Source organism: Triticum urartu, chromosome 6A (assembly GCF_056163025.1).
Source record: "Triticum urartu cultivar PI428250 chromosome 6A, HENAU_Tu73, whole genome shotgun sequence".
Taxonomy (NCBI): Eukaryota; Viridiplantae; Streptophyta; class Magnoliopsida; order Poales; family Poaceae; genus Triticum; species Triticum urartu.
In genome coordinates this window covers 203,999,287-204,071,375 of record NC_141878.1, presented here as the reverse complement: position 1 = coordinate 204,071,375, position 72,089 = coordinate 203,999,287, and the positions used below count along the sequence as shown (strand labels likewise).

Sequence of the window (72,089 nt, the reverse complement as noted above, 5' to 3'; positions counted from 1 at the left end):
TAGGGCTGCGACGTGTTGATCTTCCAAGGCCGGGCATAACCCAGAAAAGTGTGTCCGAACAAAGGGGATTGAGCGTGTTGGGGAATGTGGTGCACCCCTGCAGGGAAGTTAATCTATTCGAATAGCCGTGATCTTCGGTAACAGGACGACTTGGAGTTGTACCTTGACCTTATGACAACTAGAACCGGTTACTTAATAAAACACACCCTTTCAAGTGCCAGATACAACCCGGTGATCGCTCTCTAACAGGGCAACGAGGACAGGATCGCCGGGTAGAATTATGCTACACGATGATACTTGGTGAACTTACCTTCTACTCTCTTCTACGTGCTGCAAGATGGAGGTGGCCAGAAGCGTGGTCTTCGATAGGACTAGCTATCCCCCTCTTATTCCGGCATTCTGCAGTTCAGTCCACATATGATACCCCTTTTCCATTTGATACCAATGCATACATATGTAGTGTAGCTCCTTGCTTGCGAGTACTTTGGATGAGTACTCGCGGTTGCTTTGCTCCCTCTTTCCCCCCTTTCTATACCCGATTGTTGCGACCAGACGATGGAGTCCAGGAGCCAGACGCCACCATCGACGACGACTCCTACTACACTGGAGGTGCCTACTACTATGTGCAGGCCGCCGACAACGACCAGGAGTAGTTTAGGAGGATCTCAGGCAGGAGGCCTGCGCCTCTTTCGATCTGTATCCCAGTTTGTGCTAGCCTTCTTAAGGCAAACTTCTTTAACTTATGTATGTACTCAGATATTGTTGCTTCCGCTGACTCGTCTATTATCGAGCTCTTGTATTCGAGCCCTCGAGGCCCCTGGCTTGTAATATGACGCTTGTATAACTTATTTTATTTGTAGAGTTGTGTTGTGATATCTTCCCGTGAGTCCCTGATCTTGATCATACACGTTTGCGTGTATGATTAGTGTACGATTGAATCAGGGGCGTCACAAGTTGGTATCAGACCGACTGCATGTAGGAATCCCCCTTCTACACTCCTTCGCCGAAGTCGAATCTAGTCAGTGAAAATTGTTTTACTAACTTGGCTGTGCGGCCCATGGGCCCACATCGCCATTGGGTGGTATTAGGATCTTTTACTCCTCGATCTATACTCTGGGACTCTGATCTCTTTTCTATTTGGGTTAAATGAATTTTGCTAAATCTAAAATTAGGATCTCGTGATCACTTTCACCCAGAGAGCACCTTATTACCGATGATCGTCTCCTTCACCAGAAGATTCCAAAGATACTCTCCGATATTCTCTCTAGACTTTGTGACCACCACTTTTGATATTCCTGACCACCGATAAATCCTTATGGGTAACTGCTTACACTTGTCGTTCATACCTTTGTTCCCAGTTGCCCCTATTATTACTTGATACCCTAAAAATTCTTCGATAATTCGAGAATCCTTTGTGCCCACCGCATTGCAGCTCCTTGTCGCAGAAATACCCCTACGGATAATTCCTCACACTTATCGAGGACTTGTTCAACCCCAGTTGATCATGTGTTTCACAAAATTCTTTGAATGCTATTCGGTCTTCCAAAAATCCTCAGCGGACTATTACCCTTGGAATTCTTGCCTGCTTGCATTATGGTTAATTCCATATGTCTAGTAGTCTTCATTGACATCCCTTGTCCTTCCATTTTGATCCTAATGAATTATTGTCTGTGAATGCATGCAATCATTAGTTGATCCTTATAAATTATCCTTCTGGCTCAGATGTCATCTTAAACATAAGCTGGATCTCGACCAAGCAAATTGCCATCGATTGTACCCCTAAGGCTATTCTACTTATCCTTCCCTAATCAGAGCTTTACTTCTGAACCCTTGTCTTGGAATTCATAATTCCTTTGCATTTGAGCTCTGAGTTAGTCAGTTGTTTCTATAATCTGATCTCCTTGTGTTTTTTCTTCCTCTGGTTAAGTACACATGCTCACATCAGATCCCTTGTGGACCATCAGTCCCTTTGTCGGAAATTTATCCGGCAACGTCCTTCATATTCAATAAGCTTGTGAGCCTTTCCTCGGATACATAATGCCTTTGGTAAATTGTATCCTCTGTTTTTGTCAACAATGCTCTACTATTGAACTTGTGTTATTTACTATTGAACTTGTGGTATATGTTCCCAAGATAACCCGATGGGATTAACCTATACCTTTCCTTAATCTGTGTAAACCCGAGAGTTATCATGAGTCATACTCTTCTGGTGTTTTGCTAAATAAAATTTAAACACTACAACTTCTTCGAAAACTGAGAAGTGAATGAAAGGTTAAGCATTTGAGAAGTGGGAGTCGACCTTGAACTTTGTGTTCATGCCCATGGACACGAAGTAGATCCTATCATAGAAGCTTCTTGTAATAATAACTATTTCCTTGATATGATATCATATGGTATCTATGTATTGATCCTTTGCAATCATGGTCCCGACCACATTTTCTCCTTGATTCCATTTCTCAGACAAGTTAAAGTACTTGTCTTCTGCAGATCAATACATCTATTCAACCTTTACTTTGATCTACCATTGAGTATTACACACTGGTATCGTGAGAATATCATGGAATTGCATAACTTCTTATGGGTTCTACATCAACTGTTATTTCTCACTGATTCCAATTTTCCTGGGTCCTGGGTTGTCGTTAACCGAGAACACCGAATAGTGAATTGAGTCCGCACTCCGATTCGATAACCCTAAGTAATTTTTGTTGCTTATGAGTTTAATAATCCTTAAGTCATTCCTAGCCTAATCGGCTATATCATTATCATGCTAAATTTTAACTATGCTACTTGGTCCTTCTTCACGGAGCACAAATTTCGACCATGAGCTAATCTTACGTCGATCTTCCTTGTCATATCATTTCTCCTTGTATAGCAAACTTGATTTCGAGTTTGTTTTCATACCCATGGTTCTGATAACTTTCGCTTCACCCTCCCTTTTGCTTGATGTCACCGATGATCGATTACATCTTCATGAAATCTTTCGACCATTGTGTCGTGATCATCTTCAACATCCTTAGCTCTTCCAAGATATATATATTGAATTCATGATGAGAAATACCATCTTTTCCCTCGATGATTTGTGTTGTCAATGACCACTTTATTGCCTTCCGTTCAACACAAACTTGTTCATGTTTTGTGTATACCTTGAGATCCTTGCTATCCAATAGTTGTTCTTCATTACCTTGGAAGTATTACCATCTTTTATGTCAAGAAAGTCGTGAGATTTTCGCCACCTCTTAAGAGATATTGATACAGGTGATACTTCTTGCCATATCCGTTCATTCCTTGGTCCCCGTGTTGATTCTAACCGGAAAACCGACCATTGAACTATGATGTGCGACTTCAAAACTTCTAGCAACCCTATTGCTTTGAAGTTAATGGTCGATATTTCATTTCATTCTTAGACCATTGGTTATCGAATCACCATTCTAATATTGATCATGCTACCTAAGCGCATATTTCGGGTGCACCTTTCAAACAATGATTAACTGTGTATGTTTTCCTCGAGCATACCTCATTATATCATTTGATCTGACAAATGTTATCTCCTTGTTCGAATACTGCTGGGAATCCATCTTTTGGAAATCTCGACTCATTGTCGCTGAGTTCATCAGCCACCTCCTCATCCTCTCCTTGGTTTAATGATGAACTCATGATTCAGAACTTGCTTCCATAGTTCATTTCCTGAGCATCTTACAATGTCATCTCGTCAATTTGAGTTGCACCTTTTCTTCTGAGGCATCCTGAGTCTGGGGTATCCTGACACCAATCGGACCTGAATCTCGGTCAGATATGATGGTTGAGACATATTCCCAAGAGTTACAACATTGGACTTTAATCCAATAAGGTTATGTCATCCTAACATACCTGCCTGGAGGTCCTATTGTTATAGTTTCCTTTTTAGCAAGGTTAGCCATTCTTCCATGAGGAAATTGTAAGACTTATTCTATAAGTTGTTCCTGATGGATCCTTTGTGTATCCAAAGTCTGATCTTTACCCGGTGACCATGTCAATGCTATATCGAAGCATGTCTGTGGTACTCCAATTTTCAACAAGAACATTTGAAGCCCAATGTTAAATGTTTCCTGCTCAATTATCCAAACACCGCTGTATGGGTAATGTCATGAAATTTCTCTCCCCTTACCTAAAGAGTTTTCTACATCATATCATGTCATGGATATCATGCTCTGCTTGTCCTTGGGAAGGGTATACCCCTAAAATATGTGTTTAAACACATATTCCTTTCCATTGTTTTGTTTAATCTTTCTTGTGATCTATATGATCTAAGCAGTAATAATTCACTGCTTATGTAAACACCTTGCGGTACAACTCTGTCAGCAAGACCCTGTTACTATTTTTGATGACATTCCGGTAGCCACTGATGGACGAGAACCTTGCCTATTAGTCCGCCTCGTTTAACGAGCAGGAAAATGGTTCTCTTCGTCCCTCGCCCTTGGTACTGATGTTGTTGCCGACATAACTGACAGGCTACCCTCTGACATGCCTTGCTATCATGACCGTGCAAGATGTCATTGCTCCTCCTACTTTTAACCCACATGGTGGGCCCATAACCCACAGGTCCCAGGATCGAAACCTTTATTCCTCGCGCGTGACCTTGTATGTAATTCACGATCCACCTTTCGAGAGGATCATCAATTCTGGTATCAAACACAATACTTATTCCCATTCCTTGGAACCCCTGTCACGCCCTGTTTCAGGCATCGAACGATTGCCTGCCCGCTTGAAACTTCCCATGATACCTCTTTATTTTGCTCTCGAAATTTTCTTAAGTTTCAATTCGAGAGTTACTTTCCGCCACCTTCCCCGATGATATCAACTAGATAGTCAACCTTGCAGAGGTCTGTTCTTCTAGAATAACCACCCTTTATTCTTACGTAAGTACGATGGAGTTCCTGAAGAAAGGATGCCGACTTCATCATGATGACCAGAAGCAGAGAAATGAAGACATCAACGTAATGGATCGGCCGCTTCGAGAAGAGCAACCAAGTTCGAGGACGCTCGTTAGAATTTTGTAGCCAAATCCCTTCCCCTCTTAAATCTCGGTACGAGATTTCTTGTAGTGGAGGAGAATTGTGACGCCCGGATAATTAGGCTACAGTAATCCCCCGTTAATGATGCCATGTCACCTCTGTCACTGTACTTAATCTCGAGTTAGTTCAAAAACCGATTCAAAATTCAAATTCAAAATCAACGCAAACAATGAAAGTTTTCAAATATTAAAAGTAAAATGTTCGGGTGAGCCAATTAATGCGTAAGTAGTAATGGTGGAGAAACCACATTGTTATGAAAGGTTTAAATGCACTTAGGTAATTAAAACAGTAGTTAAAACAATTAAATAAATACATATTGGGTTTTATTAAATATTAAACTATTTTGTTTTGGGTTAATAATTACTATGGCAGTAGTATAATTATAAATGCAAGTTTAGGTACTAGTGATAATTTTTATAAAACAGAAACTAAGAGGAAACTAAAATTAAATAGAAAATAAAAAATCAGAAAAAAAGAGGAGGACCCCCCCCCCCACCAGGCCTCGGCCCAGCAGGCCATCGGGCCAACCAGGCCGGCCCAGCCGCCCCTCCATAACCCCCTCACCCGTAACCCTAACTACCGGTCGCCCCACTCCTCCTCCCCACAACCCCCATGTCTCTCTCCACTTCCCCGATCCAGATTGGGGGAACGAACCTCCCCACGGCGCCCCGGCCCCATCGACCATCCCCGCCGCCTCGACACCGTGCGGAACGCCTCCGCCACGGCCACCTCGTCGCCGACCACGTCACCGCCTCGCCGTCCTCTTCGTCGTCGCCTTGTCCTCGTCGTCCACCCCACGCCCCGCTGCCTAAATCCCTACGGCCCCCGTGAGCTCACCCTCTCATCTTCTCTCCCTCGCACGCACGCGCTCACGGCCACGACCTCCTCCCCGCGGCTCCGCGATCGCCACCGTGACCCTGCTGCTGCCACCTCGCGCCATCTCACGCCTGCTGCCGCACCGAGTCCGCAGCCACCACCCCACAGCCGCGCGCTTCGACCCCTCCCCATGCCCGCTCGCGCTGTGGCGCGACGTCCACGACCACGCCCGCGCATTGGCCGCGGCCTTCGCTCGCACCCGCATGTCCCAGCGCCCGTCGCCCGATCCGCTAGCGCCCATGCCCGTTAAGGCCCCTGGGGTCAATGACAGGAGGGCCCCACCCCTCAGAACGAAAAATAAAAAAGGAATTTATAAAAAATAATTAAAATAATAATTAATTAACTTAATTAACATTGTTTAAATTAACTAATTAAGATTGATTAACCTAATCACTTAGTTAAATTAATTAATCCTGTTTAGTTGACCTAGGTCATTGACAACCGGGACCCACTGGTCAATTTGACCAGTCAACGGTCAATGCTGACTTGGTCGTTGACTTTGACCGGCCCCGTCAGTCAGCCTCTGCTGACTGGGCAGTTGACCAAGTCAACTGGGCCTACTGGTCAGCCACACAAGCCCATCTGTGGGTACACTTCTGTGTACCCATAGCAATTTAACATTTAATTTTTGAATTAAAATAATTAATTAAATCCTAAAAATGATTTAATTCTTTTAAAATTAATATAAAATAAATTGTAGCTCGGATGGAAAAACTTTGTACATGAAAGTTGCTCAGAACGACGAGACGAATCCGGATACGCAGCCCATTCGTCCACCACACATCCCTAGCATAGCAAACACGCAACTTTTCCCCTTCGGTTCATCTATCCGAAAACGCGGAACACCGGGGATACTTTCCCGGATGTTTCCCCCCTTCGCCGGTATCACCTCCTACGGCGTTAGGGCATACCTAGCCCCGCGTTTTGCCTCGTTATGTTTTGGGATGCTTTGTTTGCTTCGTATTTACTGTTTCTTCCCCCCTCTTCTTCCCCGGTAGACCCTGAGACCGGCGCTGATGCCACCAAGTACGACTACGTCACCGACAACCCTTCTTGTGCAATAGAGCTTGCAGGCAAGCCCCCCCTTGGATCACCAGATATCGCCTACTCTTCTCTCTACTGCTTGCATTAGAGTAGTGTAGCATGTTACTGCTTTCCGTTAATCCTATTCTGATGCATAGCCTGTCATTGTTGCTCCAGCTGTTGATTGCTACCTCTTTTAGCACTGCGTTGGTTTTCCACGAAGAGGAAGGGATGATGCAGCAAAGTAGCGTAAGTATTTCCCTCAGTTTTTGAGAACCAAGGTATCAATCCAGTAGGATGCTACGCGCGAGTCCCTCGTACCTGCACAAAACAAATAAATCCTCGCAACCAACGCAAATAGGGGTTGTCAATCCCTATAGGGCCACTTACGAGAGTGAGATCTGATAGATATGATAAGATAATATTTTTGGTATTTTTATGATAAAGATGCAAAGTAAAATAAAGGCAAAGTAAATAGCAAAGTAAATAACTAAGTAGTAGGAGATTAACATGATAAAGATAGAACCGAGGGCCATAGGTTTCACTAGTGGCTTCTCTCGAGAGCATAAGTATTCTACAGTGGGTGAACAAATTACTGTTGAGCAATTGACAGAATTGAGCATAGTTATGAGAATATCTAGGTATGATCATGTATATAGGCATCACGTCTGAGACAAGTAGACCGAGTCCTACCTGCATCTACTACTATTACTCCACTCATCGACCGCTATCCAGCATGCATCTAGAGTATTAAGTTAAAAACAGAGTAACGCCTTAAGCAAGATGACATGATGTAGAGGGATAGACTCATGCAATATGAAGAAAACCCCATCTTGTTATCCTCGATGGCAACAATACAATACGTGCCTTGCTGCCCTTACTGTCACCGGGAAAGGACACCGCAAGATTGAACCCAAAGCTAAGCACTTCTCCCATTGCAAGAAAGATCAATCTAGTAGGCCAAACCAAACTGATAATTCGAAGAGACTTGCAAAGATAACCAATCATACATAAAAGAATTCAGAGAAGATTCAAATATTATTCATAGATAGACTTGATCATAAACCCACAATTCATCGGTCTCAACAAACACACCGCAAAAAGAAGATTACATCGAATAGATCTCCACAAGAGAGGGGGAGAACATTGTATTGAGATCCAAAAAGAGAGAAGAAGCCATCTAGCTACTAACTATGGACCCGTAGGTCTGAAGTAAACTACTCACACTTCATCGGAGAGGCTATGGTGTTGATGTAGAAGCCCTCCGTGATCGATGCCACCTCCGGCGGAGCTCCGGAACAGGCCCAAAGATGGGATCTCGTGGATACAGAAAGTTATGGCGGTGGAATTAGGGTTTTGGCTCCATATCTGATCGTTTGGGGGTACGTGGGTATATATATGAGGAAGAAGTACGTCGGTGGAGCAACAGGGGCCCCACGAGGGTGGAGGGCGCGCCTGGGGGGGGGGGGGGTAGGCGCGCCCCCTACCTCGTGGGCTCCTGTTACATGTCTTGACGTAGGGTCCAAGTCTCCTGAGTTGTATTCGGTGAGAAAATCACGTTCCCGAAGGTTTCATTCCGTTTGGACTCCGTTTGATATTCCTTTTCTTCGAAACCCTAAAACAGGCAAAAAACAGCAATTCTGGGCTGGGCCTCCGGTTAATAGGTTAGTCCCAAAAATAATATAAAAGTGGATAATAAAGCCCAATAATGTCCAAAACAGTAGATAATATAGCATGGAGCAATCAAAAATTATAGATACGTTGGAGACGTATCAAGCATCCCCAAGCTTAATTCCTGCTCGTCCTCGAGTAGGTAAATGATAAAAACGGAATTTTTGATGCGGAGTGCTACTTGGCATAATTTTAATGTAATTCTTCTTAATTGTGGTATGTATATTCAGATCCGAAAGATTCAAGACAAAAGTTCATATTGACATAAAAATGATAATACTTCAAGCATACTAACTAAGCAATTATGTCTTCTCAAAATAACATGGCCAAAGAAAGTTCATCCCTACAAAATCATATGGTTTAGTCATGTTTCATTTTCGTCACACAACAATGCTATCATCATGCACAACCCCGATGACAAGCCAAGCAATTGTTTCATACTTTAGTAATCTCAAACCTATAAACTTTCACGTAATATATGAGCGCGAGCCATGGACATAGCACTATAGGTGGAATAGAATATAATGAGGGGGTTATGTGGAGAAGACAAAAAGGAGGAAGTCTCACATCAACGAGGCTAATCAATGGGCTATGGAGATGCCCACCGATTGATGTTAATGCAAGGAGTAGGGATTGCCATGCAACGGATGCACTAGAGCTATAAATATATGAAAGCTCAACAAAAGAAACTAGTGGGTGTGCATCCAACTTGCTTGCTCACGAAGACCTAGGGCACTTGAGGGGGCCCATTGTTGGAATATACAATCCAAGTTCTATAATGAAAAAAAATCCCACTAGTATATGAAAGTGATAACATGAGAGACTCTCTACTATGAAGACATGGTGCTACTTTGAAGCACAAGTGTCGCAAAGGATAGTAACATTGTCCCTTCTCTCTTTTTCTCTCATTTTTTTTCTTTGGCCTTCTCTTTTTTTATGGCCTTTCCTCTTTTTTTATATTCCTCACTTGGGACAATGCTCTAGAAAATGATGATCATCACACTTCTATTTATTTACAACTCGATACTAGAACAAAGATGACTCTATATGAATGCCTCCGGTGGTGTACCGGGATATGCAATGAACCAGGAGTGACATGTATGAAAGAATTATGAACAGTGGCTTTGCCACAAATACTATGTCAACTACATGATCATGCTAAGCAATATGACAATGATGAATGTGTCATGATGAACGGAATGATGGAAAGTTGCATGGCAATATATCTCGGAATGGCTATGGAAATGCCATAATAGGTAGGTATGGTGGCTGTTTTGAGGAAGATATAAGGAGGTTTATGTGTGAAAGAGCGTATCATGTCACGGGGTTTGGATGCACCGGCGAAATTTGCGCCAACTCTCAATGTGAGAAAGGGCAATGCACGGTACCGAAGAGGCTAGCAAGGATGGAAGGGTGAGAGTGTGTATAATCCATGGACTCAACATTAGTCATAAAGAACTCACATACTTATTGCAAAAATCTACAAGTCATCAAAAACCTCGGTACTACGCGCATGCTCCTAGGGGGATAGATTGGTAGGAAAAGACCATCGCTCGTCCCCGACCACCACTCATAAGGAAGACAATCAAATAACACCTCATGTTTCAAATTTGTTGCATAACGTTTACCATACGTGCATGCTACGGGACTTGCAAACATCAACACAATTATTTCTCAATTTCACAACTACTCAACTATCATGACTTTGATATTATTACCTCCATGTCTCAAAACAATCATCAAGCATCAAACTTCTCTTAGTATTCAACACACTCATAAGAAAGTTTTATTATTAATCTTGCATACCAAGCATATTAGGATTTTAAGCAAATTACCATGTTATTAAGACTCTCAAAATAATCTAAGTGAAGCATGAGAGATCAATAGTTTCTATAAAACAAATCCATCACCGTGCTCTAAAATATATAAGTGAAGCACTAGAGCAAAATTATATAACTCAAAAGATATAAGCGAAGCACATAGAGTATTCTAACAAATTCCAAATCATGTATGTCTCTCTCAAAAGGTGTGTACAGCAAGGATGATTGTGGTAAACTAATAAGCAAAGACTCAAATCATACAAGACACTCCAAGTAAAACACATATCATGTGGTAAATAATAATATAGCTCCAAGTAAAGTTACCGATAGAAGTAGACGAAGGAGGGGATGCCTTCCGGGGCATCCCCAAGCTTTGGCTTTTAGGTGTCCTTAGATTATCTTGGGGGTGCCATGGGCATCCCCAAGCTTAGGCTATTTCCACTCCTTGTTCCATAATCCATCAAATCTTTACCCAAAACTTGAAAACTTCACAACACAAAACTTAAAGTAGAAAATCTCGTGAGCTCCGAGCGAAAGAAAACAAAAGACCACTTCAAGGTACTGTAATGAACTCATTATTTATTTATATGGGTGTTATAACTACTGTATTCCAACTTCTCTATGGTTTATAAACTAATTTACTAGCCATAGATTCATCAAAATAAGCAAACAACACACGCAAAACAGAATCTGTCAAAAACAGAACAGTCTGTAGTAATCTGTAGCTAGCGCAAGATCTGGAACCCCCAAAATTCTAAAATAAATTTCTGGACGTGAGGAATTTATCTATTAATCATATGCAAAATAAATTAACTAAATAGCACTTTCCAAATAAAAATGACAGCAGTTCTCGTGAGCGCTAAAGTTTCTGTTTTTTACAGCAAGTTCAACAAGACTTTCCCCAAGTCTTCCCAACGGTTCTACTTGGCACAAACACTAATTAAACACAGAAAAACACAACCAAAACAGAGGCTAAATAATTTATTTATTACTAAGCAGGAGCAAAAAGCAAGGAATAAAAATAAAATTGGGTTACCTCCCAACAAGCGCTATCGTTTAACGCCCCTAGCTAGGCATAACAAGCAAGAATAGATCTAGGTATTGCCATCTTTGGTAGGCAATCCATAAGTGGCTCTCATAATAGATTCATAAGGTAACTTAATTTTCTTTCTAGGAAAGTGTTACATGCCTTTCCTTAATGGAAATTGGAATCTAATATTTCCTTCCTTCATATCAATAATTGCACCAATCGTTGTAAGGAAAGGTCTACAAAGAATAATAGGACATGAAGGATTGCAATCTATGTCAAGAACAATAAAATCTACGGGCACATAATTCCTATTTGCAACAATAAGAACATCATTAATTCTTCCCATAGGTTTCTTAATAGTGGAATCCGCAAGGTGCAAGTTTAGGGAGCAATCATCAAAATCACGGAAACCTAACAAATCACACAAAGTCTTTGGAATCATGGAAACACTAGCACCCAAATCACATAAAGCATAGAATTCATGATCTTTAATTTTAATGTTAATAGTTGGTTCCCACTCATCATAAAGTTTTCTAGGGATAGAAACTTCCAATTCAAGTTTTTCTTCACAAGATTGCATCAAGGCATCAACAATATGTTTAGTAAACGCTTTATTTTGACTATAAGCGTGAGGAGAATTTAGCACGGATTGCAACAAGGAAATACAATCAATCAAAGAGCAATTTTCATAGTTAAATTCCTTGAAATCCATAATAGTGGGTTTAGCAACATCTAGGGTTTTAATTTCTTCAATCACACATTTATCAAATTTAGCATCAAGATCAAAAGATTCAGAATTCTTGGAACGCCTTATAGGTAAAGGTGGATCATATTCAGTCCCATCATTATCAAGATTCATATTGCAAAACAAAGATTTAATAGGGACACATCAATAACTTTTAGATCTTCATCATTATTTTCATAGCAACTCGGTTTAGCGGCCATCTTATTAACTAGGGTAGCCTGCTTATCCGAAATTTCAGTAGTTAATTTCTCAAGATGAGCAAGTTGGGATCTTAAACCATCGAATTCTTTAGAAATATCATCAAGCTCTTTATTCATAAAACTCATAAAACTTTTCTGTTCTTTAAGCTCGTTTCTGAAGAAACTATTATGTTCAAATTGCAAAACCATGAAACTCCTAACATTATTTTTGATTTCTTCTAACCTTTTAAGGTGAAGGTCACCAAATTTAGGTAGAGCCATCGCGACAAACAAGCAAACTAACACACAAGCAAACAAAAAGTCCAGCGGACAAAAAGAGGCAAGTAGAGAGGGAGGATAGAGAGAGAGTGTGAATAAAACAACAAGGGTGAATTGGGGGGAGAGGAAAACGAGAGGCAAATGGAAAATAATGTAATGCGGGAGATAAGGGTATGTGATGGGTACTTGGTATGTTGACTTTTGCGTAGGCCTCCCCGGCAACGGCGTCAGAAATCCTTCTTGCTACCTATTTTAGCACTGCGTTGGTTTTCCCCGAAGAGGAAGGGATGATGCAACAAAGTAGCATAAGTATTTCCCTCAGTTTTTGAGAACCAAGGTATCAATCCAGTAGGAGGCTACGTGCGAGTCCCTCGTACCTGCACAAAACAAATAAATCCTCGCAACCAACACAAATAGGGGTTGTCAATCCCTATAGGGCCACTTACGAGAGTGAGATCTGATAGATATGATAAGATAATAGTTTTGGTATTTTTATGATAAAGATGCAAAGTAAAATAAAGGCAAAGTAAATAGCAAAGTAAATAACTAAGTAGTAGGAGATTAATAGGATAAATATAGACCCGGGGGCCATAGGTTTCACTAGTGGCTTCTCTCGAGAGCATAAGTATTCCACGGTGGGTGAACAAATTACTGTTGAGCAATTGACAGAATTGAGCATAGTTATGAGAATATCTAGGTACGATCATGTATATAGGCATCACATCCGAGACAAGTAGACCGACTCCTACCTGCATCTACTACTATTACTCCACTCATCGACCGCTATCCAGCATGCATCTAGAGTATTAAGTTAAAAACAGAGTAACGCCTTAAGCAAGATGACATGATGTAGAGGGATAGACTCATGCAATATGAAGAAAACCCCATCTTGTTATCCTCGATGGCAACAATACAATACGTGCCTTGCTGCCCTTACTGTCACCGGGAAAGGACACCGCAAGATTGAACCCAAAGCTAAGCACTTCTCCCATTGCAAGAAAGATCAATCTAGTAGGCCAAACCAAACTGATAATTCGAAGAGACTTGCAAAGATAACCAATCATACATAAAAGAATTCAGAGAAGATTCAAATATTATTCATAGATAGACTTGATCATAAACCCACAATTCATCGGTCTCAACAAACACATCGCAAAAAGAAGATTACATCGAATAGATCTCCACAAGAGAGGGGGAGAACATTGTATTGAGATCCAAAAAGAGAGAAGAAGCCATCTAGCTACTAACTATGGACCCGTAGGTCTGAAGTAAACTACTCACACTTCATCGGAGAGGCTATGGTGTTGATGTAGAAGCCCTCCGTGATCGATGCCCCCTCCGGCGGAGCTCTGGAACAGGCCCCAAGATGGGATCTCGTGGATACAGAAAGTTACAGCGGTGGAATTAGGGTTTTGGCTCCGTATCTGACCGTTTGGGGTACGTGGGTATATATATGAGGAAGAAGTACGTCGGTGGAGCAACAGGGGCCCCACGAGGGTGGAGGGTGCGCCTGGGGGGGTAGGCGCGCCCCCTACCTCGTGGGCTCCTGTTACGTGTCTTGACGTAGGGTCCAAGTCTCCTGAGTTGTATTCGGTGAGAAAATCACGTTCCCGAAGGTTTCATTCCATTTGGACTCCGTTTGATATTCCTTTTCTTCGAAACCCTAAAACAGGCAAAAAACAACAATTCTGGGCTGGGCCTTCGGTTAATAGGTTAGTCCCAAAAATAATATAAAAGTGGATAATAAAGCCCAGTAATGTCCAAAACAGTAGATGATATAGCATGGAGCAATCAAAAATTATAGATATGTTGGAGAAGTATCATTGATACCTTACCTGCAATCCTAAATGCTTAGTATAGGATGCTAGTTTATCATCAGTGGCCCTACATTCTTGTCTGTTCGCCATGCTATACTATCGGGCTGTGATCACGTCGGGTGTTGATCACGGGTATATACTATACATATTACACATGAAATATGTTGTGACTAAAGTCGGGTCAACTCGTTGAGTACCCGCGGTTGATTCACGAATTGGGGGCTGGAAGGACATACTTTCCTGATGGCCCTCTGTGTTGATCTTTGTGGCGAAGCGATAGGGCAAGTTGAGACCACCTAGGAGAGAGGTGGGCCTGGGCCTGGTCGGCGTTCGTGGTTACTTCAAGATAACACGTTTAACGAGATCTTGGTATTTGATCTGAGTCTGGCCACTGGCCTATACGCACTAACCAACTACGCGGGGACAGTTATGGGCACTCGATGTCGTGGTATCAGGCGAAGCCTTCGTAACGTCAGCGACTGAGCAGCGCGCGCCGGATTGGACCGTAAGCCTACTCTTGTATTAAGGGGGCTAGTTCTGCTTCCGGCCGCCCTCACAACGTGTAGGTGTGCAATGGGCGATGGGCCCAGACCCCTGCGCCATAGGATTTAGACCGATGTGCTGACCTCTCTGTTGTGCCTAGGTAGGGCTGCGACGTGTTGATCTTTCGAGGCCGGCATGACCCAGAAAAGTGTGTCCGGACAAAGGGGATTGGGCGTGTTGGGGAATGAGGTGCACCCCTACAGGGAAGTTAATCTATTCGAATAGCCGTGATCTTCGGTAACAGGACGACTTGGAGTTGTACCTTGACCTTATGACAACTAGAACTGGTTACTTAATAAAGCACACCCTTTCAATGTTGGAAATATTCCCTAGAGGCAACAATAAATTAGTTATTATTATTATATTTCATTGTTCATGATAATCGTTTATTATCCATGCTAGAATTGTATTGATAGGAAACTCAGATACATGTGTGGATACATAGACAACACCATGTCCCTAGTAAGCCTCTAGTTGACTAGCTCGTTGATCAATAGATGGTTACGGTTTCCTGACCATGGACATTGGATGTCGTTGATAACGGGATCACATCATTAGGAGAATGATGTGATGGACAAGACCCAATCCTAGGCCTAGCACAAAGATCATGTAGTTCATATGCTAAACCTTTTCTAATGTCAAGTATCATTTCCTTAGACCATGAGATTGTGCAACTCTCGGATACCGTAGGAGTGCTTTGGGTGTACCAAACGTCACAACGTAACTGGGTGGCTATAAAGGTACACTACAGGTATCTCCGAAAGTGTCTGTTGGGTTGGCACGAATCGAGACTGGGATTTGTCACTCCGTGTAAACGGAGAGGTATCTCTAGGCCCACTCGGTAGGACATCATCATAATGTGCACAATGTGACCAAGGAGTTGATCACGGGATGATGTGTTACGGAACGAGTAAAGAGACTTGCCGGTAACGAGATTGAACAAGGTATCGGGATACCGACGATCGAATCTCGGGCAAGTATCGTACCGCTAGACAAAGGGAATTGTATACGGGATTGATTGAATCCTTGACATCGTGGTTCATCCGATGAGATCATCGTGGAGCATGTGGGAGCCAACATGGGTATCCAGATCCTGCTGTTGGTTATTGACCGGAGAGTTGTCTCGGCCATGTCTGCATGACTCCCGAGCCCGTAGGGTCTACACACTTAAGGTTCGATGACGCTAGGGTTATAGGGAAAGTATGTACGCAGTTACCGAATGTTGTTCGGAGTCCCGGATGAGATCCCGGACGTCACGAGAAGTTCCGGAATGGTCCGGAGGTAAAGATTTATATATGGGAAGTCCTGTTTTGGTCACCAGAAAAGTTTCGGGTGCTATCGGTAACGTACTGGGACCACCGGGAGGGTCCCGGGGGTCCACCAGGTGGGGCTACCTGCCCCAGAGGGCTGCGTGGGCCAAGTGTGAGAGGGGACCAGCCCCAGGTGGGCTGGTGCGGCCCCCCCCCACCAGGGCCCAAGGCGAAGAGAGAAGGGAAAAGGGGGAAACCCTAGGCTCAGATGGGCCTAAGGCCCACCTAGTGGTGTGCCCCCCTCTCTCCCCCCTTGGCCGCCCCCCTAGATGGTATCTAGGGCTGGCTGCCACCCCTAGGGGTGGAAACCTAGGTGGGGCGCAGCCCCTCCCCTCCCCCTATATATACGCGAGATATGGGGCTGCCCAACACGTGTGATTTGCTCTCCCTGTTGGCGCAGCCCTACCTCTCTCCCTCCTCGTCTCTCATAGTGCTTAGCGAAGCCCTGCTGGAGTCCCGCGCTCCTCCACAACCACCACGCCGTCGTGCTGCTGCTGGATGGAGTCTTCCCCAACCTCTCCTTCTCCCCTTGCTAGATCAAGGCGTAGGAGACGTCACCGGGCTGTACGTGTGTTGAACACGGAGGTGCCGTCCGTTCGGCACTAGGATCATCGGTGATTTGGATCACGACGAGTACGACTCCATCAACCCCGTTCACTTGAACGCTTCCGCTTAGCGATCTACAAGGGTATGTAGATGCACTCTCCTTCCCTCGTTGCTAGATTACTCCATAGATTGATCTTGGTGATGCGTAGAAATTTTTTGAATTTCTGCTACGTTCCCCAACAGTGGCATCATGAGATAGGTCTATGCGTAGTTTCTATGCACGAGTAGAACACAAAGCAGTTGCGGGCGTCGATTTTGTCAATTTACTTGCCGTTACTAGTCTTATCTTGATTCGGCGGCATCGTGGGATGAAGCGGCCCGGACCGACCTTACACGTACTCTTACGTGAGACTGGTTCCACCGACTGACATGCACTAGTTGCATAAGGTGGCTAGCGGGTGTCTGTCTCTCCCACTTTAGTCAGATCGGATTCGATGAAAAGGGTCCTTATGAAGGGTAAATAGAAATTGGCGTATCATGTTGTTGTTTTCGCGTAGGTAAGAAACGTTCTTGCTAGAAACCTATAGCAGCCACGTAAAAACTTGCAACAACAATTAGAGGACGTCTAACTTGTTTTTGCATCATATGCCTTGTGATGTGATATGGCCAAAAGGATGTGATGAATGATATATGTGATGTATGAGATTGATCATGTTCTTGTAATAGGAATCACGACTTGCATGTCGATGAGTATGACAACCGGCAGGAGCCATAGGAGTTGTCTTAATTTATTTATGACCTGTGTGTCAACATAAACGTCATGTAATTACTTTACTTTATTGCTAAAGCGTTAGCCATAGTAGTAGAAGTAATAGATGACGAGACAACTTCAAGAAGACACGATGATGGAGATCATGGTGTCATGCCGGTGACAACGATGATCATGGAGCCCCGAAGATGGAGATCAAAAGGAGCAAAATGATATTGGCCATATCATGTCACTATTTGATTGCATGTGATGTTTATCATGTTTTACATCTTATTTGCTTAGAACGACGGTAGCTTAAATAAAATGATCCCTCACTAAAATTTCAAGAGAAGTGTTCCCCCTAACTGTGCACCGTTGCGAAGGTTCGTTGTTTCGAAGCACCACGTGATGATCGGGTGTGATAGATTCTAACGTTCGAATACAACGGGTGTTGACGAGCCTAGCATGTACAGACATGGCCTCGGGACACATGCGAAACACTTAGGTTGACTTAACGAGCCTAGCATGTACAGACATGGCCTCGAAACACGGAAGACCGAAAGGTCGAACATGAGTCGTATAGAAGATACGATCAACATGAGATGTTCACCGTTGATGACTAGTCCGTCTCACGTGATGATCGGACACGGCCTAGTCGATTCGGATCATGTTTTACTTAGATGACTAGAGGGATGTCTATCTGAGTGGGAGTTCATTAAATAATTTGATTAGATGAACTCAATTATCATGAACATAGTCTAAATTGTCTTTGCAAATATGTTGTAGATAAATAGCTCACGTTGTAGCTCCCTGTTTCAATACGTTCCTAGAGAAAGATTAAGTTGAAAGATATTGTAAGCAATGATGCGGACTAGGTCCGTAGTCCGAGGAGTGTCCTCACTGCTACACAGAAGGCTTACGTCTTTGATACACCGCTCGATGTGCAAACCCCTACAACATCGTCTGTGGATGTTGTGAACACCTGACAGACACATCCTGATGACTACTTGATAGTTTAGTGCACCATACTTTACGGCTTAGAATCGGGATTCCAATGACGTTTTGAACGCCATAGAACATATGAGATGTTCCAAGAGCTGAAATTGGGATTTCAGGCTCATGCCCGTGTTGAGAGGTAAGAGACCTCTGACAAGTTCTTTTGCCAACAAGATGGAGGAGAATAGCTCAGCTAGTGAGCATGTGCTCAGAATGTCTGGGTGCTACAATCACTTAAATCAAGTGGGAGTTAAACTTCCAGATAAGATAGTGATTGATAGAGTTCTCTAGACACTATCACTAAGCTACTAGATCTTCGTGATGAACTATGACATGCAAGGGATGGAGTTGATCCCAGAGCTGTTCGCGGTGCTTAAGACCGCAAAAGGTAGAAATCAAGAAGGCGCATCAAGTGTTGATGGTTTAACAAGACCACTGGTTTCAAGAAGGGCAAGGGCTAGAAGGGAAACTTCATGGATGGCAAACCAGTTGCTGCTCCAGTGAAGGAACCCAAGGTTGAACCCAAACCCGAGACTAAGTGCTTCTATTGTAAAGGGATCGGTCACTGGTAGCGGGATTACCCCAAATGCATGGTAGATAAGAAGGCTGGCAACTTCAACAAAATTTATACGTGTCATTAATGTGTACCTCACTAGTACTCCTGGTAGCACCTGGGTATTGGATACCGGTTCAGTTACTATTATTGGTGACTTGAAGCAAAAGCTACGGACTAAACGGAGACTGGCTAAGGGCGAGGTGACGATGTGTGTTGGAATTGTTTCCAAAGTTGATGAGATCACCATCGCACACTCCATCTGCCTTCGGGATTAGTATTGAACCTAGATAAATGTTATCAGGTGTCTACGTTGAGCATGAATATGATTAGATCATGTTCATTGCAATACGGTTATTCATTTAAGTTAGGGAATAATGGTTATTCTGATTACATGAATAATACCTTTCATGGTCATGCACCCTATGTGAATGGTTCATTGAATCTCGGACGTGGTAATACACATGTTCACGCCAAAAGATGTAGAGTTAATAATTATAGTACCACTTTCTTGTGGCACTGCCGCTTAGGTCATGTTGGCGTAAGATGCATGAAGAAACTCCATGTCGATGGATGTTTGGAGTCACTTGATTTTGAATCACTTGACACATGCGAGCCATGCCTCATGGGCAGGATGACTAAGACCCCGTTATCAGGTACAATGAAACGGGCAAGTGACTTGTTGGAAATCATACATGCTGATGCATGTGATCCAATGAGAATTGAAGCGTGCAGTGGATATCGCTATTTTCTCATCTTCACTGACGATTTGAGTAGATATAGGTATATTTACTTAATGAAGCACAAGTCTGAAACGTTTAAAAGTTCAAGCGATTTCAGAGTGAAGTTAAGAATCATCGTAACAAGAAGATCAAATTCCTGTGATCTGATCAATGAGAATTTCTGAGTTATGAGTTTGGCAAACACTTAAGACATTGTGGAATTGTTTCACAGTTGAAGCCACCTGGAACACCACAGGGTAATGGTGTGTCCGGACGTCGTAATCGAACCTTATGAGATATGGTGCGATCTATGATGTCTCTTACCGATCTACCGTTTTCATTTTGAGGTTACGCGTTAAAGACAGCTGCATTCACTTTAGATAGGACACCATCTAAGTCCGTTGAGACGACATCGTGTGAACATTGGTTTGGCAAGAAACCAAAGTTGTCGTTTTGTAATGTTTGGGGCTGCGATGCTTAAGGCTTCAGCCGGAGAAGCTCGAACCCAAAGCGGACAAACACATCTTCATAGGATACCCAAAGGTGACAGTTGGGTATACCTTCTATCTCAGATCCGAGGGCAAATTGTTTATCGCTAAGAACGGGTCCTTTCTCGAGAAGGAGTTTCTCTCGAAAGAATTGAGTGGGAGGAAGATAGAACTTGATGAGGTTGTCGAACCTTTATTTCAACCAGAGAGTGATGCAACACAGAAAGATGTTTTCTGTGGAGCCTACATCTGTTGAATAGGAAGTTAATGATAGTGATCATGAAGCTTCGGATCAAGTTGCTATCGAACCCCGTAGGTCGACAAGGATATGTACTACTCTTGAGTGGTACGATAATCCTGTCTTGGATATCATGTTGTTAGACAACAATGAACCTACGAGCTATGGAGAAGCGATGGTGGGCCCGTATTCCGACAAATGGTTAGAAGCCATGAAATCCGAGATAGGATCCATGTATCAGAACAAAGTATGGACTTTGGTGGACTTGCTTGATGATCGGCAAGCCATTGAGATAAATGGATCTTTAAGAAGAAGACGGACGTGGACGGTAATGTTACCGTCTATGAAGCTCGACTTGTGGGAAAGAATCTTTTCACAAGTTCAAGGAGTTGACTACGATGAGAATTTCTCACCCGTAGCGATGCTTAAGTCCGTCGGAATCATGTTAGCATTAGCTGTATTTTTCGATTATGAAATCTTACAGATGGATGTCAAAACAAGTTTTCTTACCAAGTTTTCGTAAGAAAGAGTTGTATGTGATACAATCAAAGTTTTGTCGATCCTAAGGATGCTAAAAGGTATGCTGGCTCCAGCAATCCTTCTATGGACTAGAGCAAGCATCTCGGAATCGGAATATATGTTTTGATGGAGTGATCAAAGCTTTTAGGTTTATACAATGTTTGTTAGAAACTTGTATTTACAAGAAAGTGAGTGGGAGCACTACAACATTTCTGATAAGTATATGTGGATGACATATTATAGATCCGAAATAATGTAGAATTTCTGGAAAGCATAACCGGTTGTTTGAAGTGTGTTTTTCAAAGGAAGACCTGGATAAAGCTGCTTACAAATTGGGCATCAAGATCTATAGATATAGATCAAAACGCCTGATGATACTTTCAAAGAACGCACACCTTGACATGTTTTTGAAGGAGTTCAAAATAGATCAGTCAAAGAAGGGGTTCTTACCTGAGTTGTAAGGTGTGAAGTTGAGTAAGACTCAAAGCTTGACCACGACAGAAGAAAGAGGAAGGACGAAGGTCGTCCCCTATGCTTTTGTCATAGGCTCTATACGGTATGCCATGCTGAGTACCGCACCAGATGTGTGACTTGCCACATGTCTGGCAAGAGGGTACAAAGGTGATCTAGGAGTAGATCACCAGATAGCGGTCAAAATTATCCTTAGAGGAATAAGGAAATGTTTCTCGGTTATGGAGGTGATAAAGAGTTCGACGTAAAGAGTTACGTCGATGCAAGCTTAACACCTATCCGGATGGCTCTGAGTAGAGATACTGAATACGTATATTGGAGCAACAATGTGGAATAGCTCCAAGTGGAACGTGGTAGCAGCATCTACGATATGACATAAAGTTTTGCGAAATACATAGGGATCTGAATATGGCAAGACCCGTTGACTACAACCTCTCTCACAAGTATAACATGATCAAACCCAGAACTCATTGACTGTTAATCACATAGTGATGTGAACTAGATTATTGAGTCTAGTAAACTCTTTGGATGTTGGTCACATGGCGATGTGATCTGTGAGTGTTAATCACATGGCGATGTGAACTAGATTATTGACTCTAGTGCAAGTGGGAGACTGTTGGAAATATGCCCTAGAGGCAATAATAAATTAGTTATTATTATTATATTTCATTGTTCATGATAATCGTTTATTATCCATGCTAGAATTGTATTGATAGGAAACTCAGATACATGTGTGGATACATAGACAACACCATGTCCCTAGTAAGCCTCTAGTTGACTAGCTCGTTGATCAATAGATGGTTACGGTTTCCTAACCATGGACATTGGATGTCGTTGATAACGGGATCACATCATTAGGAGAATGATGTGATGGACAAGACCCAATCCTAAGCCTAGCACAAAGATCGTGTAGTTCGTATGCTAAAGCTTTTCTAATGTCAAGTATCATTTCCTTAGACCATGAGATTGTGCAACTCCCGGATACCGTAGGAGTGCTTTGGGTGTACCAAACATCACAACGTAACTGGGTGGCTATAAAGGTACACTACAGGTATCTCCAAAAGTGTCTGTTGGGTTGGCACAAATCGAGACTGGGATTTGTCACTCCGTGTAAATGGAGAGGTATCTCTGGGCCCACTCGGTAGGACATCATCATAATGTGCACAATGTGACCAAGGAGTTGATCATAGGATGATGTGTTACGGAACGAGTAAAGAGACTTGCCAGTAACGAGATTGAACAAGGTATCGGGATACCGACGATCGAATCTCGGGAAAGTATTGTCGCTAGACAAAGGGAATTGTATACGGGATTGATTGAATCCTTGACATCGTGGTTCATCCAATGAGATCATCATGGAGCATGTGGGAGCCAACATGGGTATCTAGATCCCGTTGTTGGTTATTGACCGGAGAGTTGTCTCGGCCATGTCTGCATGACTCCCGAGCCCGTAGGGTCTACACACTTAAGGTTTGATGATGCTAGGGTTATAGGGAAAGTATGTACGCGGTTACCAAATGTTGTTCGGAGTCCCGGATGAGATCTCGGACGTCACGAGAAGTTCCGGAATGGTCCGAAGGTAAAGATTTATATATGGGAAGTCCTGTTTTGGTCACCGGAAAAGTTTCGAGTGCTATCGGTAACGTACCGGGACCACCGGGAGGGTCCCGGGGGTCCACCAGGTGGGGCTACCTGCCCCAGAGGGCTGCGTGGGCCAAGTGTGAGAGGGGACCAGCCCCAGGTGGGCTGGTGCGCCCCCCACCAGGGCCCAAGGCGAAGAGAGAAGGGAAAAGGGGGAAACCCTAGGCTCAGATGGGCCTAAGGCTCACCTAGTGGTGCGCCCCCCCCCCCTCTCTCCCCCCTTGGCCGCCCCCTAGATGGGATCTATGGCTGGCCGCCACCCCTAGGGGTGGAAACCTAGGTGGGGGCACAGCCCCTCCCCTCCCCCTATATATACGTGACATATGGGGCTGCCCAACACGTGTGATTTGCTCTCCTGTTGGCGCAGCTCTACCTCTCTCCCTCCTCGTCTCTCGTAGTGCTTGGCGAAGCCCTGCTGGAGTCCCGCGCTCCTCCTCCACCACCACGCCGTCGTGCTGCTGCTGGATGGAGTCTTCCCCAACCTCTCCTTCTCCCCTTGCTGGATCAAGGCGTAGGAGACGTCACCGGGCTGTACGTGTGTTGAACACGGAGGTGCCGTCCGTTCGGCACTAGGATCATTGGTGATTTGGATCACGACGAGTACGACTCCATCAACCCCGTTCACTTGAACGCTTCCGCTTAGCGATCTACAAGGGTATGTAGATGCACTCTCCTTCCCTCGTTGCTAGATTACTCCATAGATTGATCTTGGTGATGCGTAGAATTTTTTTGAGTTTCTGCTACGTTCCCCAACATTCAAGTGTCAGATACAACCCGGTGATCGCTCTCTAACAGAGCGACGAGGAGAGGATCGCCGGGTAGGATTATGCTACACGATGCTACTTGGTGAACTTACCTTCTACACTCTTCTATGTGCTGCAAGATGGAGGTGGCCAGAAGCGTAGTCTTCGATAGGACTAGCTATCCCCCTCTTATTCCGGCATTCTGCAGTTCAGTCCACATATGATACCCCTTTTCCATTTGATACCAATGCATACATATGTAGTGTATCTCCTTGCTTGCGAGTACTTTGGATGAGTACTCACGGTTGCTTTGCTCCCTCTCCCCCCCCCCTTTCTATACCCAATTGTTGCGACCAAACGATGGAGTCCAGGAGCCAGACGCCACCGTCGACGACAACTCCTACTACACTGGAGGTGCCTACTACTACGTGCAGGCCGCTGACGACGACCAGGAATAGTTTAGGAGGATCCCGGGCAGGAGGCCTGCGCCTCTTTCGATCTGTATCCCAGTTTGTGCTAGCCTTCTTTTTTGCGAATACGCAAAAGGCTTGTGTATCATTGCATTGATAGGTAGAGAGTGGCAATTGTACAAGAGTTAGAAAGAGGAAGAAGAGGGGCTGCTGGGAATGAACACATCGATGGCATGCCACGGCATCCTCGGCGCAACGAGAAGGTGGGTGCGCCAACCACAGGGCCCTAGACTATGGCTCTGGCATGATCATCGTGAGACATGTGGCGCCCGCGCGAGCCCAGAGTCTTGCCTCCTCGCGAATCTCGTTGACGGCGCGGCTGACAGATGGGTGGTGGCCGTCGAAGATGCATCTGTTCCGGTGCTTCCAGAGCCACCAGGCTGTGAGGATGGCAATGGAGGCGAGCCCACGGCGAAGGCAGCGCGGGGTGGCGGCAAGGGTGGAGTGGAGCCAGGTGGGGAAGTCGTCGTCCTGTCCCGGTGGCGCGGCCGTGGAGCGGCACCAAGAGAGGATATCATGCCGAACTTGGCGGGAGAAGGAGCAGCCGGAGAGGAGGTGCTGCATTGTCTCCGGTTCCTGATCACACAGGATTCAAGTGGGCTCGTAAGGTAAGTCGTGGCGCGCGAGGCGGTCGGCAGTCCAGCATCTGCCAAGGAGTGCGAGCCAGACGAAGAATTTGATGTGCAGCGGCGCCCATGGTCGCCAAGTGATGCGCCAGTTGGGGTCTTCCGTGTAGCCGAGGAATAGAGACTGGTAGCTCGAGCGCGCGGTGTAACAGCCGGAGGTGGACCATCACCAGGTTAGCCTGTCCGGAGTGTTGTTGAGGCCAAAGTGCTGGAGGCGTCGCCAGAGGGATACGTACTGGATGGTCGTCTCGGTGCCGAGCGCGCCGTGGATGTCCGCGATCCAGAAGCGGTTGTGCAGGGCATCACGCACCGAGAGCGTCTTGCACCGTCGCTTGGGGACCTTGACGTAGATGAGAGGCGCGACCTCGGCGATGGAGTGGCCGTCGAGCCAGTGGTCCTCCCAGAACCTGCAAGTGCGCCCGTCACCGATCTTCCAGGAGATGGAGGCTCGAAAGAAGCAGTGGCGGAGCCAGCTCGGCCGGCGAGCTGGGGCAAAGTACACAGGGCTGCTGTCTATCAGTTGTTTGCCCCTATAATATGATGATTAGCTCTCCATTTACTGCTATTATTCAAACTAGAGTGCATGGCTGAGCCCGGGCAGCTGCCCCGGGTAGCCGGGAGGTGGCTCCGCCACTGGAAAGAAGGCTTGGACGTCAGGGCAATGGGGGATATGCAGATGCTGCCAAGGGCGGGAGGGGTCTGTTATTTGGAGCCAAAGCCAGCGGGTGCGGAGAGAAGTGCCCATGCGCTGGAGATCGGGGATGCCCAGGCCGCCCGGAGCGATGGGCCGGCATGCGTGACACCAGCTGACAAGGCAGTGACTGCCGCTCGCGTCCTTGCGCCCGTACCAAAGGAAACTTCGCAGCAGGCGGTTGATTTGCTTGAGGACGGTGGGGTTGATCGCCAGCGCGATGAGAGTATGCACCGGCATTGCGGACAAGACGTGGCGGCAAAGGGCGAGACGGTCGCCACGCGACATCATGGATGCCCACCATGGCGAGAGCCGACGCTCGAGCTTGTCGAGGAGAGGTTGAAGGGTTGCAGTGCTGACCTTCCGGATGGACAGGGGCAAGCCGAGATAAGTGGTGGGGAAGTCCTTGACCGGGCACGCGAAGCTGGACGCGATCGCGGCGCGGTCGTCAGCCGTGCACTGGATGGGGGATGTCGCGCACTTGGAGAAGTTAGTGCGCATCCCAGAAGCGTCGCTGAAGACGCTAAGAATGCGGCGGACGGAGGATAGGTCGTGCACGCCCGGATGGCAGAAGATCACCACGTCATCGACGTAGAGGGAGATGCTGGATGCCATGTGGCGGGCAGTAAGGCGTTGGAGAACACCGTCGGCCACCGCTCGACTGCTAGTCTTCTTAAGGCAAACTTGTTTAACTTACGTCTGTACTCAGATATTGTTGCTTCCGCTGACTCGTCTATTATCGAGCTCTTGTATTCGAGCCCTCGAGGCCCCTGGCTTGTAATATGACGCTTGTATAACTTTTTTTGTTTATAGAGTTGTGTTGTGATATCTTCCCCTGAGTTCCTGATCTTGATCGTATACGTTTGCGTGTATGATTAGTCTATGATTGAATCAGGGATGCCCCCACACACACATACACACCAAGTTCGGGTATCATGGAGACCTTCTCCCTCCATCAGAGGCGCGACAGCGCCGGTGCCACAACAGTTCTCAGTCTGGTGGCAACTTCGCTAAAGATAGACAGATGAGAGGAGCTAGTAGGAATGAGGTATGGATAGGACATGGTAGAAGAGACGATGACATACTGGGAATGGATAGAGCGGCGCAATTGGAAAGACAGCTAGCAACGTGTCACGCTAGATACGTCTTAGAGCGAATGGTTTTCCATCAATGGACACATCATCACCTCGCGCTGAGATTTGTGTGTCGTGCGAAAAACTAGCTGAGCGGATGTAAGTTCGTTAGCATTCAATTCCTTTTTTTTTGACAGATTAGCCACACCAAGAGTCATGGAGGTGCTCAGCATAGGAGAACCAACTTATTTTCTTTACAGCTTGCAAAAAACGTCTTATATTAGAGCAAGTACAATAAGCTGATGTAGATGGGTTGTAAGACTTAAAATAGTGCGCCCTTCGTTCTATAATGTAATACTTTTTTGACACTATATTAATGTAAAAAAACAGCTTGCATTATGAGACAGAAAGAATATATTTTTGCTGAGTTGGAAGAGAGAGAAAAGATAAAAAAAATGTGTTACAAACTAACAGCCGGCTGCACGTGCTACTAGAGATTTTGTAGAGAGAAACATGGGTCATGTATCAATGAAGTAGTATTTATTTATATATAACTATTGTATTTGCTAACTATTGTACCTGCCGGCTATAAGCCATAAATGACGTGGGAACTTTCGTAGGACGTAACACCTCTAAGCCTCAAGGACTTGGCAATGCAAGACGCGGTTTTTGGCCCGGCCGCGGCCGGCAATGCTCGCCAGGAGGTTCGTGACGAAGCTCTTTATCTGCCCTTTGCCGACGAGGATCTCCCACGGCTGGTTTCCTGCCCCGGCGGCGACGTCGACGGCCGACACGCTCATGTCGTTTCGAACGACACAGAGCTTGCCACGAAGCGTGACCATTGCGACCGCCTCGAGAGCGTGTGAGCTCCCCAGGTGGTGCCCGCTTGAGGCGCAGCCACTCCACGCGTCTGCGGCCTCGTCGTAGGCTCTGAGCCGGCAACCGTCCTTGCAGTCAGCGGCGTAGAGCCGGCCGTCGATGCAAGCGCTGGGGCTTCTCCAGCCGGTGACCATGCTATCGAGCGTTGCCACCGTCGACCACTTGTCCGTCTCCGGCGTGTACACCTGGCTGAGCACCTGCCGTCCCGCGCCGAGCCCCTTCACGTACCACCTCCCGCCGTGCACCACGCTGACAAACGGCACTAGCGCCCGGGCCATGTCGGACACGAAAGACCACCGGTTCTTGGCCGGGTCGAAGACCTCCACGGACCTGAGGCCGCCGCCGCCGCTCTCTCCGCCAGCGACGTACAGGCGGTTTCCCATGACGCACGCGCCGAAGCAGTGGCGCCGGCGCAGCATGTCCGGCGCGCGGTGCCACCGGTTGCTCCGGGCGCTGTAGAACACCACCCGCCGCATGGCGCCCCTTCGCGGGTCCCTGCCGCCGAGCAGGTACAGGTGGCAGCCACCGAGCACGGCGCAGCTGAACCCGGCGGCGGCCGCGTATTCAGCGGGCACGGGCGGCATCGTGCGCCATGCCGCGGCCGCCGGGTCGAGCACTTCCCAGGACACGCGCCCGTCGCCATCGGACTTGAAGGCGTACAGCCATTGCTCGGCGAGCCCGAGCCTCCCGCGGAGGCCGTAGAAGTAGTTGCCCGCGAGGAGGCGGAGCCACCTCCTGCACACAAGCCTCAGCTTGCAGTGATCAGCTCGCGGCACGCGGATGAGGCACGCGATGGCGAGGTCGTCGGGAAGGCCGGGGAGCAGTGGCCGTTGCCCGTCGCTTCGGCGGTCAGCTCGCGACGATCTCTTCTCGCTCAGTGGGTGGATGGAAGCTCTGACGCTCGATTGCACGCAAGGTCTGGATCTCGGGACGTGCCTGCCGGTGGAGGCGACGGCGGCGGCTCTCTCCGCTCTGCACAAGCATGCCGAGCCGTCGACCTGTCCAGCAGAAGGACATGAAAAAGTCTCAAGTAAGCTGAACAAACAGGGGAAGAGTGAACCAAGAGCAAAGCCATACTTCAAAATGTGCAAAAAATTCAACACAATTACTCCCTCTGTCTCATAATATAAGAATGTTTTTACACTACGCTCTTATATATTATGAAAGAGAGTAACTTATATGCACACATAATTCAATAGAACCCTTTATCAAAACGAGCTACTACTGTCAAAAAAGAAAAGAAAGAAAAAACTACTTCACCGAGCATATTCTGACAGGTGCATCATAATTTGGTTCCATACGAAGAACTCTTCTACATTCAGTGGTGGGCACACGCGGTCCGAACCTAACCCACTCAGGCTGGAGTGTCTTTTCCAAGGTGATTTTTGAGCGAGTCCTTTTGAATTGGGAGGGTCCAAGTCTCATGCCACTAACCTCAAAAAAGAGAAGAGAAAAGGGAAGAAAACGGTGCCGGTTAGAACTAAAGTCTCGACTGCCTGTCCTTTTTTTAAAGACACTCGACTGCCTGTCCTAAAAGGGATTGAATGTTGGATAATGCCAAGAGTGATGTGATGAGACAGGAACACACAACACTCGATGGTGTCACGAAACAACAGCTACTTACAAAAGTAGTTGAACTACTTGGTGGAGAACCAACCTCTTTACCACGCGTTTGAAGTTGATAACAACGAGGGAAAGAGGCCCCAACATTTCCCTTACATTTTGTCAGTACAATTTAGATTATATCTATATAAACATACACTACCTCCGTCTCAAAATATAATGAACTGCAAAAACGTCCTATATTTTGGGACAGAGGAAGTATAATTTACAAGAGTACAACAATATCGACAAAAGAATTGTCTCTTGCATATGCGATGCTCGAGTACTGATTCTGAATACAAAAACTTCTCTTGAAGGAAAGTCTAGTTGCTCAAAACCGCTTGCAGCTACAGCTTCCTAAACTTCAATACAAGTAGGAGTAGATACTATCACTTGCTTGGTTCTTTTCTTCTGATCCAAAATTCCGAAACAACTTCTAATCATGCTGATGGGCCAGCAGATGAACGGTTGATTTATCCAAAAGCATCCGTACAACACCAAACATTTCAGAACTCTAAAAAACTCCGGCGATCTAAGCATGGCGGTATGCAGAAAAAGAAGAGGGGGCGTAAATGTGATGGAAGACTCACCAGAGGAGCTTGGATCCGTCTATCCATGGCTGAGTGCTCCTGGAGCAAAGAATCAAGAATCCACAAGCACACTCTCACCACCCAGATATCACAAAACTTCTACAAGCTTCTCTGCGGTAGCGCCCCGTTCCTAGGGAGGAAGAAGGGGGGAGCTGAAGGAGGAGGAGAAGGAAGATGGTGACACTAGTAAATGGGGATCACCTCTTGGATTTAAGGCAGGCGTGTGTGGTTGTGGGCCCTGTCCACAGCTGCAGCGCACCACAATGGCCAAGGCAAACTTGGGCCTTTCTCTCGGAAATGAAAGTCTCCTTCTCTGCTGCTTGAGCCAACCACCTTTGTTTGTTTGCCTGGTTGATTAATTCGAAGATATTCCTCTGGGTTATTAATAGCAGAATATGTTTGAATGTATCCCAAAAAAAGAATAAGATTTTTTTACACTTTAAAAAAGAAAAATGAAAAAAAAATATTGAATGTCCCGTGTTCTGTTCTCCTCTCCTTTTGTGCTCGAAAGATGGCAACTTTCTGCCAAATTGATCACTGAGGATTTGATTAGGTTTTATGGCTGTGTGTACCGGAGAATGTAGGGGCCGGAAAGTTTTGACCTTTCTTTTCAATTTTTCTTTAACGTTTCCAATGCGATTATATCTAAGAAAAATGGTGATCGGGTCCAGATTATGATGGCAGCACCTCCAAAACCAGCAAGCACAGACAAGAGAAAAAGGCAAGGGTGCACGTCAGTGTCATACCAATATAAAACGATCGCACACCATCAATTTGGACTCCTTGGAATCAAAACAAGAGGAAAGATGCTGATGGAAGGGGCTGAGTTGTTCACCCATATAACATATATCGTCGATCTGCAAGAGCCAACATGACAGGGCTGCATTGCCGACACCAGATGTGCCCATTTTACAATAGAAAGCAAATTGCACAACAATAAAATGTTTGGGTCGTACTTTTAGATACATAAAAAATGATACAAATTACATGTTAAATCACTCAAAACTAATTTTCTGAAATTATTAACGAAGCACAGCACGTGGTGCTGAACTTCATAGAGTATGATGGGGACATCTGTGAAGATCTACACAGGTTTAGGCCCCCGGTTTTTTTAGGTTATCCTTTGGCCAGAAAGCTTCCAACCAGTTTAAGTTCCAGACGTGATGTATTTTCGGATCGATCAACGCAGCTATATTCGATCCTAGGGCCTCTTTGATTCACGGGAAATGAACCCTGACAACCTCTGTGCTATTGACCCTCACTTGGCCCTCTTCTGCTCACAGTGGTGTTCTTCAGGATCTGCACAACAACGAACAGCTCATTCAGGACAGGTTTTATCTGTCCATGATCAGAGTACTTGTGGCAACCAGTACGTGGCAAACAAGAGTTTTTTAGTTCCCCTTTGATGGTATTATTCAAACTTTTTATGACCTAGAGAATTCGACCCCGGAGTAACAGAACAGCGACTACTGATATTAGGCAGTAATTTTCGGTAAAATAAATAAATTGAAATGCGGTTCCTTAGGCAGTGATTTTCGGTATCCTTTAGAAGTGAATGGCTTGTACAACAAAGCTTTTTCTTTAAGAAGAAGACTTGTATAACAAAACTATGAGACCTTCTGAAGAAACATGATGCATTAAATAATCAGTGTACAGAAGACAAAGGTACCTGTCGGAGCATCTGGTTCTCATTCTGTAGGGTGGAGTGCCTCTCTTCCAGCTCCGAATTCTTCTTCTCTAGGTCCTTCACCTTCACCTCCAGATCGCCCAAATAAGCTTTCTTCCTCTCCCTTGCCTGCTGGGCTGATACCCGGTTCCTCAGCAACCTTCACAGGTCAATGACACACAAATAAGCACATATTTAGGATTTAGACAAAGTCTTGTTTCTTAATATTCAAAAAGTAATAATAATCATCATAGATAACAATCATGTTCATGTAACACCAATACAAAGAAATTTGAGTAGAACACATAGATAATTGCTCCATAATTGGCAACATAAGTATCACATGTTAGATCTGAAAATAAATATTATGATAGAAAAACAGCACACCTAATTAAAGTTTTTGTTGACATATTATCGTTAACAATTCCAGCTATACAGATAACATTTGTACAGGGAAGGCACTAACGTTACTCATGTCAGCAAAATATTTCTGAGATAAGTCGAGACCACGTACTGATTTTTTTTCAAAAAGGAGGACAACTCCTAGGTTGATGCACATGGTCATATGTTATTAATTATTAATAAATTCCAAGCAATGCCAAGTATTGATGCCAAAAAAAGTCGGCTTACATAAATTGAAATAAAAACATCCCAAGGCTAGTCTCTTGAATTGGTCTCGCGATGGTCATGTTCTCCCACATCTACCACAATCAATCGGCGAGGAAAAACCACCGACAACAAAAGTAGGAGGTCCAGTGAAAAGTATGCTAGTCGTGGACAATGCCTTTAAGAAGGAATTGTCGTACGTGTTATGTTATGCTCCAAATTCAAGGGTGCCATAGGCGGAATGGCCAGGGCGACCGTGAGGGCAGCTGGCGCGCTAGCGCTTGGTCAGGACAGGCGGCAGATCGCCGGCCGTTTCTGGGTGCTAGCTGACGAGGACGATGACGAAGAGGATGGGGAGGCGGGCGGCGGCTCGCCGGAGATGTACTCGCCAACGCCATCTGACATGGTGTGCGAGCTATTCAGTGACGGCTACGACGAGGAGGAGGTGGCTACGGTCGTGGAGGAGATTCTCCCTCCGGACGATCCGGACAGAGTTGGGCTTCGTTCCGGGAAGAAGACGGAGATTGTGCGGCGGGTTGTTCATCGGAGGACGACGTCGTCGGCGATCCGGCCTTGGAAGGGGCCAATCCCCAAGGTAAGTCTACCTAAACTTACCCTGCTCGATCTAGTTCCACCGGAGGCATGGACGAAGGTTGTGGGCAAGAAGAAAGGACGTCGGGCGGTGCAGCCGCCGCCGCCGGCGAGTCCTGCGATCCCGATCGGGATCAGGGCGGCCAGATTGACGCGTTTGAAAGAGTTAGTGGGCTCTTTCGGGCCCGATCTTGAGAAAGGTGGGCCTCGAGATCCGGAGGCCACATCCACTGGGTACACGGCCCAGGTGGTGTCTGCCGATGATGGGCCTCAGGCCATCACGTTTACCCGACGTGCGGAAGTTGGAAATACGTCGATCGATGGGAGCTCCTCCTCCTCCTACTGGACGCTCGTTGCGTCCAACAGGGCGCCGACGCACAGGGGGCGACCCGACTGGTCCAGCCCAAACTAGCGATCAAATTTTGAAAACGGGAACATTTTCTGGATTTTGTGAACAATTTTTTAAAACGGACACAATTTCGAAAACAGGAATATTTTCTAATTCATGAACAAAATTAAAAAATGCGAACATTTTTTAATTTATGAACAAATTTTAAAACATGAATATTTTCTGAATTTTTGAACAAATATGGAAGATAGAAACATATTTCTTATACCGAACATTTTTCTAGTTTGTGAACAAAAAATTAAAAGGACAAACACTTTTTGGAATTTGGAACATTTTCTGAAAATAAGAGAACAATTTTTGAAATTCTGAACTTTTTCGAAATTTCTGAACAAAAATTTCTGGAACATTTTCTGAAAAATCAAACAAAATTTCATTTTTTTCTAAATTTCTGAAACATTCGTTAAAAATAGAAAGAAGTTCAAAAGGAAAAGAGCAAGAAGAAAGAAAATTAAAAACAGACAGAAAAAAGATAGAGAAAAGACGAAAAGGAAAGATTAATTAAAAGGAAAAAGGAAAAAAAGAAAAAAAGAAAAAACGGTTCAGGAACCTTCTAGAAAGTTCCCAAAACCAGAAAAAACGGCTGGGAACATCCATAGAAGGTTCCCAAAACCGGTATGGTTGGAACGCTAACAGTCGGCCCACCCCCCGAGCGCTGGGTCGATACCTGTGCGGTAGCCCGACTGTTTGCCGCAAAGAGCGGCAAATAGGGTTTTCCTCGATCGATCTCATGCGTCAAGAGATCGTTTCGTCTGAGCGTACGTCACCTTCTTCTAGACCTAGCGCTTGGCGGCGTGCGTCTGTTGGCTTCCCTTCCCGCGGTGGCCGTGCTCCTCGCGTTCCTCCGGCGATGGCTGGCCGGGGCGTCGGGGCGGTGCCGCCTTTAGGGTCGCTCCAAATCAGCAGCGGCAGGAGCCTCCGCCCCGTCCTATGCAACAGCAGCAGCAGCTTGATGGGGGGCTGGGTGCTACCCGGGGTGCGACGTCTTGGCAGAGCGGTCACAGGACGAGCTGGAAACGGCGGTGGCGGCCGCGGCGACGCCGGAGCCGGCTGCAGCAACAGCGGCCGCGATAATTATGGCGCGGGTCGCGGAGGCTTTAATGGTGGTCGCGGTGGCTATGGTGCTGGTCGCGGGTATGACGGTGGCTATCAGGGCTACCGGAATGGATGGAATCAATGGCAGGATGGTGGAGGGTGGGGGTACAATTGGCAGAGAAACTTCAACCCTCCACCCGGCTAATTCGTCGAGGGAGCCACGAGGCCTAATTACCGTCAGCGGGGTGGTCGGGGGGGGGGGGGGGGGGTGGCAGAAATCCTCCTTCGCGCCGTCCCTTTGTACCGAAGACGGCTCCTAAGCCGGTGCTCCCGCCGAAGGGGACTGCCAGCGGGGCGGCCAAAGTGGTAGATGTCGCCGCTTCTTCTTCTGCAGCGTTGCCCGAGGCGGCGGCGGCGGTTAAAGCGCTTGCTGGGGCCATCATTCCTTCCGATGACAAAGATGGTCATAGTGACAAAGGTAATGATAAAGCGGATGCGGCGCATGCTAACAAAGCGGCACGTAAGAAAGAAAAGATGACATGTTACCGTTTTGGTGTGCCAGGCCATTTTGTGATTGATTGCACGACGGTACTATGTGATATATGTCTGAAGTCGGGACACTCATCTGACGGTTGCCCATTGCTTCTGGTACCTACACCTGTGGTAAACATTTATGGTTTCTGCTTATGTTCTTCGAGACTCCACGCTCAATTTCGATGACTCCAGTGGTGGAAAGTTCGAAGTTTGGTCTGGTCAGGGTTACCCAGGGGACATTGACGGAGGAACAGGTGTGTCAGCAGCTCAGACGACTAGTGTCTGAGTCCTTTCACTGGTCACTCGTCAGTTTGGAGGATCGGGTTTACAGAGTGGAGTTCCCTAGGAGGGAGGATCTTAACCACCTGCTGAAGTGTGGGCTTAGTAAGGTGCCCGGAAGTAAGTGCATTCTTGAGTTTGACGAGTGCAAAAAACCTGAGCCTATGGGGATACCACTGGAAAAGGTTTGGGTTAGGCTTACTGGTGTTCCAGAGACTTTGCTTAATGATTATCTTATTGTTAAGAGTCTTGGCTCTCTGTTAGGTAAAACAGAGAAGGTGGACATGCCATTTACACGCCTGCATGGAGTGGCGAGGCTACTTGTCGGTGTTGTCAATGCGGATTATATTCCTGACTTTGTACCATGGACATATGATGGGATGTCTTATGATCTTGATATTGTGGTCGAGGAGGTTCATCAAGCAAATAATAATTCTGGGACTACTGATGTTGATATGACTGATGGTGGAGATGGTAGTGGTGACCAGGGGATGGATGGTAATCCCAATGACCATGGTGGGAAGGACAAACCAGTCAGAAAACCAGCGCATTCGACTGAGCCGAGGACTGAGAAGGGGGCGGCGCCCCTGTCCACTCCGACGACATCTCTCCGTTTTGGTTCGTTCCAGGCGGTGTCCGCACCGAGCCGTCTTTGGGGTGACCGCATGGAGATGGAGGACTCTGATGACGATCTTCAATCACAGGTGGTGGAGGAGCACCACCGACAGATGGTGGATGAGGTTCCACCACAGCCGACGTCGCAGTTGCGGCCAGACACTCCGGTGGTGACGGATGTGTCTTCGGTGGTGGTTGCGGCGGAGGGGCGACTGGCGGCGACTCCTCTCCCCCCTACAGTGGACGGGTCTAGGCCTCCATCTCGCTCTCCGTCGCCACATCCGACCAGCTAGACACAGGTGGTGTCCCGGCCGGTCAGTGACACTGCTTCGGGCGTTGCGGTTAATGATACGGCAGTGGAGAAGTCTAGGAGCTCCATGCCTCCCACTTCTTCGGACTCGTTCGGGCATATGACAGGCGGTCACAGCCCGGATGGAGTCGCTATGGAGGACGTGATCGCTTTTTTGGAGGCATTCCGGATCCTATGTCCGGCGACAGACGGTTCAGTCACCGGATCCAGGACCAGCCAGACGCGGATGACATACAGATGGGGCGTGCTATGAGGGCCGCCAAGCTTCGCGACATCGAAGTTCATACAGGTATGCCGGTTAATACAAGTTGTTCTATTCTGCACTTCTTTGAACATGAAACTATTGATAAACTCGGCAAGTTAGGGATCTCTCTTGGCAGTAATGGCAAAGAAACTGCCAAATCATTAATGATCTATTAGATTTAGAAATAGATAGAGCTCTGGATTTAATCCGAAATATAGTTGCGGTAAAACCCATGAATGACAATGATATTAATGATCTAGGCGTAACAACGCTTCAGAGTCTCTATGAGGATTTAGTCCCCAGAGAGGGCTTAGAAGGCATGGATGATGATGTGATTGCCGAGGGGTATATGGCCCCTTTGCAACCAAATGACATTGTTTCTATTGACACCGACCCTCTTCTCATAGAGGAGATGAAGGATAAACCAAAAAGAACCTGGAAGAGGAAGGTTTATCCCACATCGGCGGTGCGTAGAAGTGCGAGAGTTAAACAAAAGAAAAAAATTCCATGATGAAATATGAAAGGAATATTCTGGAATAGCAGAGGTCTAGCGGAATGGCTAAAAGAAGATTCCTTAGTGATACATCGATAGAGGGAAAATTGGATTTCATGGCTTTATTAGAGACAGGTAGGGATAATTTTAATCCCCAGTTTCTCAACGGATTTCAGGGGGGGTTGATTTTGATTGGCACTGTCTTCCTCCAAGGGGGCGATCTGGAGGGATCCTACTTGGGGTGAAGTGCGAAACTTTAGAAGTGCTAAATGTGGTTCACGGTGAATTTGCTGTCAAATTTCGAGTGAGATCAAAAATTGATGACTTTAGGTGGGATTTGGTGGCCGTATATGGTGCGGCGCAGCCAGAACTTAAGCCTGACTTCCTTGCAGATTTAGTGAGAGTCTGTGGGGATGAAAGGTTGCCCATTATAGTTGGAGGAGATTTCAACATCATTAGAAGACAAGAGGAGAAAAATAATGACAATTTCGATGGAAGGTGGTCATTCATGTTCAATATGATCATTGAGAGTTTCGACTTGAGGGAGATTGAACTCTGTGATAGACAATTCACGTGGGATAATTCCTTACCAATCCCTACCTATGAGAAATTGTGCAGGGTCCTTACTAGTGTTGATTGGGAACAGAAATTTCCACTGGTAACGGTTCGAGCCTTACAGAGGGCCATTTCGGACCATGCCCCATTGTTGGTTTATTCCAGGGAATCGACCCATGTGGGCAACAGAAATACGTTCTCTTTCGAACTAGGATGGTTCTAGAGGGAGGGTTTCCTAAATCTTATTGCCACAGAATGGGCCAGGGAGTATGGTGGGACTTCTCATGTGGAAATATGGCAGAACAAAATTAGACATTTACGCCAATTCTTGAGGGGATGGGCCAAAAACCAAAGCGGTATTTACAAAGTTGAAAAGGAGAGGCTAACACAAATTATTAATGAACTTGGTGTTAAAGCGGAATCCACCCTTCTTAATATGTCGGAGCGAGATATTAATAATGAGGCCGAGAAAAAGTTACAAACCCTTATAAGAGAGGAGGAAATAAAATGGGCGCTTAGAGCAAAGGTGTCTAAGATCGTCCAAGGAGATGACAATACACAGTTTTTTCATGTGATAGCTAATGGGAAACATAGAAAGAGGACGATAATACAACTCGAACAAGATGAGGGTACAATTGTAGGACATGAGAACCTAAAATTGTACATCTCTGAATATTATAAGAAGCTTTTTGGAGCACCTGAAGAAAGTTTTGTAGCTCTAGATGAGAGTTCGATCGGGGACATACCTCAACTTAACTTAGAAGAGAATGAGTTGTTGTCTGCTCCGTTCACTGAGAAAGAGGTGTTTGATGCAATAACGCAAATGAAGCATAATAAAGCCCCTGGGCCGGATGGGTTCCCAGCAGAATTTATCAGAAATGTTGGCATATCATAAAGGGAGATCTTATGCCTATGTTCCATGATTTGTTCGATGGTCACTTAAACCTCTTTCACCTCAATTTTGGAACAATAACGTTGTTGCCAAAGAGGGTTGAGGCTATTCACATTGAGCAATTCAGACCGATCTGTCTTCTCAATGTAAGCTTTAAGATTTTTACAAATGTTGGCACGAATAGGTTGACACAGATAGCCCATTCGGTTGTGCAACCAACACAAACTTCTTTCATGCCAGGACGACACATCCTTGAAGGGGTTGTGATCTTACATGAAACACTGCATGAAATCCATACGAAGAAATTAGATGGTGTTGTCTTCAAAATGGATTTTGAAAAAACGTATGAGAAGGTCAAATGGCCCTTTTTGCAGCAAGCCTTACGTATGAAGGGGTTCAATGAGACTTGGAGATCTCAGGTGGATTCATTCATACAGAAAGGTAGTGTCAGAATAAAAGTCAACGATGATATAGGACATTTTTTCCAGACACGTAAAGGGTTACGACAGGGAGATTCCATGTCTCCGGTGTTGTTTAACATTGTAGCGGATATGTTGGCAGTACTAATTGGCCGGACCAAAGAGAATAGCCAAGTAGGAGGACTCGTCCCCCACCTTGTAGAGGGGGGAGTCTTCGTCCTACAATACGCGGATGACACTATTATATTCATGGAACATGATCTTGCAAAAGCTAGGAATATGAAGCTTGTATTGTGTCTTTTTGAGAAACTGTCTGGGCTCAAAATCAACTTCAATAAAAGCAAATTGTTCTGTTTTGGGAGAGCCAAAGAGAAACAAGATGACTATAGAAATTTGTTCGGTTGTGAAATGGGATCCTTACCTTTTAGTTATCTAGGGATCCCAATTCATCATAGACGTTTAACGAACAAGGAATGGAAATGTATAGAAGATCGATTTGAAAAGAAACTGAGCTGCTGGAAGGGCAAGCTCATGTCATACGGAGGTCGGTTGGTTTTGATAAATTCGGTCTTGATGAGCCTGCCGATGTTCCTTCTATCTTTCTTTGAGGTACCGATTGGGGTATGGAAAAGACTTCACTTTTATAGATCCTGATTCTTTTGGCAAAGTGATGAAGCCAAGAAAAAGTATAGATTGGCTAGACGGGATATTATTTGCGGACCAAAAGACTAGGGCGGGTTAGGGATCGAAAATTTAGAGATCAAAAATAGATGTCTGCTTAGCAAGTGGCTATACAGAATATCTACTGAGACCGACGATATGTGGATACAAATCTTGCGGAATAAATACTTAGAATCTAAGACTTTGGCCCAAGTCATCGCTAAGCCAACGGACTCACCATTCTGGAAGGGATTAATGAGGACGAAAGCAACTTTCTTCCAACGAGTGAAATTCCTAGTTGGTAATGGTAATACTACTAGATTTTGGGAGGATACATGGCTAGGGGAGACGCCTTTGGCTTTGCAATATCCATCCTTATATAATATTGTGCAATGTAAGGAGGATTATGTTGCCACAGTATTAAATTTGATACCGCTTAATATTCAATTTAGGAGATCCCTAGCAGGGGGCGTTCGAATGCTTGGTTGCACCTGGTTCATAGGTTGATGGAGGTTCACCTATCTGATCAGGCGGATACAATTCGCTGAAGTTAACCACGAATGGCCTCTTCTCAGTGAAATCCATGTATTCGGACCTAATTGACTCCGGGACATTGTCGAGGTCGTTACATATTTGGAAGATTAAAGTTCCACTTCGTATTAAAATATTTATGTGGTTTGTCCATAAAGACGTTATTCTAACCAAAGATAACTTGGCAAAAAGGAATTGGGTTGGTAACTCTAGGTGTTGTTTTTGTGATCAAAATAAAACGATTAAACACCTCTTTCTCGAATGTCCTCTTGCACAATTATTATGGCCATCAATTCATATAGCCTTTAATGTTCAACCTCCGAGGAGCATAAACACGTTATTTGGGATGTGGCTTAATGGAGTGGACGTACACTTAGCTAAACATATTCGGATAGGAGTATGTGCATTATTTTGGGCTATATGGAACACAAGAAATGATATGATTTTTAATGGGACACAATTCACCAATTTTTTGCAGGTTATCTACAGAGCTACAATTTGGATCCGTATGTGGTCCTTACTCATTCATGCGGACTTCAGGGAATCTTTGTTTATTGGGTGCAACCGTTGGGAGACGTAGCATGGGCTATCTTCAGCCGATTTGGGTGGCGAGTTAATAATAGGCTAGGTGTGTAGGCATCGTAGCTTATTTTTATATTGCCAGATGTGGCATTTTTTTCAATCTTATATCGCCAGGTGTGGCGCTTTTCAGTTTTTTTTTTACTTTTGACTACTGCTCAGTATGAGCATCTTTAGACCTTATGACCTTGTTACGTTTTTATTTAACAATATGGCTGCATGCATCGATTAATGCAGAGACCGAAGGTACTCCTTCTTTAAAAAAAATGCTCCAAATTTAAGTATAAAGAGGGAGGCTAACTTCTGACGAGCGAGCGAAGCGAGGCTTGTCGCCGGTAGGCTTGGACCGAAGCAAAGCGTAGCGAGTCTGACTGGTCCAACCAAAGATCAAACTTGGGAATAAACCCCGAAAGAGAGGTTTGAGTCAACACCTTCAACAAGAGCACGCCAATGCATGTTGACCTAACTGAAGAGGTGAGATCATAGGTTCCCGCCAAGAGTATGCACATACTTGTTGTCGAGTCTGTGACCACTAGCAACCTCTCTACTAGCTGAAGCTTTCTCGCTAGCCGGATCTCGATGCTGAGAGGGCCCAAGGCTCACCCGCGTCACTAGATAGAACGTCGGAAGAAGATTGAGTACCTCACCGCTCCACATCCAGCCATTGTCGCACCACCTTTGATCACTGTTGCTGCGAGAGGGAGGGGTGTTGAACGGGGAGTTATGACGAGATTAGCAAACCCCTGCATCCGCACAATACCCATGAGATGGTGAAAAGTGCACCTTCCATAGTACCCTAATTGATTTTGATGATTTACGGTAAAACCATTTGATAGGACTAAGGGCATCTCCAATGCCGTCCATCAAACCGTCCATAGATGTCCGGACCGCGATGTTCGGACACTGTGCCCTCCAACATCGTCCATCAAACGTCCGCAAGTCCGAATTCCCGCAAACTGAAAGCAACCCTGGGAGAGGTTTGCAGGCATCCGAACGGTCGCCCCATTGGAGTCCAACACCTCAGGCCCACACAAAAACTCCACCCGAAACCCCACTTTTCTCACTCCGGCCTTACACCCTTGCTGTGTATCCGCGTAGTCCAAGACTGCCGCCGCTGCTATACTACGCAATCCGCGGCCCAGGCCTTGCCAGACCTCCAACACGCCAGCCGATTTGCATACGCCTCCCTTCTACCCCTGGTTCGGCCCCAAGTACCATCTGCCCTTGTACATCATCATCCATGGTGAACACCACGCCCGATAAGTGTTCGACATAATGCCATAGTGAAATTTATTGACATTTTTGTTGTTCACTTTGAAGCAAACATGATGGACTCGGTCGCGGAGTACTTCTACACCTACTTCATGGATTCGTCCTCTCAAAAGAAAAATAGGGTTTTGCATGACACGCCATGCACTAGTCCATTTTTTTTAAATAATGTCCAGATGGACAAATACAGTAATTTAATCATGTAGTTTATTTTTTTAAATATTATATTTTCAAATATAAAATCTTCTGAGATTATTAAATAGAGAAATTTATCCTGTGACAAGGAAATCACGACAAAATATAATCGTAGGAATGGAGAAAATGTTTTATCCCAAAAATTTTGCGCATTGTTTTGATCATTGAAGACTTTTTGCATGCTTTCTGAATAAAAAATAGCATTCAACTATAAGCCTTTTTCTGTTTTCCCAGGCTTTTCTTAGACTTATGATTTTTCCCAAAACATATTTTTTTTCGGCGAATACGCAAAAGCCTCGAGTATCTTTGCATTGATAGATAGAGTGAAGTTACAGCATTGTGTTAGGAATATGCAAAACTTATTTTTGCAGACAAGTTTTTATGGGTTGGTAACCGCACATTATTGTCCAGACCTGCTTTGACTGGGGTGATGACGTTCGTCTGATGCTGAATGTTAAAAGTCAAATTTGCTTATGTTTGTAGATCTAAACTTGAAACCAAATAGTGGTGGACTAAAAGTGGATTTTTTTTAGTAGGGTTTCATGTATCAATTTGCATACCACAAATATAGTAGTAGCACATCACACATACAGGAATGACTTCATTTTGAAGAGATTGCCTCCCAACCTCTACACTTGCAGGAATAAATTTAAAGAGGAACTCAAATGGATTCTCCATGGAGCACAGGAAGGCATACATCAGTTTTGAACCATGGGTCAGTTCTTTCAGATAATGTGCCCTTGGGCCTATTTATTGTATTTGTATTTGTTGTAGTTTCCCCATGTATTTTCTGCTTTGATTTGCTTTTCCTTCATTTTTTGCTAGGTTTTTAGGTTGTGTAGTTCTTTTTTCTTTTGGACCTTTTGTACCTATTTTTTGAAAAATAATAAAAATACACAGCAAAGTACTGCAGCTTCCATAAAAAAAATTACTGGTTCAAATCCAGCGTAACAATTCTCAAAATTACCTCGATATATTGCAAGTTCTAGATTGTAGGATCTGCAATGTTTTTTTGGTAATGGATTGGAAAATATTCTTAAGGTGAACTGGTAGGTGGGTTTTATGGGGATATTCCAAATTTTAAAAAGAGTTCAATGGAATTTGCTTAGATTTTGTCTAAAACAGATTTATTTTGTCTGACTAGATATTTTTAGAAAAAGACATTAGGCCTGGTTTCAAATTAACAAGGCCCAAAAGAACTATGGTTATTGTGGTTGGCCCTGAGTGTTTTGGGCAAACTGTTTGTTTGATGCTGGTGGGTTGTTACTCTGCCGTGTGACTTTATTTATAAAGTCGGACGTATGCCTTTTCTCTAACAAAAAAAATTAACAAGGCCCCAAATGGCATGTACAACTGTACAAGATTCAATAAAACATCCTACAAGCATCATAAATATTTAAAATAATATTGCTTAATGGAAAAAAATATCATTTCATATATTTATGCTATACCAAAAAATTCCGAAAGCTTTTTTACACACAGTAGTTATGAAGTATTGTTGGCCTGCAAAGTTTTACGTCCATATGTTGTTTCGTTTGAAAGAAACAAAAAAGCGGCATGTAGTAAGTTAGTTGGCTAGTACAAATCCTAACACAATGGTGAACGGTACGGATAAGGGTGCAGCACACCAGTCCAACCAGAACCACCGTCCACCGAGGGACCAGATCCCACGGGGTGGAGTGCGTCGGAGAGGGGTGAGAGTGATATCCTTCAGTTTGGCACGTACGCACTAGGAGCACAACCAAGAAGGATCAGCACCCACAGGCACCACTCATCTCCAAAGATGATGCCGTCTCACCACGCAAGGCAGCCACTCGGTTTCCGGAGCCCGCACACAAAAACGGTGCAGCAAGAACCTCGCTGCAACCATGGCGAGGGCACCAGGAGCCACTCGGCTTCCATGACGACTTCCTCTGGCGGTAGCGAGGGCAGAAGAGTGTCGGGGGTGGGGGACTTTCTAAGGGGCACCAGTAAATGCAACTACTAGAACATTCTTACTCCGTTTATTTATGTAAGGTGTATCTGTTTTATCAAAAGTCAAACAAGAAGTAATGTAGTATGTGTTTTTCAAAGTCAAACACCATAAAAAATGTCTGACATTAATAATAGCACATAATTACAGTATAAAAATATCTTCCATGATATATCTAATGATATTATTTTGTATTATGAATGTACATATTTTTTCTACAATATTGGTTAAACTTCACAAAGCTTAAAAAAATCTTACAAACTATCTTTTGGAACTAAGGGAGTACTGATATGTCAAAAATCCTCTTCTACCCCTAGCCCAGCTGCATGTATTCCACCGTAGATGATACCCTTTAAATTCAGGATATCTCTTTTGCTACAACAAACTCGTCTATCGATCTCAACCAGGCTGAGCTGAGCATCGTATTGGTAATCGTTTTTTTTTCAAATCATACAGGAGAGCCAAATGTATTTCATTAGATTGAAAGAAGAGTACAGCGCCATAGAAGACACCGCACAACACCAAAGATGGCACGATCCAACAACAAAAGCATAACATAAACAACGACGGAGAATCTAAGGATCATGGCACAAACGTTGGCAACCAACGACCTCCCCGCAAAAAAAAAAAAAACCAACGACCTAGACATAACACTAGAAGCCACACAGGTACAAGGACCACAAAGAAGCATGAAAGCATTGACCATCCGTCGAAGGAGCTTGCAACTTCTGAGAGCAAACATGTCAAAAAAAAAACTTCTGAGAGCAAAGACCACGACAACAGAAGCACAAGTCTTCCATTATGGCCGCTTCCACTGACCCAAAGTGACCCAACTTTCACGAGCACGAGAGCCAGGCGAAGACGGCTAATCCAACCATAGTATTTATTCAGAGACCTCGACATTTGATCCGTATCTAGATCCACAAGAGATCTCTCTAGGAAAAAGAAAGGTCCACAAGAAAATCATTTTTGCTCCCAACTTGGATCCACGAGCAATCTTTTGGTTTGTCTAAACTCAACAAAAGGGGACCTATACATGCATGGCGTGGTTTCGGTATGGACCATCAGGAGTTCAGGACCACCATGCATTGAATCCAAAACATGCATGAATGGGCATCCGTACTCGATCTACCATCCAGACATCGAATTGGGCACACAGGACAGGAGGCATTATCCACATTCAGAAACTCGAAACTGAATTATGCAGCATGAAGCTCGTACCTCTTGAGGCGCTTGTGCTCCTTGTCGGCCGGGGTGCGTCCGCGGCGACGCGCGCTGCCTTGCGCGGTGGAGGACTGGGCGCGCTCCGGCCCGTCGGCTTCTCTCCTGCCGGACGTGGACGCGCCGCTTGGCCCCAGGCCCAGCTCCGGCACCGTACCTATTTCGTCGTCGCTCTCCATCCCTGCAGTCCAACGAAGCTCAGCTTAGCTCAGTTCACCAATCTAGTTCCTTTGGAGATACCGGTCTTTCTGCAAACTCAAACGCTCGGCAGGAATGAATGCAAAGCTTCTTTCCTCAAAATGCGCAGTTAAAGACGACGTGAAATTCGACCCAAAATTCTAGAAAAGTATAGAACATCTCTGGCAAGTGACCAAGATGATCAGAGCTTTCGGAGGCCCGGCCGAATGAACGCCAATCAGAAGGCACAGCGCACAAGAGCTTCGTTTCAAGAACCGATCGAGCTAAAACAGCATTACAGCAGGAGAGAATTGAAGTTCTAGAGCTTGCCTTCCTTGTGCCCCATGTGGTTGCCGGAGCTGGACGACCTGTCGCTGCTCGAAGGCCGCGAGCTCTCCCCCTGTTCCTGCATTCTCTCCCCGCCTCTCTCGTTCCTCCCAATCCCGAGGAAGACGAGGCTACCTCTGCTCCTCTCTTCCTATCTTCCTCCTCCCAGCTGCTTGCTTGTATGGAGTATGGACCATGAGAACTATTTTGTCTTAAGGCGGCACAAAGCGCAGGTAATTCACGGATCAGCCCCTGCAAAGCCCCGTGCGTTTCATACAAGCACCCGCCAATTTACATTGCAGTCCCTGCACAGCGTAGTCGCGGCAGGAAAGAGGCTCAAACGGGGATTCCGCGGCGCGGAACGGGGTTCCATGTAAGACGCGGCTTCGGGAGACGTCATTTATTGGCCCGAAAGTTCCATGGGGGTTTGGGTTTTAGCGGGGCGATCCCAGCCACCCAAGCCGCGAGGATCGCACGGCTGTGAACCGCAGGTCGTGGCTGCCCTGGAGACCACCCGCCCGGAGTCGCGATCCACAGGCGCGGAGACCCGCTACGTGGAGGCGCTGAGGCCCTTCCGCTTCGCCTGCCACACTGACGCGCGGGCCATCGTGCCCGTGGTCCTACCCGTCAGTGAGCTGTCTCGATGTATCGTGGCGCTTTCGCCCGAGGCCGCCGCGCGCGTGCGCGTTTGCTCGGGGCTCGCTGGCGCCTCGTTGGCCACGCAGAAAAAGAAGCGAAATATCTATCGCACGGACGCAGGTGGTGGTGCCTTTTCGGTATCGCCGTCGTGGAAGTAATGCTCTCCGGAAGCTCATCGGGCCACAACGGCAGCGCGATCATCGTCCAGCCAGATATTCCATACTCGAATCGATAGGAGTACTAGTAGTACTTGATGCGCATCTTTGCGAAGGAGGAGAAATTTTAACTTTGTCGATTAGCTAAGGCGGGTCATAGTGGGGAGTAACTTATATTAGTGTCATGCATATGACACTAGTATAAGTTATTATCTTCATGATGCAAAGTAATATAGTATTAGACTAGCCACAATGAAGAGTAACATACACTAGTACTCCCTCCATTTCACAATGTAGTGCTTCCTCTATATCCGTGCTTTAACTTTGACCGTAAATTTAACTATCAAGACCGATTGCGGCGGGAGTAAAAATTATATTAGTGAATTCATAATCGAGAGAAGTTTTTAATTATGTAATTTTTTCTCCCGCCGCAGTCGGTCTCGTTCGCTTAATTTATGGTCAAAGTTCGACCTCGGAAAACGCGGGCGCGCTATATTTTGAAACGGAGGGAGTGACATATACATATCCCTAGACTATGTTACTACCTTCATAATGGGTAGTAACTTAAGTGTGGTAACATGTAAGGATCCATTTATTAGTTTATAGACTCATATTGCATTGGGACATGTGATGTTACAATAACTAGCTAAGTTACTACAACTACCTCTCTCCTCATTAACTCATTGCCACATAAATAAATTTGTTGAGTTGGACTCAATGTTACTGCTGAAGTTACTCCCACTGTGACTAGTCTTAGGTGGTGTTTGGTTCTCTAGTCCTAGGACTTTTTTTAGTCCCAACTAAAAAGTCCCTAGTCCCTAAAAAGTCCATCCCTGTTTGTTTCCAGAGACTAAAAAGTCCCTAGTCCCTTCTTAAAGGTTATTAAATGACCATGTTGCCTCTAGTATATAGAAAAATAACAACCAAACAACATCATGGGGTGGCGGGCCAATGAGTGCATGGAGGGGCATTGTTGGAAAAGTCCCCAAAAGACTCTCAAAGAGAGTCTTCTTCATTTAGTCCCAAATGTCTAGTTTAGTCCCTAAAAAGTCCCTCCTATTTGGTTAAAAAGTCTCTAAGAGGGACTTTTTCTAGTCCCTACTCAAAAAAGTCCCTAGAAACAAACACCCCCTTAGTGTCATAGATGACTTCATTTATTAGCTTGTAGACTTATCTTGTATTGGGAAGCGCTATGTTACAGTAACATATTATGTTACTACTTCTTATTAACTACTTGTCACATAAGCAAAATTTTCTTGAAGTGCACTATGTTATTAGCTAAGTTACTCCCACTATGACTAGTCTAAGGGCAGGGCACTGAAGGCTGGTTAAACTCAAGCACTTGTATCGCATAGTCAAGCTATGGGAAGGGCATCACAAACGCTGACCTACAAATTTGTTGCATCGGTCCACAGACACAGGGAGTCAGTCATTCAATGTTGCATGCATACATTTGAATCATTGTTTGAATTAACTGGACAAAATTCATGCAAATACGACAAATTTCGAGCATGATTGGTTTGATATCAATATTTGGCACGCCTCATTTGACAGAATCATAAGTTGTCAAATATGACAACTTTTTGTGAGGTTGATAAAAAAATTGGTAGCCAATCAATCACTAGTGGTACTCCCTTTGTAAACTAATATACCAAAAAATGGGAGTATTTACCAAATATTGCATGCCAATTTTTGACATCGAATCAATCATGCTTTCATATAAATCTGACGAAATCCATTACATTTTGAATATTTTTCATATAACCAGACGAAATTCATTACATTTCTCATATAAACCGGACTAAACCTTATTCTAAACCTAATCTAAATGATCGTCCGCGCTTGTTCCCCATGTCCGGCCTTCAGCCCCGAGAACTGAAGCTCTGACTATTGCCTTTGTCTTCTCCAGTTCCGCCTTTGTAACCTCCGCCTCACGAGCCCCGGGCATCGTCACCATCCGTCTACTAGTCGGGCTGCCAGACGACAGCAATGGCGGCCATCTCCTTCGTCTGCTTTGAGGAGAGGGTGTCCTAGAGGGCTTTGGAGCGCGATGAGGCCATGGCAGGCATGGTACGGAGAGGAGAAAGGGATCGGAGGAGGATGACTGCGGCTATGGATGGGCCGGGCTGGAGTTTATATAGCGGGCAGATGGCAATGCGTGTGCAGCGGTGTGCTTAATGGTGGGCGGCGGACTGGTGGTGCCGGAGTAGGTTCCTCGGCACATGCGCGGGTTTAGTGGAGGAAGGTGAGAAGTCTATAGCCATTTCAATGAGATGAGGAGGCGTGTTCAGTCAGGCGTGTAGCGGGCGACGCTCTCTCGGGCGTCGCTTCAATGCCGACAGTGAGAGGTCGCGCCCATTCTGCGTCGGCGTTAATGTGGAGCGGCACTCTATAGCGGCATAAATGCGGGCAACTGGTGTCGGGCGTGGGGGGTAATGGTGGGCCAGGGTAGTCAAAAGTGGGCGTGGCAGCGGTGCAGACTCCCGCAAAGCCCCCCTACTTTGTCTCTAGTTTGCAGGGAAAACTGTGTCCGGACCATCGAGCGGACCGATACATGCCCGTGTTGGATGACACAACACGTCCGGACCGCGCGGTCCAGACGGTTGCAGTGGTTTGAGGCTGACGCCCAAACCCTACACCGCATCCATCCTTGGATCGAGGGACTAGTCCACGGACACGGGTACAGGAGCCGGCCATCCAACGCTAGCCCCTAAATGCCGCCAGTAAGGTTAATTTGAAATTCAAATCTGTCTCATCACATAGCACGACCCGGATCACATCCCTCATTACAACCAAAAAGAGGCAAGGCTGCATAGTTTTTACATACCCGGTCACAAAAGGAATATCGTCCAGCAGTCCATGCAAAAAATGGATTTTCTGCTCTGCTGGACTGGCAATCCTAGCCTCCACGCTCAACCTGTCTTCTCTGCCTCTGCCTTCACCTCTTCCTTCTACCGCTTTAACATTTTGAAACCGATGGCTTGCATGATCCTCCTTGCATCGGCATCTAAATCCTCCATCTTTAAGGTCAACATCTTCGCACCCTCCAAAGTGGCTGCATCTCAACCATCTTCTCTTCGAGCATGGTCTTCTTATCTTCAAGCTTGAGATTCTTCTCGGTCGCCGCCATCAACGTGTTAAATCTCTCTACCTTTTTCCCCTTGACATCGGAATGCTTGACGTGTGCCTCCTCTTTCTTGGACAAGATGTCCTTGAATCTTTCCATCATCTTGGTCGCCGCCCCTTCTCGCATCGCCCTCTCCTCCTCCCGCTTTCTTTCCCCGGAACCCTCTTCTAACCTTCTTGAGCGGTTCTTTTGTTAGGTCAGTTGGATCACCGGTTTATTCCTCAGTTCCATGAGCGATGATCTTGGCAATGTATAGATTATGTTAAGCTTCATGCACTAGCCAATGCAAACCAGAAGTCTGAACTGATGGAAAGGGTTAGGCAATCCACATATACACTTCAACACCCCCTCTCATGTGTGACGCGAGAAGTCAACACATGGATAGACTCAGTTGTATGGATCAAGAGGCCTATACATGGACACAAAGGGGGGTCAACAATTTTTACATAAATTGTGAAATCCAGGACTTGAACTCAAGACCTTAACTCTGATACCATCTTAAGCTTCATGCACTAGCCAACGCAACCAAAAGTCCGAAGTGATGGAAAGGGCTAGGCAATCCACATATACACATCAACAGATTCCACTTGGATTGTCCATTCAACTTCAACCAACAATGCATGGTAAAGTTCTTCTCCATCTTCAAGAACACACTACACACACGAGAATGCTACAAATAAAACATTGTCAATAATGAATATCCGGGCAAATGATCTACAAAAAATGCATATTCGACCAAATGATCTACAAAACAATGCATATCTGATCAAATGGTGTACAAAACAATGCATATCCGACAAAGTGATGAACTTACTTGCTCGGTGGTTTGCGCACCACTTGGCCACCGTGCGATGAGTTACCTCAAGTGGTCGCAACACATCAACACGGCCTATTGGATGATGTACCATCGATGGTTGAGAGACTTTGCGCCATAGTTGTGATGCCCCCGATTCAATCGTACACTAATCATACACGCAAATGTGTACGATCAAGATCAAGGACCCACGGGAAGATATCGCAACACAACTCTACAAATAAAATAAGTCATACAAGCATCATATTACAAGCCAGGGGCCTCGAGGGCTCGAATACAAGAGCTCGATCATAGATGAGTCAGCGGAAGTAACAATATCTGAGTACAGACATAGGTTAAACAAGTTTGCCTTAAGAAGGCTAGCACAAACTGGGATACATATCGAAAGAGGCGCAGGCCTCCTGCCTGGGATCCTCCTAAACTACTCCTGGTCGTCGTCAGCGGCCTACACATAGTAGTAGGCACCTCCAGTGTAGTAGGAGTCGTCGTCGATGGTGGCGTCTGGCTCCTGGACTCCAATGTCTGGTCGCAACAACCGGGTATAGAAAGGGGAAAAAGGGGGAGCAAAGCAACCGTGAGTACTCATTCAAAGTACTCGCAAGTAAGAGCTACACTACATATGCATTGGTATCAATGAAAGTGGTAATATATGTGGACTGAACTGCAGAATGCCGGAATAAGAGGGGGATAGCTAGTCCTATCGAAGACTACGCTTCTGGCAGCCTCCATCTTGAAGCAAAAGAAGAGAGTAGATGGTAAGTTAACCAAGTATCATCGCATAGCATAATCCTACCCGGCGATCCTCCCCTCGTCGCCCTGTGAGAGAGCGATCACCGGGTTGTATCTGGCACTTGGAAGGGTGTATTTTATTAAGTATCCAGTTCTAGTTGTCATAACGTCAAGGTACAACTCCAAGTCGTCCTTTTACCGAGGGACACGACTATTCGAATAGATAAACTTCCTTGCAGGGGTGCACCACATTTCCCAACACACTCGATCCCCTTTAGCCGGACACACTTTCCTGGGTCATGCCCGGCCTCGGAAGATCAACACGTCGCAGCCCTACCTAGGCACAACAGAGAGGTAAGCACGCCGGTCTAAATCCTATGGCGCTAGGGTCTGGGCTCATCACCCATTACACACATGCACGTTGCGAGGGCGTCCGGTGAGCAGACCTAGCAACCTCCATTTCCAAGGAAGTTGCATTACGCGGTCCAACCCGGCGCGTGCCGCTCAGTCGCTAACGTCACGAAGGCTTCGGCTGATACCACGATGTCGAGTACCCATAACTGTTCCCGCGTAGTTGGTTAGTGCGTATAGGCCAGTGGCCAGACTCAGATCAAATACCAAGATCTCGTTAAGCGTGTTAATTGAATTAACCGCAGACGCCGACCAGGGTCAGGCCCACCTCTCTCATAGGTGGTCACAACCTACCCTGTCGCTCCGCCACAAAGATCCACCCAGAGGGCCGTCGGGACAAAGGTCCTTTCAGCCCCCAATCCGTGAATCACTCGCGGGTACTCTACGAGCCGGCCCGTCTTTAGTCATCACATGCATCATGTATAAGATATATACTATATACACGTGATCACCTCCCTAGTGATCACGGCCCGATAGTATAGAATGGCAGACGGACAAGAAAGTAGGGTCACTGATGATAAACTAGCATCCTATACTAGGCATTTAGGATTGCAGGCAAGGTATCAACAACTGTAGCAACAATGACAGGCTATGCAATAGAATAGGATTAACCAAAAACAGTAACATGCTACACTACTCTAATGCAAGCAGTAGAGAGAAGAATAGGCGATATCTGGTGATCAGGGGGAGCTTGCCTGGTTGCTCTGGCAAGAAGGAGGGGTCATCTTCGATGTAGTCGATCGGGGCACTAGCAGCGGTGTCAGTCTCGTAGTCTACCAGAGAGAAGAGGGGGAAGAAACAATGAATACAAGGCAAACAGATTCATATTGATGCAGGACATGACAAGTAACGGTGCCAGGTGTGCCCTAACGCAGAAGGAGGTAATACCGGCGAAGGGGGGAAACATCCGGGAAAGTATCCCAGGTGTTTTGCATTTTCAGACAGATGAACCGAAGGGGGAAAGTTGCGTGTTCGCTATGCTAGGGATGTGTGGCGGACGAACCTGATGCATATTCATATTCGTCTCGTCGTTCTGAGCAACTTTCATGTACAATGTTTTTCCATCCGAAGTACGGATTATTTTATATTAATTTTAAAAGTTTTAAATCATTTTCTAAATTATTAATTATTAAATAAATTCAAAAATAGTATGGGTCCCGCATGTCATTGTCTAACTAATTAACTAACTGTTTAATTAGATTAGTTAGTAGGTTAATTAGGTTTAATAGTTAATTAACAGAATTAATTAATTAAGTTAATTAATTAATTTTATTTATATTATTATTTATCTTTTTTTAAAAAAAATCATTCTCTGGGGGTGGGCCCGGCTGTCATTGGGCCAGGGCCCCTAGCGAGTCGGGTGTGCCACGGGGCGGGCGAACCCGAGCGGAAAAGGATGAAGCAGGCGGGGCGCTGGCCCCGGCCGTGTGCTGGCTGGTCGGCGGCCATGGCAGGGCGGCCATAGCCGGCCGGAGTGGGGGGGGGCAGCGAGGCGAGGGGCGGGGCCAGGAGCGGCGCAGGGTGAGTGCCACGGCGGCTGAAGCGCAGGTGAGGCGTGGGTCAGACGGGGCGGAGCGCGGCGGCCTCGCAGGCAGAGCGCGGTGATGCAGCGCGGTGACGAGGCAGAGGTGGAGATGGGGCGTAGGCAGCGCATGGGCCGCAGCAGCAGCGGACAGAGCACCACCGGCGACCGCGGGCGCACGCACTGGGTGCGACCGGCGAGCGACGGACGAGGTCGTGGCACACGGGGTATAGAGGAGAGGAGGAGGGCGTGGCCCTCACCGGCGTTGGAGAGAAGAGGTGGCAGCGAGGCTCGATGTGGTCCGGCGGGAAGGAGGATGGGGATGGGTCGGCGACGGTGGCGGGGTCGACGACGGGGAAGAGGTCGAGGCGGCGAGGTCTCTGGGCGGTGGTGGTGTGGCACACGGTGACGACGCTGATGTCCAGGGGTGGCGGGGCGTTGGCGTCGCGAGGAAGGGGAATGAGGACGAGCGACGAAGACGAGGAGGCGACACCGGCGATGGCGGGTGGCAGGGTGGCTCCGACGGGGGTTCTGGGCGGCGACGACGGTGGCGGGGTCTGGGTCGGGGAGGGAGGCAGAAAGGGGGAGTGGAACGAGTGGGGCCGACAGGGGGTTAGGGTTACGGGAGTGGGGGTTATGGAAAGAGCGGGGTGGGTCGGCTGGATGGGCCATGTGGGCTGGCCTGCTGGGTAGGATGGGCCGATGCCCATGGGGAAACGAGGGAGAGGGGATTTCTTTTCTTTTATTTTTTTTCATTTATCTTTCTTTTGTGTTTCCTTTTAGCTAGAAAATAGTATTACAATAATATAACCCCTACTCCTAAATTAGCATAATAACATATGCCACTGCCTCAACAAGCTTGGTGACCAAATGAACTAGTTTAATAATTGTTAGTATTTAAAAGCATTTAAATAATTAGTTTGCTGCTATTTTATCTACTATTTTGCATTTAAATATTTTATTTAGATATAGGTCCTTCACCGTAATTGCCTATGATTTATTTTAGACCTCCCGAACATTTTAGTTTTAACATTAGAAAACCTTTATCGTTAGCTTGATTTTTAATTTTGAATTCGAATCGGTTTCAAACTAACGTGAGTTCAGCAACAGGAATCGAGGTGACGTGGCAACATTAGCGGGGTTCACTGTAGCTTAAATATCCGGGCGTCACAATTCTCCTCCACTACAAGAAATCTCGTCCTGAGATTTAGGAGGTGGAGTAAGGGGAAAGTTCTGGTTACGAAATTCTAACGGTTCTTCTTGTTCCTGGTGGCTCTTCTCAAAGAAGTTGATCCCTTTCGTTAATGTCTTCATTTCTCTGCTTCAAGTCATCATGATGAAGCCGACATCCTTTCTTCAGGATCTCCATCGTACTTACGAACATGAAAGGGGCAGCTCGACAACGATAGAAGGTGATACGTCCATTTTGCATCATGCTTTTATATCGATATTTATTGCATTATGGGCTATTATTTCACATCATGTCACAATACTTATGGTTATTCTCTCTTATTTTACAAGGTTTACATAAGGAGGGAGAATGCCGGCCGCTGGAATTCTGAGCTAGAAAAGGAGCAAATATTAGAGACCTATTCTGCACAACTCCAAAAGTCCTGAAAATCCACGGAACACCTTATAATAAATAATGAAAAATCCTCGCCAAAGATGAAGACCAGGAGGCCCACACCCTTCTCACGAGGGTGGGGGGCGCCCCCCCTAGGGCGCACCCCCTGCCTCGTGGGCCCCCTGGTGGCTCTCCGATGACCATCTTCTCCTATATGAAGTCTTTCGTCGAGAAAAAAATACGAAGCAACCTTTCGGGACGAAACTCCGCCGCCACGAGGCGGAACCTTGGAGGATCCAATCTAGAGCTCTGACAGAGCTATTCTGCTGGGGAAACTTCCCTCCCGGAGGGGGAAATCATCGCCATCGTCATCACCAACGCTCCTCTCATCGGGAGAGGGCAATCTCCATCAACATCTTCATCAGCACCATCTCATCTCAAAACCCTAGTTCATCTCTTGTATCCGATTCTTGTCTTCAAGTCCGGGATTGGTGCTAGTAGGTTGCTAGTAGTGTTAATTACTCTTTGTAGTTGATGCTAGTTGGTTTAATTGGTGGAAGATCATATGTTCAGATCCTTTATGCATATTAATACCCCTATGATTATGAACATGTTTATGCTTTGTGAGTAGTTACGTTTGTTCCTGAGGACAAGGGAGAAGTCTTGCTATTAGTAGTCATGTGAATTTGGTATTCGTTCGATATTTTGATGAGATGTATGTTGTCTAGCCTCTAGTGGTGTTATGTGAACGTCGACTACATAACACTTCACCATTATTTGGGCCTAGAGGAAGGCATTGGGAAGTAATAAGTAGATGATGGGTTGCTAGAGTGACAGAAGCTTAAACCCTAGTTTATGCGTTGCTTCGTAAGGGGCTGAATTGGATCCATATGTTTCATGCTATGGTTAGGTTTACCTTAATACTTTTGTTGTAGTTGCGGATGCTTGCAATAGAGGTTAATCATAAGTGGGATGCTTGTTCAAGTAAGAACATCACCCAAGCACCGGTCCACCCACATATCAAATTATCAAAGTACCGAACGCGAATCATATGAACGTGATGAAAACTAGCTTGACGATATTCCCATGTGTCCTCGGGAGCGCTTTTCCTTATATAAGAGTTTGTCCAGGGTTGTCCTTTGCTACAAAAAGGATTGGGCCACCTTGCTGCACTTTATTTACTTTTGTTACTTGTTGCTCGTTACAAATTATCTCATTACAAAACTATGTGTTACCACTTATTTCAGTACTTGCAGAGAATACCTTGTTGAAAACTGTTTATCATTTCCTTCTGCTCCTCGTTGGGTTCGACACTCTTACTTATCGAAAGGACTACGATAGATCCCCTATACTTGTGGGTCATCAAGACTCTTTTCTGGCGCCGTTGCCTAGGAGTGAAGCGCCTTTGGTAGGTGGAATTTGGTAAGAAAATATTTATATAGTGTGCTGAAATTTACTGTCACTTGTTACTATGGAAAGTAATCCTCTGAGGGGCTTGTTCGGGGTATCTTCACCCCGACCAGTAGAGCAAAGAGTTGCTCCTCAACCTACTGAACCTATTGAAAATGAAATTCCTTATGAGTATCCTTCGAGTATAATAGAAAAACTGCTAGCTAATCCTTTTACAGGAGATGGAACAAAGCATCCTGATGAACACCTAATATATGTGGATGAAGTTTGTGGATTATTTAAGCTTGCAGGTATTTCCGATGATGTTGCTAAGAAGAAGTTCTTCCCTTTATCTTTGAAGGGAGACGCATTGACATGGTATAGGCTATGTGATGATATGGGATCATGGAACTATAGAAGATTGAAATTGGAATTTCATCAAAAGTATTACCCTATGCATCTTGTTCATCATGATCGCAATTATATATATAATTTTTGGCCTCGCGAAGGAGAAAGCATCGCTCAAGCTTGGGGGAGGCTTAAATCAATGTTATATTCATGCCCCAATCATGAGCTTCCAAGAGAAACAATTCTTCAAAAAATTTATGCTCGGCTTTCTGATAACAATCGCACCATGCTTGATACTTCTTGTGCTGGCTCTTTTATGATGAAGACTATTGAATTCAAATGGGATTTATTGGATAGAATTAAACGCAACTCTGAAGATTGGGACCTTGACAATGGTAAGGAGTCAGGTATGACACCTAAGTTTGATTGTGTTAAATCTTTCATGGATACCGATGTTTTCCGTAAGTTTAGCACTAAATATGGACTTGATTCTGAGATAGTAGCTTCTTTCTGTGAATATTTTGATACTTATGTTGATCTCCCTAAGGAGAAGTGGTTTAAATATCATCCTCCCATAGAAGTAAAAGTAGCTGCACCTATTAAAGTTGAAGAAAAGACTGCCACTTATAATGATCCTATTGTTCCTACTTCTTATGTTGAGAAACCACCTTTCCCTGTTAGGATAAAGGATCATGCTAAAGCTTCAACTGTGGTTCGTAAAAGCAATATTAAAACATATACACCTCCTGAGCAAGTTAAAGTTGAAGCTAATATTGCTATTGTTAAAGAGATCTTGTCTGATAATATTGATGGGCATGTTATTCAGTTCTGCGGTGAAACTGCTAGAATTGCTAAACCTTGTGCTAAAGATAAACATAGACCTGTGGTAGGCGTGCCTGTTATTTCTGTTAAAATAGGAGATCATTGTTATCATGGCTTATGTGATATGGGTGCTAGTGCTAGTGCTAGTGCAATACCTATTGACTTATACAAAGAAATTATGCATGATATTGCACCTGTTGAGTTAGAAGAAATTGATGGTACTATTAAACTTGCTAATAGAGATACTATTTCACCAATGGGAATTGTTTGAGATGTTGAAGTCTTGTGTTGGAAAACTAAATATGCTGCTGATTTTCTTGTTCTTGGTTCCCCACAAGATAGCTTTTGTCCCATTATATTTGGTAGACCCTTCTTAAATACTGTTAATGCTACCATAGATTGCACAAGGGATGTTGTTACTGTCGGCTTAGATGATATGACTCATGAGTTTAATTTCTCTAAATTTAGTAAACAACACCGTGAAGAAGAATTTCCTAGTAAGGATGAAATTATTGGTCTTGCTTCTATTGCCGTACCTCCTAGTGATCCTTTAGAACAATATTTGCTAGACCATGAGAATGATATGTTTATGAATGAAAGAAGGGAAATAGATGAAGTATTCTTTAAACAAGAACCTATGCTAAAACACAGTTTGCCTGTTGACATCCTAGGGGATCCTCCTCCACCTAAGGGTGATCCCGTGTTTGAGCTTAAACTGTTGCCTAATAATTTTAAATATGCTTATCTTGATGAAAAGAAGATATATCCTGTTATTATTAGTGCTAACCTTTCAGAGCATGAAGAAGAAAGATTATTGAAAACTCTGAAGAAGCATCGTGCTGCTAGTGGATATACTCTTGATGATCTTAAAGGCATTAGTCCCACTCTATGTCAACATAAAATAAATTTGGAAGCAGATGTCAAACCAGTTCATGATCCTCAACGACGTCTGAATCCTAAAATGAAAGAAGTGGTAAGAAAAGAAATACTAAAGCTTCTGGAGGCAGGTATAATTTATCCCGTTGCTAATAGTCAATGGGTAAGTCATGTTCATTGTGTCCCTAAGAAGGGAGGTATTACTGTTGTTCCTAATGATAAAGATGAATTAATTCCACAAAGAATTATTACCGGTTATAGGATGGTAATTGATTTCCGCAAATTAAATAAGGCTACTAAGAAAGATCATTACCCCTTACCTTTTATTGATCAAATGCTAGAAAGATTATGCAAACATACACATTACTGCTTTCTAGATGGTTATTCTGGTTTCTCTCAAATACCTGTGTTAGCTAAAGATCAATCAAAGACTACTTTTACATGCCCTTTTGGTACTTTTGCTTATAGACGTATGCCTTTTGGTTTATGTAATGCACCTGCTACCTTTCAAAGATGCATGATGGCTATATTCTCTGACTTTTGTGAAAAGATTTGTGAGGTTTTCATGGACGACTTTTCCGTCTATGGATCTTCTTTTGATGATTGCTTGAGCAATCTTGGTCGAGTTTTGCAGAGATCTGAAGAAACTAATCTTGTCTTGACTTGGGAAAAGTGCCACTTTATGGTTAATGAAGGTATTGTCTTGGGGCATAAAGTTTCTGAAAGAGGTATTGAAGTTGATAAAGCCAAGGTTGATGCTATTGAAAAGATGCCATGTCCCAAGGACATCAAAGGTATAAGAAGTTTCCTTGGTCACGCCGGATTTTATAGGAGGTTCATCAAGGACTTCTCAAAAATTTCTCGGCCTCTGACTAATTTATTACAAAAAGATATAACATTTGTCTTTGATGATGATTGTGTAGAAGCATTTGAAATACTTAAGAAAGCATTAGTCTCTGCACCTATTGTTCAGCCACCTGATTAGAATTTACCCTTTGAAATTATGTGTGATGCTAGTGATTATGCTGTAGGTGTTGTTCTAGGGCAAAGATTTGATAAGAAATCAAATGTTATCCATTATGCTAGTAAGACTCTAGACAATGCTCAAAGAAATTATGCTACTACTGAAAAAGAACCTTTAGCAGTTGTATTTGCTTGTGATAAGTTCAGACCTTATATTGTTGATTCTAAAGTAACTATCCACACTGATCATGCTGCTATTAAATATCTTATGGAGAAGAAAGATGCTAAACCTAGACTTATTAAATGGGTTCTCTTGCTACAAGAATTTGATTTGCATATTGTTGATAGAAAAGGAGCTGAGAACCCCATTGCAGACAACTTATCTAGGTTAGAGAATGTTCTTGATGACCCACTACCTATTGATGATAGCTTTCCTGATGAACAATTGAATGTCATAAGTACTTCTCGTAGTACCCCTTGGTATGCTTATTATGCTAATTACATAGTTGCTAAATGTATACCACCTAGCTTCACATACCAACCAAAGAAAAATTTCTTCTATGATTTGAGACATTACTTTTGGGATGACCCACATCTTTATAAAGGAGTAGATGGTGTTATTAGACATTGTGTACCTGAGCATGAACAGGAACAGATCCTACGCAAGTGCCACTCTGAAACTTATGGAGGACACCACGCGGGAGATAGAACTGCACATAAGGTATTGCAATCTGGTTTTTATTGGCCTACTCTCTTCAAGGATGACCGTAAGTTTGTCCTATCTTGTGATGAATGTCAAAGAATTGGTAATATTAGTAGACGTCAAGAAATGCCTATGAATTATTCACTTGTTATTGAACCGTTTGATGTTTGGGGCTTTGATTATATGGGACCTTTTCCTGCCTCTAATGGATATACACATATTTTAGTTGCTGTTGATTACGTTACTAAGTGGGTAGAAGCTATTCCAACTAGTAGTGCTGATCATAACACTTCTATTAAAATGCTTAAAGAAGTTATTTTTCCGAGGTTTGGAGTCCCTAGATATTTAATGACTGATGGTGGTTCACATTTTATTCACGGTGCTTTCCATAAAATGCTTGCTAAATATGACGTCAATCATAGAATTGTATCTCCGTATCACCCACAGTCTAGTGGTCAAGTAGAATTGAGTAATAGAGAACTCAAATTAATTTTGCAAAAGACTGTCAATAGGTCTAGAAAGAATTGGTCCAAGAAACTTGATAATGCATTATGGGCCTATAGAACTGCATATAAAAATCCTATGGGTATGTCTCCGTATAAAATGGTATATGGAAATGCATGTCATTTACCTCTTGAACTGGAACATAAGGCATATTGGGCTATTAGAGAGCTCAACTATGATTTCAAACTTGCCGGTGAAAAGAGGTTATTTGATATTAGCTCACTTGATGAATGGAGAACCCAAGCTTATGAAAATGCCAAGTTGTTTAAAGAAAAGGTTAAAAGATGGCATGACAAAAGGATACAAAAGCGTGAGTTTAATGTAGGTGATTATGTATTGCTATACAACTCTCGTTTAAGATTTTTTGCAGGGAAACTTCTCTCTAAATGGGAAGGCCCCTATGTTGTCGAGGAGGTCTATCGTTCTGGTGCCATAAAAATCAACAACTTTGAAGGCACAAATCCGAAGGTGGTAAATGGTCAAATAATCAAACATTATATCTCAGGTAATCCCATAAATGTTGAAACCAATATTATTGAAACCGTAACCCCGGAGGAATACATAAGGGACACTTTCCAGAACGTTTCAGACTCCGAAAAGGAATAGGTATGTGGTACGGTAAGTAAACCGACTCCAAAACAATTTTTAAGGCAATATTTCTCTGTTTTGGAATATTTAGAAAAATAGAAATTAAGTAGCAGCCCGGGAAGGACACGAGGGCCTCACGAGGGTGGAGGGCGCGCCCCCTACCTCGTGAGCACCTCGTGTGCCTTCCGGACTCTGTTTTCTTGCACGATACGTATTTTGGTCGGTAAAAAATCATTATATAATCTCCGGGGGGTTTTGACTCCCGTATCACGCAAAAATCCCTTGTCTTTGTTTTGAGTTGTCCTGCTGAAGACAGAGCAACATGTCGTCCCAGGATTTGGAAGGAGAAAGCTATGTGGATGATTACCTTGCAAATTCTAAGGTTTATGGGGATGTGGAGCATTGTGGTTGGACTACGGAAGAAGAAGAAGTCTATGAACCGAAGAGAAAGGAGGAGACGAGCTTAGATGAAGATGAAGTCCCACTACCTCAACCTGGGGACATGCATGTGGAGTTCAAAAAGTCAAGCCTCCCGGATATGGTAAAGAAACCTAAGATCGAGTTTATCCCTTTTCGCCTCTTGCAGGAGAACAAGCAGGAACTATGCAAAAAGATACTAAGCTTGGAGCAGGAGATTGAGGACCTAAGGGACCAAAATTCTGTCCTCAAACGCAAATTAAGGAAGAAGGCTACGCCATCAACAAAATCACCACCGTCTCCTCCAACAAAGAAGAATTGAGTATCTGGGTATGGGCACTCCCCTTGGCAACCACCAAGCTTGGGGGAGGTGCCCCGGTATCGTATCACTATCACTTTTATCTTTACCATTCATCTTAGTTCGATCTTATTAGTAGTATTTTGATCTAGTAGAATAAAGTTTGTGGCATGATCTAGTTGTGAGTTTTGCTTTATTATCCTTCTATGTAATCGAGTCCGTAAGCTATATAATAAATATTAGTGTTGAGTCAAGGGCTTGATTGTTTTTCCATGATCCTAAGTGAATAAAAGAAAAGAGAAGGAAATAAAAAGAAACAAAGAGATCATATGGATCTCATGGAGAGTAATGTGATCACATAGAAAAAGTATGATGAATAAATGTTGTTGAGAGTTAACAAGCATAGTTTTGGTCATCGTTGCAATTAATAGGAAGTAATAAATAAAGAGAGGTCTTCACATATAGATATACTATCTTGGACATCTTTTATGATTGTGAGCACTCATTAAAATATGACATGCTAAAGAGTTGACATTGGACAAGGAAGACAACATAATGGGTTATGTTTTCTTACATCTGAGATAAATTATATTGTCTTGGATCCTCCAACATGTTGAGCTTGCCTTTCCCCCTCATGCTAGCCAAATTCATTGCACCAAGTAGAGATACTACTTGTGCTTCCAAATACCCTTAGACCAGTTTTGCCATGAGAGTCCACCATATCTACCTATGGATTGAATAAGATCCTTCAAGTAAGTTGTCATCGGTGCAAAGCAATAAAAAATGCTCTCTAAATATGTATGATTGATTGGTGTGGGAGAAATAAGCTTTATACGATCTTGTGATGTGGAAGTAATAAAAGTGATGGACTACATAATAAAGGTTCATATCACAAGGGGCAATATAAAGTGACGTTCTTTCGCATTAAGATTTTGTGCATCCAACCATAAAAGTGCATGGCAACCTCTGCTTCCCTCTGCGAAGGGCCTATCTTTTATCATTATCTTCTACCTTATGCAAGAGTCATGGTGATTTTCACCCTTCCTTTTTACACTTTATCCTTTGGCAAGCACAGTATGTTGGAAAGATCCTGGTATATATGGCTAATTGGACGTGAGTTTTCATGAACTATTACTGTTGACATTACCCTTGAGGTAAAACGTTGGGAGGCAAGACTATAAGCCCCTATCTTTCTCTGTGTCCGATTAAAACTCCATACCCATAAGTATTGCGCGAGTGTCAACAATTGTGAACGATTATATGATAGTTGAGTATGTGGACTTGCTGAAAAGCTCTTATACGTTGACTCTTTCATATGTTATGATAAATTGCAATTGCTTCAATGACCGAGATTGTAGTTTGTTAGTTTTCAATGAAGTTTACGATTCATACTTGATATTGTGAGTGAATTATTACTCTAGCATTAGAGATCATATGACAAAAATTATATAAGTTTCTGTTATAAGAATGATCATGATGCCCGCATGTCCGTATTTTATTTTTGTCGACACCTTCATCTCTAAACATGTGGACATATTTTTCGATTTCGGCTTTTCGCTTGAGGACAAGCGAGGTCTAAGCTTGGGGAGTTGATACGTCCATTTTGCATCATGCTTTTATATCAATATTTATTGCATTATGGGCTGTTATTTCACATTATGTCACAATACTTATGGCTATTATCTCTTATTTTACAAGGTTTACATAAGGAGGGAGAATGCCGGCAGCTGGAATTCTGGGCTGGAAAAGGAGCAAATATTAGAGACCTATTCTGCACAACTCCAAAAGTCCTGAAATTCCACGGAACACCTTATAATAAATAATGAAAAATCCTCGCCAAAGATGAAGACCAGGGGGCCCACACCCTTCTCACGAGGGTGGGGGGCGCCCCCCTAGGGCGCGCCCCCTGCCTCGTGGGCCCCCTGGTGGCTCTCCAATGACCATCTTCTCCTATATGAAGTCTTTCGTCAAGAAAAAAAATAAGAAGCAACCTTTTGGGATGAAACTCCGCCGCCACAAGGCGGAACCTTGGCGGATCCAATCTAGAGCTCCGACAGAGCTGTTCTGCCGGGGAAACTTCCCCCCGGAGGGGGAAATCATCGCCATCGTCATCACCAACGCTCCTCTCATCGGGAGAGGGCAATCTCCATCAACATCTTCATCAGCACCATCTCATCTCAAAACCCTAGTTCATCTCTTGTATCCGATTCTTGTCTTCAAGTCCGGGATTGGTGCTAGTAGGTTGCTAGTAGTGTTAATTACTCTTTGTAGTTGATGCTAGTTGGTTTAATTGGTGGAAGATCATATGTTCAGATCCTTTATGCATATTAATACCCCTCTGATTATGAACATGTTTATGCTTTGTGAGTAGTTACGTTTGTTCCCGAGGACAAGGGAGAAGTCTTGCTATTAGTAGTCATGTGAATTTGGTATTCGTTCGATATTTTGATGAGATGTATGTTGTCTAGCCTCTAGTGGTGTTATGTGAACGTCGACTACATAACACTTCACCATTATTTGGGCCTAGAGGAAGGCATTGGGAAGTAATAAGTAGATGATGGGTTGCTAGAGTGACAGAAGCTTAAACCCTAGTTTATGCGTTGCTTCGTAAGGGGCTGAATTGGATCCATATGTTTCATGCTATGGTTAGGTTTACCTTAATACTTTTGTTGTAGTTGCGGATGCTTGCAATAGAGGTTAATCATAAGTGGGATGCTTGTTCAAGTAAGAACATCACCCAAGCACCGGTCCACCCACATATCAAATTATCAAAGTACCGAACGCGAATCATATGAACGTGATGAAAACTAGCTTGACGATATTCCCATGTGTCCTCGGGAGCGCTTTTCCTTATATAAGAGTTTGTCCAGGGTTGTCCTTTGCTACAAAAAGGATTGGGCCACCTTGCTGCACTTTATTTACTTTTGTTACTTGTTGCTCGTTACAAATTATCTCATTACAAAACTATGTGTTACCACTTATTTCAGTACTTGCAGAGAATACCTTGCTGAAAACCGTTTATCATTTCCTTCTGCTCCTCGTTAGGTTCGACACTCTTACTTATCGAAAGGACTACGATAGATCCCCTATACTTGTGGGTCATCAGAAGGCTATAAGGGGTAATCAGCGGGGTTTATCCCATGAATGAACACATGGGTATATCTCGAGTTGGTCAAACGAAACACATCGAGAGCCAAGTAAGAAGGTGCAGTAAGAAGTTTCAAGCAGATAGAAAATTGTTTGGTGTCTGAAACAAAGTGTGGAAGGGGCCTAGAGCAACGAGAGTAAGCATTGTGCCTGATAACAGAGTTGATGATCTCTCGGAAGGTGGCTCATGAATTACATACGAGGCCACACGCGAGGAACAACCTTGGGAACAGGGGGTGCAAGAGAGTCAGGTTTTGATCCTGGGACCTGTGGGTTATGGGCCCACCGTGTGGGTTAAAAGCAGGAAGGCGATGATGTCTTACACGATCATGTAAGCAAGGCATGTCAGAGGATAGCCTATCAGTTATGTCGGCGTCAACATCGGTACCAAGGGCGAGGGATGAAGAGAACCATTTTTCTGCTCGTTGAATGAGGCGGACCATTAGGCCAAGTTCTCGTCCATCGGTGGCTACCGAAATGTCATCAACAATAGTAACAGGGTCTTGCTGACAGAATTGTACACTCGGGTGTTTACATAAGCAAGAGAATATTACTTCTTAGATCATATAGATCACAAGAAAGGTTAAACCAAACAATGCAAAGGAAATTATGATTATCAGATTAAATATAACAATGGGAAGGAAATGCGTTTAAACACATATTTCAGGGGTATATCCTTCCCAAGGACAAGTAGAGCATGATATCCATGACAGAATACAAAGTAGAAAACCCTTTAGGTAAGGGGAGAGGAAGTTCTTGACATTACCCAAACAACGGTGTTTGAATAATTGATAAAGGGAATTTAGCATGGTGCTTCAAATGTTCTTATCGATGATCAGAGTACCACAAACATGCTTCGAGATAACATTGACACGGTCATCATGTAAAGGTCAGACTTTCGATACTCAAGGATTTATCAGGAATAACTTATAGATTAAGTCTTACAATTTCCTCATGGAAGAATGGCTAACCTTGCTAAAAAGGGAACTATAACAATAGGTCCTCGGGCAGGTGTGTTAGGATGACATCACCTTATTGGGTTAAAGACCAATGGTATAACTCTTGGGAATATGTTCCAACCATCATATCTGACCGAGATTCAGTTCTGATTGGTGTCTGGATAACCCAGACTCAGGATGCCTGAGAAGAAAAGGTGCAACTCAAATTGACGAGATGACATTGTAAGATTCTCAGGAAATGAATTATGGAAGCAAGTTCCGAATCATGAGTTCATCATTAAACCAAGAGGATGAGGAAGTGGCTGATGGACTCAACGACATTTCATCAAGATTAACAAAATCTGGATTTCCACAGTTATCTGAATAAGGAGGTAACACTTGTTAGACCAAATGATATAATGATGTATGCTCGAGGAAAACATGCACAATTTAAACATTAGTTGAAAGGTGCACCCGAAATATGGGATGGGTTGCACGATAATTGTTAGAACGGTGACTTAATGAACAAAAGAATTAAAATGAATCAATCGACCATTCACTTCAAAGCAATAGGGTTGCTAGAAGTTCTGAATTCACACATCATAGTTCAATTGTCGGTATTCCGGTTAGAAACAACATGGGGACCAAGAAAGAATGGTGATGGTGAGAAGTATCACTATCTCTAGAATTCTTAAGAGGTGGAGCAATCCTCACAACATTCTTGACATAAAGGACAGTAATACTTCAAGATAGAACATCATACAAGCTAGATAGCAAGTTGCACCCATAACAAGAACAAGTTTGTGATGGAAGGAAGGTAAGTAGATTGTCGATGGTAACTCAAATTACCAAGGGCCGAGGATGGCACTTATTATCATGACTTTGATTGGTATTTTGGAAGGAGACAAAATGTTGATGATGATCACAAAAAAATTTGTTGAGAGGCTCCACGAAGAAGCAATCAAAAGCGACCGCATCAAGAAACTATTGGAGAAAAAGATTATTGAAACCACGGATATGACACAAACTCGGATCAAGCTTGTTGTTCGAGGTGTAACGATATGACGAGGAAGATTTGACGTAAGCTTAGCTCATCGTCGAAACTTGTGCTTCAGGAATAAGAACCTCGTAGCATAGTTAAAATTAGCATGATGATGATATAGCCGATCAGGCTAGAAATGACGTGACCGAGTTCAAACTCGTAAGCAATGACGATTAATAAGAGTTGTTGAATCATAGTGCAGAGTCGATTCAGTTATCGGTGTTCCCGAGTGACTAACAACTCAGAACCACGTGGGAATTGGAATCAGCGAGAATAATAGTTGATTATGAACTCATAAGAAGTTATGTATTTCCATCATATTCTCGAGATACCAGAGGATATACTCGCAGGTACAACAGAATAGAGGTTGGATAGGTGTATTGATATGTAGAAGACAAGTACTTTAACTTGTCTGAGAAATGGGATCAAAGAAAAACAATCATGGTCGGAACTACGATGGCAAAGGATCAATTCACAGATACCAAATGATATTTATCAAGGAAGTAGTTATTATTACAAGAAGCATCCATGATAAGATATACATCGTGTCCGTGGGCATGAACACAAAGTTTAAGGCCGACTCCCACTTCTGCAATGCATAACCTTTCATTCACTTCTCATTTTTGAAAAAACTATTTAGTGTTGAAATTTTATTTGGCGAAGCAATGAAGAGTATGACTCATGAAAAACTTTCGGGTTCATATGGTTTGGGGGAAGGCATAGGTTCAACCCATCGGGGCATCTTAGGAGCAATATACCACAAATTTCAAGAATAAATAACACAATCTCGATAGTAGAGTATGCTTGAGAAAGCAGATGATACAATTTACCAAAGGCATTATGTATCCGAGGAAAGGCTTACAAGCTTATTGAATATGAAGGACGTTGTCGGATAAAATCCAATAAAGGATCTGGGGGTCCACAAAGGATCTGATGTGAGTATCGGCACACAACCAGAGGAAGAAACCATGCAAAGACATTGGATTATAGAAACAACTAACTAACTCAGAGCTCAATTGCAAAGGAATTATGATTTACAAAGCGAAGGATCAAAAGCAGACGCTCTGATCAAGGATGGATAAGTTGAATAGACTTAGGGGCACAATCGATGACAATTGGATTGGCCAAGAACCAGCTCATGTTCAGAATGACATCTGAGCCGGAAGGATGAATTCTAGGATTCAACTGAGGATTGCGAGCATTCACAACATATCAAATCAAAGTCTGAAAATGACGATGACAAAGGATACTAATGAATATTGCTAGACATATGGACCGCAACCATAATGCAAGCAGACAAGTATTTGCAGAGCAATAGTTGGCTGAGAATTACCGGAAGATCGGATAGTATTTCCATGTATCTTGTGAATCATAATGATCAACTAGTAATGAACAATTCCTCGATAGGGGTGAAGAATTATTCGTAGGGGTATTCATGCAGCAAGGAACTGCAGGGCAGTAAGCATAAAGGATTCTCGGAACATCAGAGAGTATTTCAGGGCATCCCATCCCATAAATACAAGAGCAACTGGGGATGAAGGTATGAACGACAAGTGTAAGTAGTTATCCACAAGTATTTATCGATGAAAGGGAATTGCAAAAGCGATGGAAAAAGTCTCGAGAGAACATCATAGAGTATCTTCGGAATCTTCTGGTGTAGCAGGCGATCATCTGTGATAAGGGGCTCTCCGGGTGAAAGTGATCACGAGATTCTAATGTTAGATTTAGCAAAATTCATTTAGCCCGAATAGAAGAGAGATCAGAGTCCCAAAGTATAGACGAAGAATAAAAGATCCTAATACCACCCAAATGGCGACGTGGGCCCGTAAGACACACAACCATGTTAGTAAAAGTTTTGCAATGTCTAGACTCAACTTTGGCCAAGGAGTGTGGAAGGGGGATTCCTACAGCCAGTCGGCTCTGATACCAACTTGTGACGCCCCGATTCAATTGTACACTAATCATACACGCAAACGTGTACGATCAAGATCAGGGACTCGCGGGAAGATATCACAACACAACTCTACAAATAAAATAAGTCATACAAGCATCATATTACAAGCCAGGGGCCACGAGGGCTCGAATACAACAGCTCGATCATAGACGAGTCAGCGGAAGCAACAATATCTGAGTACAGACATAGGTTAAACAAGCTTTCCTTAAGAAGGCTAGCACAAACTGGGATACATATCGAAAGAGGCGCAGGCCTCCTGCCTAGGATCCTCCTAAACTACTCCTGGTCGTTGTCAGCGGCCTGCACGTAATAGTAGGCACCTCCGGTGTAGTAGGAGTCGTCGTCGACGGTGGTGTCTGGCTCCTGGACTCCAATGTCTGGTCGCAACAACCGGGTATAGAAAGGGGGAAAGGGGGGAGCAAAGCAACCGTGAGTACTCATCCAAAGTACTCGCAAGCAAGGAGCTACACTACATATGCATTGGTTTCAATGAAAGTGGTAGTATATGTGGACTGAACTACAGAATGTCGGAATAAGAGGGGGATAGCTAGTCCTATAGAAGACTAGGCTTCTGGAAGCCTCCATCTTGAAGCAAAAGAAGAGAGTAGATGGTAAGTTAACCAAGTATCATCACATAGCATAATCCTACCCGACGATCCTCCCCTCGTCGCCCTGTGAGAGAGCGATCACCGGGTTGTATTTGGCACTTGGAAGGGTGTATTTTATTAAGTATCTGGTTCTAGTTGTCATAAGGTCAAGGTACAACTCCTGGTCGTACTTTTACCGAGGGACACGGCTATTTGAATAGATAAACTTCCCTGCAGGGGTGCACCACATTTCCCAAAACACTCGATCCCCTTTGGCCGGACACACTTTCCTGTGTCATGCTTGGCCTCGGAAGATCAACACGTCGCAGCCCTACCTAGGCACAACAGAGAGGTCAGCATGCCGGTCTAAATCCTATGGCGCAGGTGTCTAGGCCCATCGCCCATTGCACACCTACACATTGTGAGGGCGGCCGGTGAGTAGACCTAGCAACCTCAATTTCCAAGGAAGTTGCGTTACGTAGTCCAACCCGGCGCGCGCCGCTCAGTCGCTGATGTCACGAAGGCTTTGGCTGATACCACGACGTCGAGTGCCCATAACTGTTCCCGCGTAGTTGGTTAGTGCGTATAGGCCAGTGGCCAGACTCAGATCAAATACCAAGATCTCATTAAGCGTGTTAATTGAATTAACCGCAGACGCCGACCAGGGCCAGGCCCACCTCTCTCTTAGGTGGTCACAACCTGCCCTGTCACTCCGCCACAAAGATCCACCTAGAGGGCCATCGGGACAAAGGTCCTTTCAGCCCCCAATCCATGAATCACTCGGGGGTACTCTACGAGCCGACCCATCTTTAGTCATCACATGAATCATGTATAAGATATATAACATATACCCGTGATCACCTCCCTAGTGATCACGACCCAATAGTATAGCATGGCAGACGGACAAGAAAGTAGGGTCACTGATGATAAACTAGCATCCTATACTAGGCATTTAGGATTGCAGGTAAGGTATCAACAATTGTAGCAACAATGACAGGCTATGCAACAGAATAGGATTAACTTAAAACAGTAACATGCTACACTACTCTAGGCAATATCTGGTGATCAAGGGGGGGGGCTTGCCTGGTTGCTCTGGCAAGAAGGAGGGGTCATCTTCGATGTAGTCGATCGGGGCACCAGCAGCAGCGTCAGTCTCGTAGTCTACCGGAGAGAAGAGAGGGAAGAAACAGTGATTACAAGGAAAACAGATGCATATCGATGCAGGACATGACAAGTAACGGTGCCAGGTGTGCCCTAACGCAGAAGGAGGTAATACCGACGAAGGGGGGAAACATTCGGGAAAGTATCCCCAGTGTTTTGCGTTTTCGGACGGATGAACCGAAGGGGGAAAGTTGCGTGTTCGCTATGCTAGGGATGTGTGGCGGACGAACGTGATGCATATTCGGATTCGTCTCGTCGTTCTGAGCAACTTTCATGTACAAAGTTTTTCCATCCGAAGTACGGATTATTTTATATTAATTTAAAATTTTTTAAATCATTTTCTAAATTATTAATTATTAAATAAATTCGAAAATAGTATTGTTGAATCAGCATGACGTCAGCATGATTTCATCAGTCAACATAGGTGTTGACTGGTTATGCTGACGTGTGGGTCCCGCATGTCATTGTTTAACTAACTGTTTAATTAGATTAGTTAGTAGGTTAATTTGGTTTAATAGTTAATTAACAGAATTAATTAAGTTAATTAATTAATTTTATTTATATTTTTATTATTTTTTATCTTTAAAAAAAATCATTCTCTGGGGTGGGCCTGGGCTGTCATCGGGCCAGGGCCCCTAGCGGGTCGGGTGTGTCGCGGGGCGGGCGAACCCGAGCAAAAAAGGACGAAGCAGGCGGGGCGCTGGCTCCGGCCGCGTGCTGGCTGGTCGGCGGCCATGGCAGGGCGGCCGCAACCGGCCTGAGTAGGGGGGGCAGCGAGGTGAGGGGCGGGGCTAGGAGCGGCGCGGGGTGAGTGCCATGGTGGAGCGGGACGGCAAGTGCGGCGGCGGCCGAAGCGCAAGTGAGACGTGGGTCAGATGGGTCGGAGCGCGGCGGCCTCGCAGGAAGAGCGCGGTGATGCGACGCGGTGACGAGGCAGAGGCGGAGGTGGGGCGCAGGCAGCGCGTGGGCCGTAGTAGCAGCGGACAGAGCACCGCCGGTGACCGCGGGCGCATGCACTGGGTGCGGCTGGTGCGTGGGTCAGGTGGCCACGGAGAGCGACGGACGAGGTCGTGGCACACGGGGTAAAGAGGAAAGGAGGAGGACGTGGCCCTCATCGGCGTCGGAGAGCAGAGGTGGTCGCGAGGCTTGATGTGGTCCAGCGGGGAGGAGGACGGGGACGGGTCCGCGACGGTGGCGGGGTCAACGACGGGGAAGAGGTCAAGGCGGCAAGGTCTCTAGGCGGCGGTGGTGCGGCGCACGACAACAACGCCGATGTCCAGGGGCGGCGGGGCGTTGGCGTCGCGAGGAGGGGGAATGAGGACGAGTGACGAAGACGAGGAGGCGGCACCGGCGACGGCGGGTGGCAGGGTGGCTCTGGCGGGGGTTCCGGGCGACGACGGCGTCGATCACCCCCGATCCCGGTCTGGGTCGGGGAGGGAGGCAGAGAGGGGGAGTGGAACGAGTGGGGGCGACAGGGGGTTAGGGTTACGGGAGTGGGGGTTATGGGGAGAGCGGGGTGGGTCGGCCGGATGGGCCAGGTGGGCTGGCCGGCTGGGTGGGATGGGCCGATGCCCATGGGGAAAGGGGGGGTTTCTTTTCTTTTGTTTTGTTTTCATTTATCTTTCTTTTGTGTTTCCTTTTAGCTAGCAAATAGTATTACAAAAATATAACCCCTACTCCTAAATTAGCATAATAACATATGCCACTACCTCAACAAGCTTGGTGGCCAAATGAACTAGTTTAATAATCGTTAGTATTTAAAAGCATTTAAATAATTAGTTTGCTGCTGTTTTATATACTATTGTGCATTTAAATATTTTATTTAGATATGGGTCCTTCACCGTAATTGCCTATGATTTATTTTACACCTCCCGA

At 44.8% G+C, this 72,089-nt stretch overlaps 2 protein-coding genes and 1 pseudogene across 4 annotated transcripts; 1 reads left to right on the top strand and 2 right to left on the bottom strand.

Annotated features, from left to right (window-relative positions):
* Positions 1-27,265: 27,265 nt before the first annotated feature.
* LOC125512387 (F-box/kelch-repeat protein At1g55270-like) lies at positions 27,266-30,272 on the bottom strand. 2 transcript variants are annotated; one of them, XM_087527572.1, is made up of 3 exons: positions 29,941-30,272; positions 29,009-29,177; positions 27,266-28,746 (listed from the first exon to the last, which is right to left on the bottom strand). In XM_087527572.1, exons 2-3 carry the CDS (start codon positions 29,171-29,173, stop codon positions 27,502-27,504), a joined length of 1,410 nt encoding a protein of 469 aa, XP_087383698.1. In that variant the 5' UTR covers positions 29,174-29,177; positions 29,941-30,272; the 3' UTR covers positions 27,266-27,501. The 2 variants fall into 2 exon arrangements, with proteins under 2 accessions (XP_087383698.1, XP_048533436.1); XM_048677479.2 differs by lacking the exon at positions 29,009-29,177 and having other exon boundaries at positions 29,941-30,256.
* A 478-nt stretch (positions 30,273-30,750) lies between these two features.
* On the bottom strand, positions 30,751-45,821 carry LOC125512388 (transcription factor HY5). The gene is made up of 4 exons (XM_048677480.2): positions 45,520-45,821; positions 45,013-45,193; positions 31,610-31,766; positions 30,751-31,239 (listed from the first exon to the last, which is right to left on the bottom strand). Exons 1-4 carry the CDS (start codon positions 45,599-45,601, stop codon positions 31,189-31,191), a joined length of 471 nt encoding a protein of 156 aa, XP_048533437.1. The 5' UTR covers positions 45,602-45,821; the 3' UTR covers positions 30,751-31,188.
* LOC147964755 (uncharacterized) lies at positions 31,774-42,506 on the top strand (annotated as a pseudogene). Its single transcript, XR_015607921.1, has 2 exons — positions 31,774-36,271; positions 40,255-42,506. The product of XR_015607921.1 is annotated as an uncharacterized LOC147964755 (transcript).
* Positions 45,822-72,089: the final 26,268 nt, after the last annotated feature.

Coding starts and splice junctions, on each gene's coding strand:
- LOC125512387 (XM_087527572.1), bottom strand. CDS start 29,173: ATGAGACTTGGACCCTCCCAATTCAAAAGGACTCGCTCAAAAATCACC. Junction 28,747..29,008: donor CACCTGTCAGAATATGCTCG/GTGAAGTAGTTT, acceptor TCTGCTGGACAG/GTCGACGGCTCGGCATGCTT.
- LOC125512388 (XM_048677480.2), bottom strand. CDS start 45,601: ATGCAGGAACAGGGGGAGAGCTCGCGGCCTTCGAGCAGCGACAGGTCG. Junction 45,194..45,519: donor CCACATGGGGCACAAGGAAG/GCAAGCTCTAGA, acceptor GTTGGACTGCAG/GGATGGAGAGCGACGACGAA. Junction 31,240..31,609: donor AGAACCAGATGCTCCGACAG/GTACCTTTGTCT, acceptor GTTGTTGTGCAG/ATCCTGAAGAACACCACTGT.